The sequence below is a fragment of the Arachis stenosperma genome, chromosome 5, assembly GCF_014773155.1.
Source record: "Arachis stenosperma cultivar V10309 chromosome 5, arast.V10309.gnm1.PFL2, whole genome shotgun sequence".
Taxonomy (NCBI): Eukaryota; Viridiplantae; Streptophyta; class Magnoliopsida; order Fabales; family Fabaceae; genus Arachis; species Arachis stenosperma.
The window spans coordinates 88095204-88167292 of NC_080381.1; the positions used below are offsets into that span (position 1 = coordinate 88095204).

Here is a 72089-nt window from a genome sequence, read left to right on the forward strand (position 1 = left end):
CTTGCTCCTAGATCGCACATCCCTTTGTTAATGAACAGGTTTCCGATAGTGCATGGCAAGAAGAAACCTCCAGGGTCCTCAAGCTTGGGAGGGAGTCCCTTTCTAATGAGTGCACTGCATTCCTCACTAAGCATCACTGTTTCCTTCTCATTCCAATCCCTTTTCTTGTTGATGAGCTCTTTCAAGAACTTAGCATACAGGGGCATTTGCTCCAAAGCCTCTGCCAAAGGTATGTTGATCTCCAACTTCTTGAAAGTTTCAAGAAATTTGTGGAAGTGCTGATCCTTTGTTTCCTTGTGAAATCTTTGTGGGTACGGCAGTGGTGGTGTTGAGCTCTTCACCACTTGATGCTGTTTTGGACTTGGTTCTTCCAAGATATTCTTTCCTTTCTTCAAATTCTGTGGCTTGTTATCTTCTTCTGTGAGTTTTTCTGGAGCATTCTTGCTTATCTTATCCTTGTTGATGGCTTCAGTGTTATCTTCCATGAGCTCTTTGGTTGCTCCTTGGTTGCTGTCTGTTAACACCCTTCCACTTCTTAGTTGCACCACCTTACATTCTTCCTTTGGGTTGGGAATGGTATCACTAGGTAGTGAACTTGATGGTTTCTCAACAGAGATCTTCTTAGAGATTTGGCCAATCTGCCTCTCTAGGTTCTTCATGGTAGCTTCTTGATTTTTGTTTGTCAATTCTTGGCTCTTCATTAGTTTCTCCAGGAGTACTTCTAGATTGGTGATTCTCTGTGAATCTTGTGTGATGGGTTGGTTTTGGGGTGTTGGTGGATGAAGGTAAGTGTTTTGGTTAGTTGGGTGGTTATTGGTTGGGTATTGGTTAGAATTTGGGTAGTTGTTTTGTGGTTTTCTGTATGAATTTTGGTTAGTAGTTGGCTGGGGGTTGTGGTTTGTGTTTTTCCAATTGTTTTGGCCTGTGTTTCTTTGCCATGGTTGTTGGTTTTGATTATGGTTGTCTCCCCATCTGAGGTTTGGATGATTCTTCCAAGATGGATTGTAAGTCTCTCCATAAACTTCATTTGTTCCCTGATTCTGGTTGTGCAAGTATTGAACCTGCTCTTGTTGTTGCTCCTCTTGAGTTTCTTCACTTTGTACCCAAGTGTTTGGAGGTTGGCTTGTGGTGCTCACTGCTGCCACTTGCAAGCCATCAATTCTCTTAGCCATTTGCTCAAATTGTTGTTGAATCTGTTGTTGCATCATCTTGTTTTGAGCTAAGATTGAATCAACTCCTTCCAACTCCATGACTCCTCTTCTCTGTGATGGTTGGCGTTGTCTTTGATGAGCAAAGAAATATTGGTTGTTGGCCACCATATCAATGAGGTTTCGAGCTTCCTCTGTGGTTTTCATGAGTTGTAGAGAGCCTCCAGCAGAGTGATCAAGAGCCTCCTGAGCTTTAAGAGTGAGGCCTTCATAGAAGTTTTGTAGCTTGTCCCACTCAGTGAACATCTCTGGTGGACACTTCCTCAATAGAGCCTTGTATCTCTCCCATGCTTCATATAAGCTCTCGGCCTCCAATTGAGTGAAGGTTTGAACCTCTGTCTTCAACCTTAGGACTCTTTGAGGTGGATAGAATTTAGCAAGGAACTTGCTCACCAAGTCATCCCAAGTGTTGATGCTTTCTTTTGGAAAAGTCTCTAGCCATTGAGTGGCTTTATCTCTAAGAGAGAATGGGAAGAGTAGCAACTTGTAGCTATCAGGGGGTACACCATTTGTCTTCACTGTATCACAGATTCTCAAAAAGGTGGACAAATGTTGGTTTGGATCCTCCAAAGGTCCTCCTCCGAAGGAACAATTGTTTTGCACCAGAGTTATGAGTTGTGGCTTGAGTTCAAAGTTGTTTGCATTGACATTGGGAGGAAGAATGCTACTCCCACAATGCCTAGCATTTGCAAATGTGTATGAAGCCAAGACTCTTCTCTGTTGGTCATTGTTGGCTCCTCCTCCTGGTTGACTAGTATCTCCTTCCATATCTTGGAATTCCTCCTCAGATTCTTCTTCTTCTCCAACAATATTCTTCCCTCTTTCTGCTCTTCTTATTCTCCGAAGAGTCCTTGGATCAATTTCAGAATTGATAGGAGAGGATCTCCCTATACCTGACATACAAACACACAGCAACAAACGCACAAACCCAGAGAGTTAACAAAACTTCAATCTATTGCTAGAATGAGGTTTTGGTTGGTTAGTTTAAGCAAAAATTCAAACAGTTAGTGTGTTAGTAAGAATTAGAATGACAGAAAAGAAAAAGTGCTTAATCTAGACCTCCACTTCACTTAATCATTGTCAATCTATTTCAATCCCCGGCAACGGCGCCAAAAACTTGATGTGTGGAAAACGATCCAACACAAAACTCACCGGCAAGTGTACCGGGTCGCATCAAGTAATAATAACTCACATGAGTGAGGTCGATCCCACAGGGATTGAAGGATTGAGCAATTTTAGTTTAGTGGGTGGTTTAGTCAAGCGAATCAAGTTTTGGTTGAGTGATTTGTGTTTATCAGAAATTAAATGACAGTAAATGTAAAGGGGGAAGGGAGACATGCAGTAAAATAAAGAACAGAAGAGTAAAAGTGCAGAAACTTAAAGAGCAAGAAAGTAAATGACTGAAACTTAAAGTGCAAGAAAGGTAAATTGCAGTAACTTAAATGGCAAGTAATGTAAATTGCTTGAATGTAAAAGGGAATTGAGGAATGGGATTGCAGGATCTAAACGAAAGAAAAGTAAATTGCAGTAATGAAGGTAGCAGAAATTGAATTGGATGCAAGCAGAAATTTAAACAGCAAGGAAATTAAAGTGCAGTAAAGGTTCACAGAGGAACCAAAAGTGATCTCAGGATCCCAAGGGCTTAGGTAGCAGAGCCTAAAACCCAATTTCCTTCCCAGATCTGAAGTTACTAAGCAATTGACAGAAAATTAAAGATGAAGCAGTAGAAGAACAGAATTTGGATTGAATTATGCAGAAAATATAATGCAAAGAGTTTGAATGGGAATTGGGACAGAATTTCCCCAATTTCACACATCCACAACTCAGAAAACAGAAGAGTAGAATTGCCCAAGGGAATTGAGGAAGGAGATCAATCAACTCTCCCTTGATCCTCTGAAGTCTCGGCCAATTCTCTCCAGAACAATTCCAAGAGAGTCAAAGCTCCAAAGGAATGTGAGAATGAAAATTCAAAAGCCAAGGTAAAAGTAAAAATTCAAAAGTGAGCATCAAAGTCCTAATTACATCAAACTAAGTCCTATTTATACACTTTCTATTCTTGGATAATGGGATTTGGATGGGCTTTTGGATTGGTGAAGAAATGAATTCAAATTTATTTTTAATTTGAATTTTGGCCCAAAAACCACTCCCAGGAGGCTGCCCTGCCCTTGTGGAGGGCAGGGCAGAAAATTGATGCATGGTGGTGTGATTTGGTGCGGCCTTGGTGCTTGTGATGCGAGTCTGTGCGCGCCAGAGGCTGCCCTGCCCGCGCCAAGGGCAGGGCGGGAAAGTTGGTGCTGCCAAGGTTGAAGCGTGCGTGCGTTGGCGCTGCCAGAGGAGGAATTTGGTGCGCCAGGAAAGGAAATTGGCGCGCGGGACGCGCGTTGGTGCTTTGGAGGCTGTCCTGCCCGCGCCAAGGGCAGGGCAGGATCGGTTTGGTGCGCCAGGGAAGGAACGTGCGCGCCAGGATCGTGCCAAGGAAGGAATTGGTGCGCCAGGAAGAAATTTTGGTGCGCCAGAAAATCTTGTGTGGTGCGCTATTCCAATTGCTGCCCTGCCCGCGCCAAGGGCAGGGCAGGATCCTTCCTTCACGTCGTGGGTTCGATCCTGGGAGGAAGCAAACACGCTAGTTATTTTCTTGGTTTCTTGGCACCATAGTCACCCTTAGTTCTTGGCTTCCTCATGGTCCCTTGTTCGAACCTTGTGGCATGCATGGGAGCTATTTTTCCTTGGATTTCTTTCCTTGATGTGCCTGATCCTGCTCTCCACAAGGGCAGGGCAGAATTTGCTTCTCTTGGCTCCAAGGCACCATTTTGTGCTCTGCCCTTGGAGTGGGCAGGGCAAGGTTGCCTTGTCTTGGTTCGGTCACTTAGTGCTGCCCTCCTAGAGGGCATTCTGCCCTTGTGGAGGGCAAGGTTGCTTCCCCCATTAGTTGAGGCACGCTTCTCCCTTCTTTGGCCACGCTTCCCTTTTCTTTTGTCACGCTTCTTAGGCCACGCTTTTCATTTTCTTTTCTTTTCTTCACCTAAAATAAACCAAACAACCACTCAAAGTATCACTAAATTCAAGAGGCTTATAAATCAATTAAAATGCAATTAAAATTAGCTTAAACCTCATGATTTATCATTAATTTCATAGTGGTTGCTTGATTTAGAGAAGTTATGCATTTTTACTCCAAATCACTAACTTAGGATGCAAGAAAGTGCATAAATGCTAACAAAACAAGTGAAATTAGCTTGAAAAATGGGTATATGATGACTTGTCATCAGAGGGGAACTACTCGCTCATTGTAAATAATAAATCCATAACATATGAAAGGGAATTAAAAGAAGACATGATTATTGGAAGGTAAAATGGATTAAAATGAAAGAAATAATTCTTGTATTAAATAATCATAAAAGTATTCAAATGACAAAATTGAACAAAGCAAAGAACATGGAAGAAATAAACCAAGTTAAGAGAATTAACTAGAATGACGAAGTCTTGATGAGGAAATAACTCTTCTCAATGTTCCAATGCTAAGACCAATTGAAAATTAAATTCTAAAACCTAAAGAGAAAAACCTAGAGGAGGAGTGAAAACTAGATCTAAAACTGAAAACTGTGTAGAATGAATGTTGTCTTCTGTTTCTGCATGTTCTTTGGCTCTAGTCTGCTGTTCTGGGCCGAAAACTGGGTCAAAAATTGCCCCCAGTGAATTCTGCAGATTATGCAGATCGCACATGTCACGCGATCGCGTCACCCATGCGGATGCATCACTCGCGCTTTTCCATGCCACGGGTCCGCGTCGTCCACGCTACCCCGTCGCTTGAGCTTTTCCAATCCGCGCGGCCACGTGAGCCATGCGGCCGCGTCACTGCGATTTGCTCCCCTTCGCGCGGTCGCGTGAGCCATGCGACCGCGTCACTTCTCGCTGGTTATCTCCTCAAATTCTTGTGTTCCTTCCATTTTTGCCAGCTTCTTTTCCAATCTCCCATTCATTCATGCCCTGTAAAGCCTGAAACACTCAACACACAGATCACGGCATCGAATGGAATAAAGGAGAATTAAAAATACATAATTAAAGTCTCTAAGAAGCAGTTTTCAACCATGTAATAAATTCAGGAAGGAAATCTAAATGCATGCTAATTTAATGAATAAGTGGGTAAGGATCATGATAAAACCACACAATTAAACACAATATAAACCATAAAATAGTGGTTTATCACCTATCAAGAAGTCTTGTCGGCACGTTGCGAATATGGGTTCAAATAGAATGCAATTCTTCGAGTTATAGCCATACCCGATTCATCTTGGATTCAAGGGAGAATGAAGCCGAGGCCCAAGGGCATCGATGCACGTGCCCTCACTCAAGAAGTTGGGATATGGGCCCAAATCTTAGCTCACTATGTGCTTCCAAGCACCCATGGGTCTTCTATTACCGCCGAGCTTGCCCTATTGGTTTAATGCGTCCTAACCGAGAAGCCGGTCGACATCCCACATGTTATCCGACAAGCTATGGGGCGTATTCAGGCTAAAGAAAACTTGCCCTTTCCTGCTTTGGTAACCGAGTTAGTCGCAGTGGCCGGTGCTCACCGTGAGACCAAGGACTGGAAGGCCATAATCCCGGTCGATGGTGATATTATTCCGACCGGGAAGTACCTCAAACCACCGGTGGTTACCGAGGACCTTGGCATGGCTCTTCCCGTAGGCAACCCTACTACTTCATCCGCACCGCCGAAATCATCCAACCAACGCCTTGAAAACCTTCACAAGAAGTTATGCCGTTATGAATGGCGAAACCAATGCCGATATGCTCACGTGAAAAAGCTTCTAAGTATTGTCACCCCACCTATGGAGGAACCGGATATCTCCATGTCCACCGCAACCTCAAGTGGAGTTAGCCCTGATAAGGGAGATGAAGGACATTCCGGATCTGGCCACCCATTGCGCATCACTCATAGCATGGAGGACCGTGCTAAGTTTTAAGTGTGGGGAGGTCGGTCGACCGATCTCCGTAGGTAACACCCGAATAAACTTTTGAATCTCTTTGTTAGTTAGGATAGGTTGCATGATTAGGATTCCTTTGACACCAATTGCATGATAAGTCTACTTGGTCATAGTAATGAATTCTTCCCTTGGAAACAAAATTTTAGGGCAACCCTACCAATTTTGAAAATATTTTTGATGCCAAGCTTGTTGAAGATTGTACTTTGGAACATGGATTTTTGAGTAAAGGACACAAGCAAGTGAGTTTTGAGCCTTATTGCGTGGCTACATCTTATAGCCACTTATCTTCCTTCTTGTGTGCATTGTTCTCTCTCTATGATTGTGATCCTTACTTTGTTTGACTCTATATGTCCATTGGTGTATGTATGAATGCATGTATATGATTAAGGCCATCAATTCACTTAGCCACTACCCAAATGACCTTACCATATGAACAACCTTTGCAACCAACTTTGAGCCTACGCTTGACCCACTTATTCTTAATTCTAGCACATTACAAGCCAAGAAGCGAAAAATGATGAATGTCCCTATGTGGATCTTTGATTAGCTTAGGCTAGTGTGCATGTGTTATTCAATTGTGGGGAAGCAGGGTGGGATATTGGTTGAGGTAAAAAGTGGTCTTTGTTTTGTATTTCTATATTTGGGAATAGGATACATACTTATGTATTGATCAAAATATTAGACCCTATGCATTTATGTTCTTGTATATAGTTGAAAAAAAAACAGAAAAAAAAACAAAAGAAAAGAAAGAAAGAAATAGAGAAAAAAAATAGAAAAAGAACAGAAAAAGAAAAAAATATAATAATAATAATAATTAAAAAAGGAGATGAAATTGCCCTAAGGTAAAGTTAATAAAAGTTAATGCATATGTGTTATAAAGCAAAAGAGAATGCATGAGTGTGAAGAAGTGAGAAATGGGTAGTTAGACTAGTATATAATTGTATAGGATGTTATATAGGCTAGGTGGGAAGCTTAGGTTAATCAAAAGATTCACTTTTTAGTCCACCTAGCCAAATATATAACCCTACCTTAACTCTAACCCCATTACAACCTAGGAAAGACCTCATGATATATGTACACATGCATCTAACAACTGTTGATTGTTAGAGGAAGAACAAATTTTGGAAGAGCATGAAATAGGGGAGAATTGAGTGATTAACCCGATACACCGAGTGGACAGAGTGCAAACACTTCCGGTGAGGGTTCGAAGCTCAAGTCCCTCTTCCCAGCTCTCATGAGCATTCTTCATGCAAGTTGCGCATATCTCGCTTTGATGATTAAAATTGGTAGATTTCATGCATTAACCAACATCTTGCCCTATGTGCTTGAATGTATCCTAAGAAGATTGACTTGCTTGTGACCAAGTGGATAGTAGCACCCATCTTAGTTGTATTCATGTAAGTAGATTGCACATCATGAATCTCTTGCCTTTGTGATTCTTTGGTCTTTTACTTCTCTCTAAGCATGAGGACATGCTATAATCTAAGTGTGGGGAGGTTGATAAACCCTATTTTTAGGGTTTATCTTGTATAGATTTTGAGGGTTTTATCGATGATCCTACGCACTTATTCACATGAAAATGCATGATTTTGTGTTCCTTTCCCAATTCTGCCTCATGAATGAAACATGCTTCCTTTGCACTAAGTTAGATATATTTTTTAACCCTCCCTAAGTATCATTCGATGCCGTGATCCGTGAGTTAAGTGGTTTCAGAGTTTATAGGGCAACGATGACTTGGAGGGGAAAATGGGAGCACGCATAAAGGAAAGGAGCATGGAAAAATTAAGCTTTGAGAATTTCAGCAGCGGCGCGCGCGCGCACATGGCGCGTCCGCGCAGATTTGAGCCGCCAGGAGCCAAAGCTAGGATCCAAGCTGCGAGCTGACATGTTTAGCGGCTGGTCTATGATCCTCATGGATGCGCCCGCGCGCGTTATGCCTTCGCACGGATTGCGATTACCCCAGGGACGCGTGCGCGTACTGTGCCCGTACGCACCGATGGTCGCACATGATTTTTTAAGAAAGCACGTGACCAGAGCGTGGAGGCAGTTAGAGACCCTGTTTTGGGGTAGAGCTTTGGCAGAAAAAGCTTAAGAAGGCCAAAGATTGAAGGGTTAAGGGGATTCACTCATTTTTACTTTTTCTTAGATATTTTTCCTAGAGTTGGTTACATTTTGGGTAGAGGGAGAACCTCCAACCTCTCTCTAGGATTTTATTCTCCATTGCAATTCTCCTTTGATTCTCTTGGTGAGATCCATTGTAATTCACTTTTACTTTGATGCAATTAGTAGATCTACTCTTCTCCTATTCTCAATTTCTGTTCTTTTGATCCTCTCACTTTGGATCTAGCTTTGACTTTGTTACTTGGATTTAGAATAGTGAATTGAGGTATTTCCATATCCATTTACTTGCAATTGTTCAATTGTTGATGATTGTGTGATTTAGATCTCTTGATTTCAACTCTTCATCTCAATTACATAATGTCTCTTATGAATTGTCACCAAATGTTTGATAAAATGATAACACCAGCCATGGAGTAGAATTCTTTCACTTGGCTTAAGGATTGAACTATTGGAGATACTTGAATAATGGATGTCAATTGTTGATTGAGAATTAAGAATTGCTAATTGACTTGGAGTGCACTAAAGCTAGCATCACCTAGGATGAAGCTAGGACTTGTGACCAAGCTAGTTACTTTCACTTGAATCTCCTCTATAATTAGGGGTCAACTAAGTGAAGCAAGACTCAATTGTCATCATAATTTAAGGAAGCTATGGTGATGGAACTCGCAATGCTCATCCTTGGCCAAGTTCTTTAATATTGTTTGTTTGTTGTTTAAACTTTGTTAGCTTGCACTCTCATACCAACTCTCAAAAATCACAAAAGACTTTGACTTCCTAAGCAATAATGAGCACTCTAATGCAAATCCAAGGGAGGACGACTCGGGATTAATACTCTCGATTATAGATTGTAGAATTGTTTGATGCGAGATTTGAGTGTCGATTAGACTATACTCACGATTGTATTCACTACTAAATTCTATATCGACATACAAAAATTTTGTTTATCAGTAGTCCTCGTTCACTTGAAGGACCACTCTCCTCTGTCAACATCAATCACAGCTTTTGCTGTGGCTAGGAAGGGTCTACCAAGGATAATGGATTCATCCTCATCCTTCCCGGTGTATAGGATTATGAAATCAACAGGGATGTAAAGGTCTTAAACCTTTACCAAGACATCCTCTACAAGTCCATATGCCTGTTTCTGTGATTTGTCTGCCATCTCTAGTGAGATTCTTGCCGCTTGTACCTCAAAGATTCTTAGTTTCTCTATTACAGAGAGTGGCATGAGGTTTATGCCTGACCCCAGGCCAAACAGAGCCTTCTCAAAGGTCATGGTGCCTATGGTACAGGGTATTAAGAACCTTCCGGGATCCTCTTTCTTTTGAGGTATCTTCACCTGAGCCAATGCACTTAATTCATTGATGAGCAAGGGGGATTCATCCTCCCAAGTCTTATTACCAAATAACTTGGCATTCAGCTTCATGATTGCTCCAAGGTACTTAGCAACTTGCTTTGCAGTAATGTCTTCATCCTCTTCAGAGGAAGAATACTCATCAGAGCTCATGAATGGCAGAAGTAGGTTCAATGGAATCTCTATGGTCTTTGTATGAGCCTCAGATTCTTTTGGTTCCTCAGGAGGGAACTCCTTTTCATTCAGAGGACATCCCATGAGGTTTTTTTCACTGGGAATCACGTCTTCCTCACTCTCTCCAGGCTCGGCTATGTTGGTCATGGTTATGGCCTTACACTCTCTCTTGGGATTTTCTTCTATATTGCTCAGGAGAGTGCTAGGAGGGGTTTTAGTAACCTTCTTACTCAGCTGACCCACTTGTGCCTCCAAATTTCTAATGGAGGATCTTGTTTTGTTCATGAAACTTAGTTTGGTCTTAGATAGATCAGAGACTATGTTTGTTAAGCTAGAGAGACTCTGCTCAAAATTCTCTGTCTGTTGCTGAGAAGATGATGGGAAAGGTTTGCTATTGCCAAACCTGTTTCTCCCACCATTATTGTTATTGAAGCCTTGTTGAGGCTTCTGTTGATCTTTCCATGAGAAATTTGGGTGATTCCTCCATGAAGAATTGTAGGTGCTTCCATAGGGTTCTCCCATGTAATTCACCTCTTCCATTGCAGGATTCTCAAGGTCATAAGCTTCTCCTTTAGAGGAGGGTTCTTTAGCACTGCCAGATGCAGCATGTAATCCAGTCAGATTCTGAGAAATTATATTGACTTGCTGAGTCAATATTTTGTTCTGAGCCAATATGGCATTCGGAGTATCAATCTCAAGAACTCTTTTCTTCTGAGTTGTCCCATTGTTCACAGGATTTCTTTCAGAAGTATATATGAACTGGTTATTTATAACCATTTCAATGAGTTCCTAGGCTTCTGCAGGCATTTTCTTCAGATAAACAGATTCGCCTGCAGAATGGTCCAATCACATCTTGGATAACTCAGACAGACCATCATAGAAGATACCTATGATGCTCCATTCTGAAAGCATGTCAGAAAGACACGCTCTAATTAATTGCGTTGGTGCGCGAAATTGTGATCACTACAACTTCACACAACTAACCAGCAAGTGCAATGGGTCGTCCAAGTAATACCTTACGTGAGTAAGGGTCGATCCCACGGAGATTGTTGGTATGAAGCAAGCTATGGTCACCTTGTAAATCTCAGTCAGGCAGACTCAATTGGGTATAGGTAATAAACGCATAAAGCATAAAGATAAAGATAGAGGTACTTATGTAATTCATTGGTAGGAACTTCAGATAAGTGTATGAAGATGCCTTCCCTTCCGTCTCTCTGCTTTCCTACTGTCTTCATCCAATCCTTCTTACTCCTTTCCATGGCAAGCTTATGTAGGGTTTCACCGTTGTCAGTGGCTACCTCCCATCCTCTCAGTGAAAACGTTCCTATGCTCTGTCACAGCATATGGCTAATCAGCTGTCGGTTCTCGGTCAGGCCGGAATAGAATCTAGTGATTCTTTTGCGTCTGTCACTAACGCCCCGCCTGCTAGGAGTTTGAAGCACGTCACAGTCATTCAATCATTGAATCCTACTCAGAATACCACAGACAAGGTTAGACCTTCCGGATTCTCTTGAATGCCGCCATCAGTTCTTGCCTATACCACGAAGATTCCGGTTAAAGAATCCAAGAGATAAACACTAGAGCCTTGGTTGCTTGTAGAACAGAGTGGTTGTCAGTCACTTTGTTCATGAGTGAGAATGATGATGAGCGTCACATAATCATCACATTCATCATGTTCTTGGGTGCAAATGAATATCTTGGACAAAGAACAAGCGGAATTGAATAGAAGAACAATAGTAATTGCATTAATACTCGAGGTGCAGCAGAGCTCCACACCTTAATCTATGGTGTGTAGAAACTCCACCGTTGAAAATACATAAGAACAAGGTCTAGGCATGGCTGAATGGCCAGCCTCCCAATGATCTAAGATAGCATAAAATGAAGGTAGCTACCCAGATATCTCAATACAATGGTAAAAGGTCCTACTTATAGAAAACTAGTAGCCTAGGGTGTACAGAGATGAGTAAATGACATAAAAATCCACTTCCGGGCCCACTTGGTGTGTGCTTGGGCTGAGCAATGAAGCAATTTCGTGTAGAGACTCTTCTTGGAGTTAAACGCCAGCTTTTATGCCAGTTTGGGCGTTTAACTCCCATTTTGGTGCCAGTTCCGACGTTTAACGCTGGGAAATCTGAAGGTGACTTTGAACGCCGGTTTGGACCATCAAATCTTGGGCAAAGTATAGACTATCATATATTGCTGGAAAGCCTAGGATGTCTACTTTTTAACGCCGTTGAGAGCGCGCCAATTGGGCTTTTGTAGCTCCAGAAAATCCACTTCGAGTGCAGGGAGGTCAGAATCCAACAGCATCTGCAGTCCTTTTCAGTCTCTGAATCAGATTTTTGCTCAGGTCCCTCAATTTCAGCCGGAAAATACCTGAAATCACAGAAAAACACACAAACTCATAGTAAAGTCCAGAAAAGTGAATTTTAACTAAAAACTAATAAAAATATACTAAAAACTAACTAAATCCTACTAAAAACATACTAAAAACAATGCCAAAAAGGGTACAAATTATCCGCTCATCAGTGTATCTTTCCCAAGCTTCATAGAGGGATTCACCTTCTTTCTATTTAAAGGTTTGAACTTCCACTCTAAGCTTACTCATCTTTTGAGGTGGAAAAAATTTAGCTAAGAATGCATTGATCAGCTTTTCCTAAGAGTTCAGGCTGTCTCTAGGTTGTGAGTTCAACCATATTCTAGCTCTGTCTCTTACAGCAAAAGGGAAAAGCATAAGTCTGTAGACCTCGGGATCAACTCCATTGGTCTTAACAGTGTCACAGATTTGCAAAAATTCAGCCAAGAACTGATGAGGATCTTCCAATGGAAGTCCATGAAACTTGCAATTCTATTGCATCAGAGAAACTAATTGAGGCTTAAGCTCAAAGTTGTTTGCTTCAATGGCAGGAATAGAGATGGTTCTCCCATAAAAGTCGAGAGTTGGTGCAGTAAAGTCACCAAGCACCTTCCTTGCATTGTTGGCATTGTTGTTATTTTCGGCTACCATGTCTTCTTCTTTTTCGAAAATTTCTGTCAGGTCCTCTCCAGAGAGTTGTGCTTTAGCTTCTTTTAACTTCCTTTTCAGAGTCCTTTCAGGTTCAAGATCAGCTTAAACACGAATGCCTTTATCTTTATTCCTACTCATATGAAAGAGAAGAAAATAAAGAAAGTATGGAATCTATATTACAGTATAGAGATTCCTTGATGTGTCAAAGGAAAAGGAGAATAGAAGGATGAGGTAGTGAGAGGAATTCGAACTTATAAAGAAGGATAGAGTCCGAATTGCTAATTGAGGAGAAGTGTTAGTCTTTAAATAGAAGGAGGTGGGGGGATTTTCAAAAACAAATTTTTAAATAAAACTAAAGAATAAAAATTTAAAATAATTAAAAAGATTTTTGAAAAAGTGGTTGATGGTTTTGAAAAAGATAAGAAATAGTAATTAGTTGAAAAAGATTTAAAAATCAATTTTGAAAAGATAAGAAGTTAGAAAAGATTTTTGAAATCAAAATTTAAAAAGATATGATTTACAAAGATATGATTGAAAAGATATGATTGAAGAAAATTTGATTTTTTAAAAAGATATGGTTGAAAAGATATGGTTGAAAAGGATTTGATTTTTAAATTGATGACTTGACTAACAAGAAATTAAAAGATATGATTCTAAAATTCAAATATTGAAACTTTCTTAACAAGAAAGTAACAAACTTGAAATTTTTGAATAACAACATTAATTGTTAGCAAGGATTTTCAAAAATATTAAAAGAAAAAGGAAAAGGATTTGATTTTGAAAAAGATATGATTGATAAGAGAGGATATGAAAAAGATAAGATTTCGAAAAATTAGTTTTAAAACTTAAAAAATTGAAAAAGATTTGAATTGAAAACAAAACTACCTCCTTGGTGCTATCCTGGCGTTAAACGTCCAGAATGGTACCCTGGCTGGCATTTAAACGCTAGAATTCCTTCTTCGTTGGGCGTTTTGAACGTCCAGCTTTTTCTCTGTGATTCCTCTGCTGTATGTTCTAAATCTTCAATTCTCTGTATTATTGACTTGAAAAGATATAATTTTGAAAATTTTTTTGAATTTTTAATGATGAGAGAGAAAAACAACAAAATGAAACTAATCATGAAAAACTAAGATCAAATAAACAATGCATGCAAGAACACTTTGACTGTCAAGATGAACATCAAGAACATATTTTTGAAAATTTTTGAGAAAATAAAGACATGCAAGACACCAAACTTGGAAATTTTCAAGCTAGAGACACTAACAAATTGAAAATGCACATGAGAAACAACAAAAGGCACAAAACAAGAGAATTTAAAGATCAGACGAAGAAAATCATCAAGAACAACTTGAAGATCAATGAAGAACACAATGCATATATTTTCGAAAAATGCAATGATTATTAAAAACATGCAATTGACACCAAACTTAGAATGTGACACTAGACTCAAATAAGAAACACAAAAATATTTTTGATTTTATGATTTTATAAATTTTTTTGTATTTTTTCGAAAATTATTTTTGGAAAAGAAAGTAAGAAACTCAAAATTTTTTAATAAGAATTCTAGGAATCATGCAATGTTAGTCTAAAGCTTCAGTCTAAAAAGATTAGACATGGCTAACCAAGCTTCAGCAGGACATTACATACAACAGCCATATTGATCTGAATCAACTAGCTCCTGTGATGATAAAAGCATCATCTGAAACTCTAGAGTTCATTCTTAAAAATTCTGAAGAAAAAAATGAAAAGAAAAATACCTAATCTAAGCAACAAGATCAACCGTCAGTTGTCCAAACTCAAACAATCCCCGGTAATGGCACCAAAAACTTGGTGCACGGAGTCGTGATACACAACTTTGTGCAGCTGACCAGCAAGTGCACTGGGTCATCCAAGTAATACCTTACATGAGTAAGGGTCGATCCCATGGAGATTGTCGACTTGAAGCAAGCTATGGTCATCTTGTAAATCTAAGTCAGGCGGATTCAAATGGTTATGGGGTTTTGATAATTAAAAGAACGAAATAGAACATAAAATAGGATAGAAATACTTATGCAATTCATTGGTGGGAATTTCAGATAAGCGTATGAAGATGCTTTGTTCCCTCTGAGCCTCTGCTTTCATATTGCCTTCATCCAATCATTCATACTCCTTTCCATGGTAAGCTGTATGTAGGTGGATCACCGTTGTCAATGGATACCATCCATCCTCTCAGTGAAAATGGTCCTCTACAGTTTCCCGCATGGCTAATCAGCTGTCGGTTCTCGATCGTGTCGGAATAAGATCCATTGATCCTTTTGTGCACTGTCACTGCGCCCCACATTCGCGAGTTTGAAGCGCATCACAGTCATCCCATCCCAGATCCTACTCAGAATACCACAGATAAGGTTTAGACTTTTCGTATCTTAAGAATTCTGCCAATTGATTATAGCTTATACCACGAAGACTCTGATCGCACGGAATGGAGGCTTTGTTGTCAGGAGAGGCAACCATGCGTCGTGAACCAGGAGGCCAAGAGATGCACACTCAAGCTCTCACAGATAGAACAGAGGTGGTTGTCAGGCACGCGTTCATAAGGGAGGATGATGATGATTGTCACGGATCATCACATCCATCAAGTTGAAGTACGAGTGAATATCTTAGAACAAGAATAAGCTTGAATTGAATAGAAGAACAATAGTACTTTGCATTAATTCATGAGGAACAGTAGAGCTCCACACCTTAATCTATGATGTGTAGAAACTCCACCGTTGAAAATACATAAGAACAAGGTCTAAACATGGCCGAATGGCCATGCCTCCCAAATAACATGAAACAATCAAAAAAGGGTTCAAAGACCTGATCCCAAGATCAAAGATGATCAAAAAGATGAAAATACAACAGTAAAAGGTCCTATTTATAGTGAACTAGTAACCTAGGGTTTACAAAAATAAGTAAATGATGCAGAAATCCACTTCCGAGGCCCACTTGGTGTGTGTTTGGGCTGAGCATTGAAGCTTTCATGTGCATAGGCTTTTCTTGGAGTTAAGACGCCAGCTCTAGTGCTAGTTTGGGCATTTAACTCCAGCTTTTATGCCAGTTCTGGCGTTTAATGCCAGAAATGGGTTTCTGACCGGTGTTTTGACGCCAATTTGAGCTATCAAATCTCGGGCAAAGTATAGACTATTAACATTACTGGAAAGCCCAAGATGTCTACTTTCCAAAGCAATTGAGACTGCGCCAATTGGACTTCTTTAGCTCCAGAAAATCTACTTCGAGTGCAGGGAGGTCAGAATCCAACAACATGTTCAGTCCTTTTTCAGCCTCTGAATTAGATTTTTGCTCAGGTCCCTCAATTTCAGCCAGAAAATACCTGAAATCACACAAAAACACATAAACTCATAGTAAAGTCCAGAAATGTGAATTTTGCATAAAAACTAATAATTATATACTAAAAACTAACTATACTATACTAAAAACTACCTAAAAACAATGCCAAAAATTGTATAAATTATCCGCTCATCACCTGACCTTAGAATTCTCATTTAAACGACCAAACATTCTTCTAGACCCAAGCAATCTAGCTCTATACCAAACCTTGCAATCAAACTTTGAAGATGTAACCATAATGAACCTAGACTAATGTTTCCAACCACTAACCATCTCCCTTTTTCTCTTAAAGCCACAAAGATGTCTAAGTTGACCATCCATTTCAAACAAACCATATTCAATGGGAATAATAAAGCTTAAGTATAAGCAATTTACCCACTTGAATGAAAGAATGGATGGTGATGGCTTGGGGAGAGGTCTTTCTAATGTCCTTGTAAGATCTACTCCCTTATGTTCTTCCTTGACCACTTCCACCTCTTCACAAACTTTTACACTTTCAATCCTTTGTTCATCAATTTCATCTAACTCTTCTACATCACTCAAGTCATAAACGGGAGGGTAAGAGAAATCTACCTCTACATGGCATCCTATTTTATTGGGAGAAGGTTCTTTAAGCTCAACAGATTCACCACCAAGAAGGTTGGATGCATGATCTTCATCACCAATGGAACTCAATTCTTGCTTCATTCAAAAATTGTTTTAGAGGTTGTGCACTCTCCTCCTCAACACCAATTTCAATCTTCTTGGAGGTATGTTCTATGATATTAGGTTCCCATGGAGGTTCCTCATCTCCTAAGTCTTCAACCACTTCTTTCTTTTCTTCAATAATCATAGGTTCCTCCAATTATTCCAAAACAAAGTGGCATTCCTCCTTCTCCACAAGAGTTTCCAGTCTCTCCTTCATGCTATGCTCTTTAATAGATTCTCCACATGTGACCATGGGAGTGCTTTGAGTGTTCAAGCATTGGGAGGCTAATCGGCTTACTACCTCGGTCAAGGTAGGCACAAATTCTAGTGTCTCCTTTTGCATTTCTCTTTGCCCTTGAAGTAACAAAGTGAGAGAATCATCCATTGGGGCTTGGGGTGGATAGGAGGGTTCATTATTTTAGAGAAGGGGTTCATGATAGGAAGGTGATTCTTCTTGATAGGGAGGTGGTCTATATTGAGGTGGTTCTTGGGAGTATTGATATTGTGGTGGTTCCATGTGTGGTTCTTATGGCTCAAAAGGTGGTTGGTATGGTAGATAGGGGTTAGGATCATATGGAGGTATTTGGTGAAAATGGGCTTGTGAGTATGGTTGATGGCTATGTTGAGAATATGGCTCATAGGCATATGGTGGTGGTTTTTGATAGTCACAAGGGGAATCACTATAGCCATTTGATTGGTATGCACCATAGAATGGCTTTTGTTCATAGTGCATTGGTGGAGGTTGTTGCCAAGAGGATCGATCATATGCATATGGCTCCTCCCACCTTCGATTGTCCCATTATTGATGCAATTCTTCATTGTAATCTCCACTTCCTACAACATAATTGTAACCAAACTCATAGTCAAAGTGAGAATTCATGATAGCAAGGAACAATGAAAACCAAAACTAGTAACAAATAAAGAGAACAAACTCCTACAACTACCAAATACTAACAAAGAAGCAAAAGGCAAACATATTCACAATATTCACATGTATACAATAACCAATAACAAGGCACACAATTGCAATTCCCCGGAAACGGTGCCATTTTGATGAGAGAATATTTGTTGGTATAGAATTTCACAACAAATTCTTGTTGCAAGTATAGTTTCTAAACCAACAAAGAGTCCTTTCATACAAAAATATTATTTGTCACAAGTAACAAACCCTAATAAAACTAATAACCGAAGTATTTAAACCTCGGGTCGTCTCTCAAGGAATTGTAGGGTAGTGTTCTTGTTATAGGTTAGGAAGTATGTTTTGGGATTTTGAATAAGAAATAAGAAAATTAAATGACAAAGGAAATAAACTAACAATTAAGAAAGCTCTTGGCAAGGTATGAGAACTAGAAGTCCTATCATCATTATCCTCCTCAATCGTGACAAGGATTGTCCATTGCTCCCACTTAGTCAACCTCTAACTATGAAGGAAAGTCAAGTGGATAAATCAATTTGATTCCTCAAGTCCTAGTTAACTCCTAAGGAAAGACTAGAGTTAGTGGAATTCAAATCAATTAGCAATTTTCAATTATTAATCAACAAAGGAGTTTGATAACTCAAGAGTATCCAATTACTCAACACAAGCCAAGAGGAAAAAAATCTACTCTAGCATCCTTCCAAGCATTTTGTCAAATAGTTGCAAGGCATAAAAGGAAAGCAAGATGAAATTACAAGAAAGGTAGATCTACAACTACTAATTGTAAAAAATTAATAACAACAATTCAAATCAAGAATAAAGGAACATGAAACATAAATTGCATTAAAAGAGAAATATAAGAAATAAAAGTGCATCAAGAACAAGTGAACAATTACAAGAATGAAATACAAAACTAGAGAGAGGGAAGGTAGAAGAACAAGAAATTGTAAAGGAAAAGAAAATCAAAGCACGAATTACACATAGATCTGAGAAATCCTAATTCAAGACCTAACCTAATTCTAGAGAGAAAAGAGAGCTTCTTTCTCTAGAAACTATCCTAAAGCATTCCCTCCAAAATTCAATTACGACTTCCCCCCTTTGACACCTCCTAATTTCTATATATAATAGGCTCAGAGATGAGTTGGATTTGGGCTTGGGAAGCCCAGAATTCGCCCCCAGCAGATTAACTTTAATGAAATCACGTGCGCGTCATGTATGCGTATGCGTCGCCATGCGACTCCATATCCACGCATGCACGTCTACTGCACGTGCGCATTGATCTCAGAATCCCAAATCCTTGTTTCTTCATGGATTCTCCGCTATGCTGCTTTTCTCTTCACTTTTTCCATCCAATACTTGCCCTATGAACCTGAGATCACTTAATAAACACATCAAGGCATCAAATGGAATTAAGGTGAATCAAAATCACCAATTTAAGGGGCTAAAAAGCATGTTTTCACCTTTAAGTACAAATAAAGGAGAATAATCAAAACCATGCTATTTCATTGGATAAATGTGAGTAAAGGTAATAAAATCGCCTAAAATAAGCACAAGATAAACCACCAAATAGGGGTTTATCAAAAATACAATAAGTGTCAGAGTTGCTAATAAAGCTCAGTTCCAAATAATCGAATGGGGCTAGTGGCTCTTTACTTCTGAACAGTTTTTGCATCTCACTTTTCTTTGAAGCTCAGAAGTATTGGCATCCCTTGGAACTAGAATCCCGATGATATTATTGATTCTCTTCTTTTAGCTTTTCTTGATTCTTGAACACAGCTTCTTTTTGTCCTTTGCACCTTTGAGCCTAGTCGTGACTATACGCGTTTTGTTTTCCCGTATTACCACCAGATACATAAACGCCATAAGCACTTAACTGGGGGAAGCCTTTGGATTCGAATTTAGCTTTGCTTAAATTCCCAGACAATGGTGCTCAGAGTTCTTAACCGTACTCTTTTGCTTTGTGGTGCACGAAACTGACTCTGCACGTTTCGCACAGATAGACCGGCAAGTATATGAGGTCGTCCAAGTAATACCTCAGGTGAGTGAGGGTAGGTCCCACAAGGATTGTTGGTTTGAGCAAGCAATGTTACCTTGCAGATCTAAGTTAGGCAGATAGAAATTATAGTTGTCATGAGAAAACGCATAAAACAGATAAATAAAAAAACGTTACTAGACATGTGTGAAATCAATGGTATGAGAACAGTTGAGGCTTCGGAGATGCTTCTTCCTTCTGGATCAACCTCTCTCACCATCTACTCCAACTTCTGATTGATTCTTTCTATGGTAGGCTGTAAATGATTAACGCCGGGTCAGTGGTCATTAATCTCCTCTGCTTTAGATCAAACGCTGGGTCAGTGGTCATCCAATCTGAACGAGGGTGAAGCTCTAGCAGTCCATTCCCTTGGTGATCCTACTCAAAACATCACAGACAAGGTCAGATCTTCCGAATCAGAGAACGTTGCTCCTTCGATTCTAGCTTATACCACAAAGGTATGGATTAGCCGTCTAAGAGATGTATAATCAAGCTTGTGGTTCAGTACTATCCCGTCAAAGACTTGCAAGAACCCATGTGAATAGGGATGATGGTCAAGTTATACTCCCAATTCGTTAGGCTGAAGAATAAAGAAACATCTTAGAATAGAATCAAGCATAGATTGAAGTAAAATAGTGATATTATTAATTCATAGAATCAGCAGAGCTCATAACCTTAACCTTAGGAGGTTAGTGACTCATGGCTTATAGAAAAGTAATGAAAAACATGTAGAGTGTTCAAGAGCTCCTAACAAGGTTGAATTCTTGTCTATATATACTAATCTAATAACTAAGAATTATAGAAATAAGATAAACTGGTCTTTTAGTGAGAAAATCCACTTTTTGGGCCCACTTGGTGAGTGTTTGGGTTGAGCTTGAGGGAAGCCATGAGCTAATGCTCCCCTTTGGGCGTCCAACGCAAGCTTTGGACTCCTGAATGGACGCTGGATGCCAGCTACTCCCCTTTTGGCCTTCATTTCCAGAGCAAAGTATACATTATTTCAACAACCGTTGAGAGCACGCCATTTGGACTTCTATAGCTCCAGAAATGCTCCTTTGAGTGCATGGAGGTCAGATCCTGACAGTATCTGTAGTCCTTTCTCTATCTCTTAATTAGAGTTTGCCAAAACTCCTTAATTTCAGTCAGAAAATACCTGAAATCATCATAAAACACACAAACTCAAAGTAGAATCCAAAAATATTAATTTTGCACTAAAATCTATGAAAATAGAATAAAACTTGAACAAAACATAATGAAAACTATATGAAAATGATGCCAAAAAGCATATAAATATCCGCTCATCAGAACGCCAAACATAAACTGTTGCTTGTCCCCAAGCAACCAAAAATAAAGTAGGATAAAAAGAGGAGAAGGATACAATAAATCTCAGAGTTCTCAATAGAGCTTAGTTTTAATTAGATGAGCAGGACTAGTAGCTTTTTGGTTCTGTATAGTTTTGGCATCTCACTTTCCTTTGAAGCTTAAAATAATTGGTATATTTAGGAACTCAGAGTCCAGATGATACTTTTGATACTCCTAGTTGAGTTATTGTTGATACTTGAACACAGCCTCTTTTGAGTCTTGGTCGTGACCCTAAGCGCTTTATTTTCCCGTATTAGTACCGGATACATAAACGCCACAGACACTTATCTGGGTGAACCCTTTCGGATTGTGATTCAGCTTTGCTAGAGTCTGCAGCCAGTGGTGTCCAGAGTTCTTAAGCACACTCTTTTGCTATGGATCACAACTTTAACTACTCAGTCTCAAGCTTTTCAATTGACACCTTCACACCACAAGCATATAGTTAGGGGAGGAGCTCATTTTAACTTTTAGGCCAAGATTTTGTTCCTTTTAGGCCATCTTAACCATTGATGCTCAAAGCCTTGGATCCTTGCTCTTGCCTTTTGGTTTAAAGAGCTATTGGCTTTTTCTTTTGCTTTTGCTTTTGCTTTTTTTCGCAATTTCTTTCTTTTTCTTTCTTTCTTTTTGCTGCTTTTCTTGCTTCAAGAATCAATTTTTGGATTTTTCAAATTACCAATAACACTTTTCCTTCTTCATCATTCTTTCAAGAGCCAACAATCTTAACTTCAATATCAAACATGCATTGTTCATTCATGCATTCAGAAAATATAAGAAATACCACCACATCAACATAATTGAACTATTCTTATTATATTACTCAAAATTTATGTGTTTCCCTATTATTTTTCAAATAAAGTTTTCTTTTAAGCGAGGTGGGAGATATATGGAATATTTCATAGATTTAAGACATAAAGATGATCATGCACTAGAAACAGACTGTAAGATAAAATACATGGAAAAAAGAAAAAATAAAACATAAGCAAACATGAGATAAAAGGAACGGATCCACCTTAGTGACAGCGACTACTGCTCCTTCTAGAGAAGCCAATGGACAACTTGATCTCTCATAGCTCTTTGATCTTCTCTTATTTCATGGAGGATGATGCAGTGCTCTTGGTGTCTCATCCTCAGTTGATCCATGTTGGAGCTCAATTCTTCTAGAGAAGTGTGTAATTGATCCCAATAGCCTTGGGGTGGACAATGCATCCCTTAAGGCATCTCAAGGATTTCTTGTTGAGGCAGCTCCACATGCTCTTCATGAGGTGCATGTGCAGGCTCTCTAGTTTGCTCCGTCCTTCTTTTAGTGATGGGCTTATCCTCTTCAACAGGAATGTCTCCTTCCATGATAATTCCAGCTGAATTCCATAAGTGACAGATAAGGTGGGAAAAAGCCAACCTTGCTAAGGTCGAAGGCTTTTCAGCTATCTTGTACAGTTCTTGAGGTATTACCTCATGTACCTCCACCTCACTCCCAATCATGATGCAATAAATTATGATGGCTCGGTTAATGGTCACTTCTGACTAATTGCTAGTAGGGATGATAGAGCGTTGAATGAATTCCAACCATCTTCTAGCTACGAGCTTGAGGTTAAGCCTTCTTAGTTGGACAGGCTTGCCTTGAGTATCTCTCTTCCATTGAGCTCCTTTCACACAAATGTCTAGAAGGAATTGATCCAGCCTTTGATCAAAATTGACTCTTCTAGTGTAAGGATGTGGGTCTCCTTGCATTACTGACAAATGGAGTGCCAACCTTACACTTTCAAGAGGCGCCCCTCGGACCATGGTATGCCAATTTTCGGTGCTTGGGTTCATGCTTACATCATGATGTTTAGTGACCCATGCATTGGCATAGAACTCTTGTACCATCAAGATTCTAACTTTCGGGATAGGATTGGTTAAGACTTCCTAACCTTTCCTCCAGATTTTTCTTCAGATCTCCGGATACTCATTCTTTTTTAGCCTAAAGGGGACTTCAGAATCACCCTCTTTTGTGCCACTACTTCATAGAAGTGGTCTTGATGAAAGAAATATGAAAAAAAAGAGTAGAAGAAAAATAGAATTTGTAGAGAAAGGAAGAGAGGAGGATTCGGCCAAGTAGGGTTTTAGTGTATGAAATGTGTGACGAAGGGTAGAAGAAGGAGTTATTTATAGGGGTGGCATGGGGTAGGGTTCGGTTATGGAAAAGGTAAATGGGAGGGAACGTTTTGAATTTGAAGTGGGTGGGGGGTTGGTGAGAGTATGATGGTTTTAGGAAGAGATATGGATCTGATTGGTTGAGGGTTTATGGGGAAGAGTGAAAGTAAGAGAAAAAAGAAGTGGTGTAGGTGAGGAATCTGTGGGACCCACTGGTCTTGGGAGGCTAGGGAATTCGAATTCTCTGCCCCTTGTGGGCGTTGAACGCCCAGCACCTGCTCCTGGCTGGCGTTCAACGCCAGCTATGTGCTCCTCATAGGGCATTGACCGCCCATTGGGATGCTTCTTTCTGGCGTTCAACGTCAGGACTCTGCTACCTGGCTAACGTTCAACGCTAGCTTCATGATCCCTGGCTGGCGTTCAACGCCAACAATGCTGCTCCTCATAGGCGTTGAACGCCTACTCTGGCCTCCTTGTTTGGTATTCAATGCCAGCAAGATACCTACTCCAGGGTGTTCTGTTTCCAGTTTTGACTGTTTCTATTTCTGTTCCAACTATTTCACATGATCACAACTTAAGGGAAAAACATGAAAATGAAAATGATATAACTTAGATAAACTTAATGAAAAATAAGGAAACTCTAATTATTGATGGGTTGCCTCCCAACAAGCACTTCTTTAACATCACTAGCTTGACGGTTAGCTCCTTACGAAGATGGATAGGAGCTCAGAATTTTGCCCCTTATAGTGAAATTTCTACCTGTGCTCTCATGGATGAGCTCCACATGCTCTAGAGACAGGATCTTGTTCACAGTATGTGGAATGACTGGGTTGTCAGTGAAGACAACTCTCATCCCAGGTGAGAGGCCTTTAGTGGGAATCTTCTTATCCCTCCAGCCTTTAGGTACCTTCTTCTTAGTACCTTTGATTTCAGTGCTTGATAATGGCTGCCCAATACCAAACTTAGAGTTGGTGTCTGGGGGCTCTATGTAGCTCTGCACTGAAAGAGAAGGTTGAAACACTAGGTGTTGCACAATTGTCTCTCTTTTGTCAGAGGGAGAGTTAAGGATTGGCATCTTGAACAAGATGTGGTCCTCCCATAACCGTAGAATCAGTTCTCCCTTTGCTACATCAATGATGGCATTGGCAGTGGCTAGGAAAGGTCTTTCAAGGATGATGGATTCATCCTCTTCCTCCAGTGTCCAAAATTAAAAAATCTACAGGGATGTAAATGTTCTCAATCTTTACTAAGACATCCTCTACCAAACTATATGCCTTCTTGATTGACTTGTCTGCCATCTCTAGTGAGATTTTTGCAGCTTGTACCTCAAAGATTCCTAGCCTCTCCATTACAAAGAGCGGCATGAAGTTTATGCTTGACCCTAGGTCACACAGAGTGGTGCCTATGGTGCAAGGAATTATGAAGCGTCCAGGATCCGACAGCTTCTGAGGTAGTTTCTTCTGAACCAAGGCATTGAGTTCCTTGGTGAGCAGTAGAGATTATTCCTCCAATGTCTCTGTGCCAAATAGCTTGGCAGTTAGCTTCATCAGAAGTCCTAGTTACCAAGCAACTTGCTCCTCCCTAGTTTCCTCTTCGTCATCAGAGGAAGAGTACCCTTCAAATTCTATGATCATTAACCAAACATTCAAGGGAACTTCAATCTGCTCCTCATGAACATTGTGTTCTTTCAGTTCTTCAATAGGGAAGTCTTTAGTGGGCTTAGGGTCGCCAACTACCCCTATTGTGGCGTTCAACACCAGGAGTTGTGTCTCTTTGGGCGTTGAACGTCCAGCTTGTATCCCTTTACTAGCGTTCAATGCCAGTTTTTATGCTGCTTTGGGCATTGAATGCCCAGTAAAGCCTTTCTTACTTGCGTTCAACGCCAGTGATGGCTCTCCTTTGGGCGTTGAACGCCAGTAAGGACCTCCTTAGTGTCATTCAACACTATTGATGGCTCCACTTTGGGCGTTGAACGCCCAGTAAGAACTCTAATGTACCACTATTTCGTGGCACATCTTGTGCTTAATTGAGTGGATTTTTATCCACTATTCTCACACTTATTCATACCATTTGCATGTTTTACATTTTCCTTCCTGATTTTGTGTTATGATTTAAAACATGCTTCTTTGGCCTTATATTTGCTAATATTAATCGTCTCTTATTACCATTCGATGCCGTGATATGTGCGTTAAGTGTTTCAGACTTTATAGGGCAGGAATGGCTTAGAGAATGGAGAGGAAAGCTTGGAAAAATGGAAGGAACACAAGAAACTAAGAAGATAACTAGCGAGCATCGACGCACACGCATGGCTCATGCGTGCGCGCGACATGAAGAAATTTGCATCGACGCGTGTGCGTGCCTGACGCGTACGCGTAGATTGAAGTTCTGCAAGATGACGCGTGCGCGTGCTTGACGTGAACGCGTGACATGCCAAAATGACCAGCGACACGTACGCATGACTGACGCATACGCGTGACATCTGCGATCTGCAGAATTAACAGAAATTGCTAGGGGAGATTTCTGGGCTATTTCCAGCTCAGTTTTCGGCCCAGAAAACACAGAATAGAAGCTGTAGAGTGGAAGGATCATGAAGACACTTCTTATTATTCACTTTTCATTCACAATTTTGGTTTTAGATGTAGTTCTCTAGAGAGAGAGGCTCTCTCCTCTCTCTTAGGTTTTAGGATTAGGATTTCTTCTTCTTCTTAATTCCATGTTCAATGTTCTTTTAATTTAGTTTCTCTTTTATTTGTTTATGAAATCCATGTTAGATTTGATTTCTTTATTTAATACAATTTGAGGTATTCATATCTATGATTTTAATTTAGCTTTTTACATTCTTAGCTTGTGTTGAGTAATTGGAGACACTTGAGTTATCAAACTCCTTGTTGATTGAAAATTGGAATTCTTTGCTAATAGATTTGCATTCCCCTAAATCTAGTCTTTTCTTAAGAATTAACTAGGACCTGAGGAATCAAATTGATTTATCCACTTAACATACCTTCATAGTTAGAGGTTGACCAAGTGGGAGCAAAAGCTAATTCTCATCACAATTGATAAGGATAACTAGGATAGGACGTCCAGTTCTCATACCTTGCCAAGAGTTTTTCCAGTTATTAATTTATTTTCTTGCCATCTAAATTCCTTGTTCGAACCTTTCAAAAAACCCAAAAGATACTTTTCAATAACCAATAATAAATCATACGTCCTTGCAATTCCTTGAGAGACGACTTGAGGTTTAAATACTTCAGTTATTACTTTTATTGGGTTTGCTTTAGTGACAAAAAAAATTTTGTGCGAAAGGATTGTTTGCTGGTTTAGAAGCTATACTTTCAACGAGACTTTATTTGTAAAATTCTTTACTAGCAAAAATTTGCGTCATTTGTGGTTTTGCTCGCCCACGCGTACGCCCGTTTTCCATCTTACTCCTTTATTATTCTTTCCTACTCCCTTTCTTCTTCCTTTTCTTCTCCCTTTCTTTTCTTATTTTTTGTCCTTTTCTTTGGTGTTGACTTTTCTTGCTCAACTGTTGCATATTTCTTGCATTATTTTGGGTGCTCCTTGACTTGTTTGCTATTTAGTTGACATGCCCTGTGCTTCTATCATTTTCTCACTTACATGTTGTAGCTAACATGTAGTTGAGAACCTTATTATTTGGCATTAGCCCACATATGATTTTTTATATCTTTGCTTATGGGTTCTTTCCCTTCCTTTTTCTCTTCTTTCAGGATGGCCACCAAGAGGGAAAAGGAAAAGTTTCTAACTAGAGCAGTAAACAAGTCTGGCACACATTCTTTGGAGAAAAAGCATCAGTTGGAGCCACCCGTCCACTTGCACATCTTTGCATGCACCGAGGACGATGCAATCTTTAAGTGTGGGGAGGTCAATACCGAATTCCGCGGGTAACTACTTTCTGACTTAGCACCAATATTTAAATTTTCTTTGTTAAATTAGTTGTTACATTTGCATGTTTGATTGCATGTTTGTTACATTTTGTGCATGTTTTACCACTACTTGGTTGAAGTAATAATTTCTTTTTCCAAGAAACCTTTTTATAGCAATTCACTAAATTGAATTAAAAATTTTTGTTGAACTTGTTTGAAGGAATATTATTTGGGAACATGGTTTAGAGCTCGAACACACAAAACCAGTGAGATTTTGAGCCTATTTGATTGGTTTCATTTTGATAACATAGTTTATTTTTGGTTTGTATTGTTCTCTCTAAAATTGTGATCTTTATCTTGCTTGATTCTATATTCCCATTGTTTGATGTATGCATACTCTTACATGATTGAGGCCTTGTTTCACTAAACTTACATACCCAAATGGCCTTAACCTTTCATTATCCTTTGCAAACCAATTTGAGCCTATTTTACCCCTTTGTTCTTTACTTTAGAACATCATTAACTCTAAGCAAAATACAATAATGTCCTTAATTTGAATTCTTGGTTAGCTTAGACTAGTGAGAGTGCTCATGAATTAAGTGTGAGAAAGTTGGGTTTGAAAACATTTGGTTTGAGAATTGGGTGTTGAGTATTCCTGAGAAAATATGAACAAGAATGTTAAGCACATGTTAATGCATTCAATACTTTAATCATATGCATTGAGAAAAAAAAGAAAAGAAAAAATAGAAAAAAAAGAAAAAGAGAAAAAGAAAAAAAATAAAAAAATAAAAAGGGGATAAAATGCCCCAAAGTAAATGGTGATAGCAATGCATATGTACTGTACTCAAAATTGGAATGCATGAATATGTAGTAAACACAGTTAATGGGTAGTTATTGATTTTATATTATGATTATATGGATTGTCCTAAGTTAGGTGAGAAGTTTAGGTTAATTAAGGATTCAGATTTCAGTCCACTTGACCAAATACAATCCTACCTTGACCTTGACCCCATTACAACCCTCAAAAGACCTCTTGATTTGTGTATTTGTGCATTAAATTTTTGTTGATTGTTAGATGAAGAGCAAGTCTTAGAAAGCAAGGTTAGTATAGAATTGAGAGAATCGAATCTTAAACACATGAGTGATTAGAGTGTATACACTTCTGGTGAGGGTTCGATGCTCGATTCCTTGTTCCCGGTTTTCATGAGCTATCTTATTCTTGCAAGTCTATTTGTACTTCATTTTTATGATTTGAATTAGTGAAATCCAGTTCATATTTATTCTTAAAAGATTTATTTACTTTTAACCAAGTAGGTAGAATCATTTTTTGCATGTAGTTGCATTTAGATAGCTTGCATTGCATAAGTCCTACCATTTTGCCTTCACTCTTTTAGTTCTCTTGAGCTTAGCATGAGGACATGCTAAAGTTTAAGTGTGGAGAGATTTGATGCACCACTATTTCATGGCACATCTTGTGCTTAATTGAGTGGATTTTTATCCACTATTCTCACACTTATTCATATAATTCGCATGTTTTACGTTTTCCTTCCTGATTTTATGCTATGATTGAAGACATGATTCTTTGGCCTTATATTTGCTAACATTAATCATCTCTTATTACCATTCGATGCCATGATATGTGCGTTAAGTGTTTTAGGCTTTATAGGGCAGGAATGGCTTAGAGAATGGAGAGGAAAGCTTGCAAAAATAGAAGGAACACAAGAAACTAAGGAGATAACCAGCGAGCATTGACGCGCACGCACAACACACACGTGCGCGCGACATGAAGAAATTTGCATCGACGCGTGCGCGTGCCTGACGCGTACGCGTAGATTGGAGTTCTGCTAGATGACGCGTGCGCGTGCTTGACGCGAACGCGTGACATGCCAAAACGACCAGCGACGCGTACGCATGACAGCGCGAACTGCAGAATTAATAGAAATCGCTGGGGGAAATTTTTGGGCTATTTCTGGCCCAGTTTTCGGCCCAAAAAACACAGATTAGAAGCTGTAGAGTGGAGGGATTATGAAGACACTTCTCATTATTCACTTTTCATTCATAATTTTGATTTTAGATGTAGTTCTCTAGAGAGAGAGGCTCTCTCATCTCTCTTAGGTTTTAGGATTAGGATTTTTTCTTCTTCTCAATTCCAGGTTCAATATTCTTTTAATTTAGTTTCTCTTTTATTTGTTTATGAAGTCCATGTTAGATTTGATTTCTTTATTTAATTCAATTTGAGGTATTTCATATCTATGATTTTAATTTAGCTTTTTACATTCTTAGCTTGTGTTGTGTAATTAGAGACACTTGAGGTATCAAACTCCTTGTTGATTGAAAATTGGAATTCTTTGCTGATTGATTTGAATTCCCCTAACTCTAGTCTTTTCTTAGGAATTGACTAGGACCTAAGGAATCAAATTGATTTATCCACTTAACATACTTTCATAGTTAGAGGTTGACCAAGTGGGAGCAAAAGCCAATTCTCATCACAATTGATAAGGATAACTAGGATAGGACGTCCAGTTCTCATTCCTTGCTAAGAGTTTTTCTAGTTATTAATTTATTTTCTTGCAATCTAAATTCCTTGTTCGAACCTTTCAAAAAACCCAAAAGATACTTTTCCATAACCAATAATAAATCATACCTCCCTGCAATTCCTTGAGAGACAACCCGAGGTTTAAATACTTCGGTTATTACTTTTATTGGGTTTGCTTCAGTGACAAACAAGTTTTAGTACAAAAAGATTCTTTGCTGGTTTAGAAGCTATACTTTCAATGGGACTTTATTTGTAAAATTCTTTACTAGCAAAAATCCGTTCGTTCCAGAAAACACAGATTAGAGGCTACAAAGTGGGGGAATGCATCCATTCATTGATTATACAATACACTTTTCATTCACACAATTTTTAGGTTTTAGTTGTAGTTTCCTAGAGAGAGAGGCTCTCACCTCTCTATTAGGTTTTAGGATTAGGATTTCTTCTTCTTCTCAATTATAGGTTCAATATTCTTTTAATTTAGTTTCTCTTTTATTTGTTTATGAACTCCATGTTAGATTTGATTTCTTTATTTAATGCAATTTGAGGTATTTCATATTTATGATTTTAATTTAGCTTTTTACATTCTTAGCTTGTGTTGAATAATTAGAGACACTTAAGGTATCAAAATCCTTGTTGATTGAAAATTGAAATTCTTTGCTGATTGATTTGAATTCCCCTAACTCTAGTCTTTTCTTAGGAATTGACTAGGACTCGAGAAATCAAATTGATTTATCCACTTAACATACCTTCATAGTTAGAGGTTGACCAAGTGGGAGCAAAAGCCAATTCTCATCACAATTGATAAGGATAACTAGGATAGGACGTCTAGTTCTTATACCTTGCAAGGGTTTTCATGATAATTAGTTTACTTCTTTGTCATTTACACTCCTTGTTCAAACCTTTCAAAAACTCAAAAAGATACTTTTCTCATAACCAATAATAACACACCTCCCTGCAATTCCTTGAGAGACGACCCGATGTTTGAATACTTTGGTTATAAATTTTATTGGGTTTGCTTTAGTGACAAACAAGTTTTTTGTACGAAAGGATTTTTGTTGGTTTAGAAGCTATACTTTCAACAAGAGTTTATTTGTAAAATTCTAGACCACGCAAGAATCTGTTTGTTAGACTCCCTTACTGGCGTTCAACGCCAGGAATGGTGCTTCTATGGGCGTTGAACGCCCAGTAAAGACTTCCTTACTAGCATTCAACTCCAATGCATCCCCTTCATATTTAGCCTCAGCTTCTACAGTGATGGTCTTGTACTCCTCTCTTGTGTTTACTTCAGTGTTACTGGGAAGAGTGTTAGAAGGGGTCTCAAGGATCCTCTTACTCCGCTGACTAACTTGTACCTCCAGATTTCTGATGCAGGACCTAGTTTCTGTTATAAAACTGTGAGTGGTCTTAGAAAGTTCAGAGACTATGGTTACTAAGTCAGAGAGGCTCTTCTTAAAAGTCTCCATCTATTGCTGAGAAGGTGGGAATGGTGGTCTGTTTTTGAACCTATTATGGGTTCTTCCACCTTGATTATTGTTGATGCCTTGCTGAGGCTTCTGTTGATCCTTCCATAAGAAGTTAGGATGATTCCTTCATGAGAAGTTGTAGGTGTTCCCATAGGGTTCTCCCATGTAATTCACCTCTTCCATGGTGAGTTGATTTGGATCATAAGCATCTCCTTCATAGGAGGTGTCTTGAGTGCTACCAGCTGCAGCCTTGCATTCCAATCAAATGTTGAGATCATATTGACTTGTTGAGTCAAGATTTTGTACTAAGTCAATATGGCATTCAGAGTGTCAATCTCTAGAACTCCTTTCTTCTGAGCTACTCCATTGTTCGCAAGGTTTCTTTCAGAAGTGTACATGAATTGGTTGTTTGTAACCATTTCAACGAGTTCCTGTGCCTCTTCAGGCGTTTTCTTCAAGTGGAGTGATCCACCAGTAGAATGATCCAAGGACATCTTGGACATCTCAGATAGATCTTCATAGAAAATAATTAGGATAGTCCATTCTAAGAGCATGTCATGAGGACATCTCCTGATCAGTTGCTTGTATCTTTCCCAAGCTTCATAGAGGGATTCACCATCTTTTTGTCTGAAGATTTGAACTTCCACCCTGAGCTTGCTCATCTTTTGAGGTGGAAAGAACTTGGTCAAGAAAGCTGATAAACGCCATTTTTAGGGTTTAGCTTGTGTTGATTTTAGGGGATTTTATCACCTTTTCTTACATTTATCCAATGAAATAGCATGGTATTTATTATTCTCCTTTATTTGTTCTTATGTGTGAAAACATGCTTTTTAGGCCCTTAAATTGGTGATTTTAAATCACCTTAATTCCATTCGATGCCTTGATGTGTTTGTTGAGTGATCTCAGGTTCATGAGGAAAGTATTGAATGGAAGAAGTGAAGAGAAAAGCATGCATAGTGGAGAATCCATGAAGAGTACTAGCGTTATTTGTTTATAAAGGATTATGGAATATATTGGAATAATAAAGAGTACTAGCGTTACTTGTTGTGCAGTAATGGAGAATATGTTGGAGTTTTGGAGATGCTTTGTCCTTTGAATTTCTACTCTTCCTTGAATTCCTCTTCTCACACGCAGGTTCCTTCCATGGCAAGCTCTTTGTAGGGTGTCACCGTTGTCAGTGGCTACTTCCCATCCTCGCAGTGAAAGCTAATGCACGCACTCTGTCACAGTACGGCCAATCACCGGTTGGTTCCCGCTCCTACTGGAATAGAATCCCTCTTTTGCGTTTGTCACTAACGCCCAGCAGGTTAAAGTTTGAAGCACGTCACAGTCATTCAATCCTGGAATCCTACTCGGAATACCACAGACAAGGTTTAGACTTTCGGATTCTCATGAATGCTGCCATCAATCCGGCTTATACCACGAAGATTCTGTTGGGGAATCTAAGAGATATTCATTCAATCTGATGTAGAACGGGTGGTTGTCAGGCACACGTTCATGGGTTGAGGAAGGTGATGAGTGTCACGGATCATCACCTTCTCCACAGTTAGGCGCGAATAAACATCTTAGATAGGAACAAGCGTGTTTGAATGGAAAACAAAGGAATTGTATTAAATCATTGAGACGCTGCAGAGCTCCTCACCCCCAACAATGGAGTTTAGAGACTCATGCCGTCAAAAGTATGTAATTCAGATCTGAAAATGTCATGAGGTACAAGATAAGTCTGTAAAAGTTGTTTAAATAGTAAACTAGTAACCTAGGTTTACAGAAAAATGAATAAACTAAGATAATTGGTGCAGAAATCCACTTCTGGGGCCCACTTGGTGTGTGCTGGGGCTGAGACTAAAGCTTTCCACGTGTAAGGGCCTTTCTTGGCGTCAAACTTCAGATTATGACGTGTTTTGGGCGTTCAACTCCGGATCATGACGTTTTTTCTGGCGTTTAACTCCAGACAGCAGCATGAACTTGGCGTTTAACGCCAAGTTACGTCGTCAATCTTCGCGCAAAGTATGGACTATTATATATTGCTGGAAAGCCGGATGTCTACTTTCCAACGCCGTTGAGAGCGCGCCAATTGGACTCCTGTAGCTCCAGAAATCCATTTCGAGTGCAGGGAGGTCAGGATCCAACAGCATCAGCAGTCCTTTTCAGCCTAAGTCAGATTTTGCTCAACTCCCTCAATTTCAGCCAGAAAATACCTGAAATCACAGAAAAATACACACACTCATAGTAAAGTCCAGAAATATGATTTTTGCTTAAAACTAATAATATTTAACTAAAAAACTCATTAAAACATGCTAAAATCTACATGAAATTACCCCCAAAAAGCGTACAAAATATCTCTCATACAACACCAAACTTAAACTGTTGCTTGTCCTCAAGCACTAGATAAATAAATAGGTTCTAGCAGAAATTAAGAGTATTAGTATATATTTCAGAGTTTTAGATGAAGTTCAATTTATTAGATGAGCGGGGCTTGTAGCTTTTTGTCTCTGAACAGTTTTGGCATCCCCCTGTATCTTTAAATTTTCAGAATAATTGGCATCCTTAGGAACTCAGAATTCAGATAGTATTATTGACTCTCCTAGTGTAGTATGTTGATTCTTGAACAGTTATTTTATGAGTCTTGGCTGTGGCCCTAAGCACTTTGTTTTCCAGTATTACCACCGGATACTAAATGCCACAGACACATAACTGGGTGGAACCTTTTCAGATTGTGACTCAGCTTTGCTAGAGTCCCCAGTCAGTGGTGTCCAGAGCTCTTAAGCACACTCTTTTGCTTTGGATCACGACTTTAACCACTCAGTCTCAAGCTTTTCACTTGGACCTTCATGACACAAGCACATGGTTAGGGACAGCTTGATTTAGCCGCTTAGGCCTGGATTTTATTTCCTTGGGCCCTCCTATCCATAGATGCTCAAAGCCTTGGATCCTTTTTACCCTTGCCTTTTGGTTTTAAGGCTGCTTGGCTTTTATTCCTTTTGATTGTAATTATATATATATATATATATATATATATATATATATATATATTTTTTGACTGCTTTTTCTTGCTTCAAGAATCAATTTCATGATTTTTCAGATCATCAATATATTTTTCGTGTTCCTCATCCTTTCAGGAGCCAATATTCATCAAATTCAAAATACAATTTATGCACTGTTCAAGCATCATTCAGAGAACAAAAAGTATTGCCACCACATATAATTAATTATAAATTTTATTATTAAGAACTCGAAAAATATAGATACTTCTTTATTCTAAAATAAAATCTACTACTTTATTCATGCCTGATGATGATGAGAAAAAAAACTATAGCTTAATTGGAATAAAATCAAATAGACATACTAATTACTACTAAATATCTCCTAAGGTGAATTTCAAATAAAAAAGCATGCTACTTTGATATTCTGTTCCTTTATTTGATCCATAGCTTCTTGCAATCTGGAAATAGAGGCTTCAAGATGTTCCCAATATTCGAATTGAGGCAGTTCTGGGAGAGCTTCTTGTGCTCTTCTTCCTGGTTGAATCATCTTGTTGCTGTCTGACCATTGATATTCCAGTAATTGGCTTTTCAACTGGGATGTACTCTGTTATTCCCATCTTCACTCCGGCATCTTTGCAGAGCATAGAAATTAAGCTTGGATAGGCCAATCTGGCGTCTTTAGAGTTCCTGTTTGCTACTTTGTATAGCTCACATGAGATCAGTTGATGGACTTCTACCTTTTCCCAACATGATGCAGTGAATCATGACAGCTCTTTTGATGGTTACTTCAGAACGGTTGCTGGTGGGCACGAAATCCAGCCAGCCTCTGGCTACTGGTTTTAGATCCTCCCTTTTTAGTTGAACTGGGTCGCCAGTTGTGCGTAGTCCACTTGGCTCCAGGAACGCATATATTCCAAGATCCTGTCCAATCCTTTATTGACCCTCTCATTCTCCTATTAAAGGAGTCTGGGTCGTCTTTTAGTTGAGGAATCTTGAATATCTCCCTGATCCTGTCAGGATTGGTATGAATGATCTTTCCTCTGACCACAGTTTTATGATCAAAGATAGCAGCTCCAATGATTCTTTGCCTTTCTGTCTGCCATAGATTAGCATAGAACTCTTGAACCATGTTTCTTCCCACTTTTGTTTCAGGATTGGCCAGAATTTCCCAATGCCTGTTTCTGATTTGCTCTGGATCTCCGGATATTCATCTTTCAATCAAATCTGACTTCCGGGATCACTGATCTGTGACTCATTATTTTATAATAATGATCTGAATGTTCTTTAGATAAGAACTTCCCTTGATTCCAAAGTGGCTTTGGAGCGCTTTCTTTCTTGCCCTTTTGGGTGGGTTGTTTTCCTCTTGGGCCATGAATTTGATGATCACGGATATCCACACCAAACTTAGAGCTTTGCTTGTCCTCAAGCAAAAAGAGAAGAAAGAAGAGGGATAGGAGGAGAGCAGATTGGATGATGAGGAGGGCGCCGAACACAAGATATAGGGAGGGGGGGTGGGTTATTTTTCGAAAAATAAGAAAGAGATAAGATAAAAGATATGATTTTAAAAGATATGATTAGAAAAAGATATAATTTTTAAAAGAGAAATATATGAATAAGAATTTAAAAGACAAATCTGAAAAATTTAATTTTGAAAAAGATTTTTTTTTTTTTTTAAAAAAAAGATAATTGAGTTTTGAAAACAAATTTTTAAAAGAGTTTGATTGGATTGAAAATTAATTTGTCCTTTATGGATTAAGATACCTTTGATATTTTGAAAAAGGGATATTAGAAATTAGGATTTTTAGAACTCTAATTTGGGATGAGAGATGATAATTTGAAATATGTTGATGCAAGAAATCATGAATTGAAACATAAAAATTTGGAAAAAATATAAAGAAAAACGAAATTGTACCTCCTCCCATCATCCTGGCGTTAAACGCCCACATGGTGCATGGTTTGGGCGTTTAACGCCTATGTGATGCTTCTCCTGGGCGTTCAACGCCCATGTGATGCATCTTTCTGGCGTTGAACGCCAGGAAGTCCTTCTTTACTGGGCGTTTTTCTAAACGCCCAGAATGCTAGCAGATTGGCGTTAAACGCCCAGAAGGTGCATCTTTCTGGCGTTTAACGCCCAGAAGATGCTCCTTTCTGGCGTTTAACGCCCAGAAGGCTACCCTTACTGGCGTTAAACGCCCAGTGGGTGCTTCTTTTGGGCGTTTAACGCCCAAAGTGTTTCTTACTGGCTTTTTCATGCCAGTGAACTTCCAAATTTCTCTGTAACTCTTGGGACTTCAGTTAATTTGTTATTTCACCTTTGAAGATACTTAGACCTAAACCTGTAAAGAAAGAAAATTTATTTAATTAGTAATTAAACTTTGTATATGGCTGGGTTGCCTCCCAGCAAGCGCTTCTTTAATGTCATTAGCTGGACTATCACTGATTCTTCAATTAAGTCTCAGTCTTGAGCATTCTTGCTCAAAATTGCCTTCAAGATAATGTTTAACTCTTTGTCCATTGACAATGAACTTTTTGTTAGAGTCATTATCTTGAAGCTCTATGTAGCCATATGGTGATACACTTGTAATTACATATGGACCTCTCCACCGGGATTTTAATTTCCCGGGGAATAATTTGAGCCTAGAGTTAAATAGCAGAACTTTCTGCCCTGGTTTAAAGACTCTGGATGACAATTTCTTATCATGCCATTTTTTTGCTTTTTCCTTGTAAATTTTTGCATTTTCAAAAGCATTGAGTCTAAACTCTTCTAGCTCATTTAACTGGAGCAATCGTTTTTCTCCAGCTAATTTGGCATCAAGGTTCAGGAATCTGGTTGCCCAGTAGGCCTTGTGTTCCAGTTCCACTGGCAAGTGACACGCCTTTCCATACACAAGCTGGTATGGAGAGGTCCCTATAGGGGTCTTAAATGCTGTTCTGTATGCCCACAGAGCATCATCCAAGCTTCTTGCCCAATCCTTTCTGCGGTTAATTACAGTCCGTTCCAGGATTCTTTTAAGTTCTCTATTTGAGACTTCTGCCTGCCCATTAGTCTGTGGGTGATATGGAGTAGCCACCCTGTGGTTGACTCCATAACGGACTAGAGCAGAGTAGAGCTGCTTATTACAGAAATGAGTACCCCCATCACTGATTAACACTCTGGGGATACCAAATCTGCTGAAGATATGTTTCTGGAGGAATTTTAACACTGTTTAGTGTCATTAGTGGGTGTTGCAATAGCCTCCACCCATTTGGATACATAATCCACTGCCACCAGAATATAGGTGTTTGAGTATGATGGTGGGAAAGGTCCCATGAAGTCAATACCCCATACATCAAACAACTCAATTTCCAAGATTCCTTGTTGAGGCATAGCATAACTGTGGGGCAGGTTGCCTGATCTCTGGCAACTATCACAGTTAAGCACAAATGCTCGGGAATCTTTATAGAGAGTAGGCCAGTAGAAGCCACTCTGGAGGACTCTTGTGGCTGTTCGTTCACTTCCAAAATGTCCTCCATACTGTGATCCATGGCAATGCCAAAGGATCTTCTGTGCTTCTTCTTTAGGCACACATCTACGGATTACTCCGTCTGCACATCTCTTAAAGAGATATGGTTCATCCCAGAGATAGTATTTTGCATCTGTGATTAATTTCTTTGATTGCACCTTACTGTACTCCTTGGGTATGAATCTCACTGCCTTGTAGTTTGCAATGTCTGCAAACCATGGCACTTCCTGGACGGCTAGTAATTGCTCATCCGGAAAGGTTTCAGAAATTTCAGTGAGAGGAGGGACGCCCCTTCCAATGGTTCTATTCGGGACAGGTGATCTGCTACTTGATTTTCTGTCCCTTTTCTGTCTCTTATTTCTATATCAAACTCTTGCAGAAGCAGCACCCATCTGATGAGTCTGGGTTTTGAATCTTGCTTTGTGAGTAGATATTTAAGAGCAGCATGATCAGTGTACACAATCACTTTTGATCCTACTAAGTAGGATCTGAATTTGTCAATGGCGTAAACCACTGCAAGTAGCTCTTTTTCTGTGGTTGTGTAATTCTTCTGTGCATCATTTAGCACACGGCTGGCATAGTAAATGACATGCAGAAGCTTTTCATGCCTTTGCCCCAACACTGCACCAATGGCATGGTCACTGGCATCACACATTAGTTCAAATGGTAATGTCCAGTCTGGTGCAAAGATGATTGGTGCTGTGACCAATTTAGCTTTCAGAGTTTCAAATGCCTGCAGACACTCCTCATCAAAGATAAATGGCATGTCTGCAGCTAGCAGGTTGCTCAGAGGTTTGGTGATTTTTGAAAAATCCTTTATAAACCTCCTATAAAACCCTGCATGTCCCAGAAAACTTCTGATTGCCTTAACATTAGCAGGTGGTGGTAATTTTTCAATTACTTCTACCTTAGCTTGGTCCACCTCTATCCCCTTGTTCGAAATTTTGTGCCCAAGGACAATTCCTTCAGTCACCATAAAGTGACATTTTCCCAGTTTAAAACCAGGTTAGTCTCTTGGCATCTTTTCAGAACAAGTGCTAAATGGTTAAGGCAGGAGCTGAATGAGTCTCCAAATACTGAAAAGTCATCCATGAAGACTTCCAGGAATTTTTCCACCATATCAGAGAAAATTGAGAGCATGCACCTCTGAAAGGTTGCAGGTGCATTGCATAAGCCAAATGGCATCCTTCTGTATGCAAATACTCCAGAAGGGCATGTGAAAGCCGTTTTCTCTTGATCCTGGGGATCTACTGCAATTTGATTATAACCTGAATATCCATCCAGAAAGCAGTAGTATTCATGACCTGCTAGTCTTTCTAGCATCTGGTCTATGAATGGTAAAGGAAAATGATCCTTTCTGGTGGCTGTATTGAGCCTTCTATAATCAATACACATACGCCACCCTGTAACTGTCCTTGTAGGAACCAGTTCATTTTTTTCATTGTGAACTACTGTCATGCCTCCTTTCTTAGGGACAACTTGGACAGGCTCACCCAGGGGCTGTCAGAAATAGGATAAATAATCCCAGCCTCTAGTAATTTAGTGACCTCTTTCTGCACCACTTCTTTCATAGCTGGATTCAGCCGCCTTTGTGGTTGAACCACTGGCTTGGCGTCATCTTCCAACAAGATTTTGTGCATGCACCTGGCTGGGCTAATGCCCTTAAGATCACTAATGGACCACCCAAGAGCTGTCTTGTGCGTCCTTAGCACTTGAATTAGTGCTTCCTCTTCCTGTGGCTCCAAGGTAGAGCTTATAATTACAGGAAAGGTTTCACCTTCTCCCAGAAATGCATATTTCAGGGATGGTGGTAATGGTTTGAGCTCGGGTTTTGGAGGTTTCTCCTCTTCCTGAGGGATTTTCAGAGGTTCTATTATCTTCTCTGACTCCTCCAAATCAGGCTGAACATCTTTAAAGATGTCCTCTAGCTCTGATTCGAGACTCTCAGCCATATTGACCTCTCTTACCAGAGAATCAATCATGTCAACACTCATGCAGTCATTTGGGGTGTCTGGATGTTGCATGGCTTTGACCACATTCAACTTGAATTCCTCCTCATTGACTCTCAAGGTTACTTCCCCTTTTTGGACATCAATGAGGGTTCGGCCAGTTGCTAGGAAAGGTCTTCCTAGAATGAGAGTTGCACTCTTGTGCTCCTCCATTTCCAGCACCACAAAGTCAGTAGGAAAGGCAAATGGCCCAACCTTGACAATCATGTCTTCAATCACGCCTGATGGGTATTTAATGGAGCCATCAGCAAGTTGAAGACATATCCTGGTTGGTTTGATTTCTTCAGTTAAACCAAGCTTTCTGATAGTAGATGCAGGTATTAGGTTGATACTTGCCCCAAGGTCACATAAAGCTTGCTTGGTGCAATTACCTTCTAATGTGCATGGTATCATAAAGCTCCCAGGATCTTTAAGCTTCTCAGGTAAGCTTTTTAGAATGACTGCACTGTATTCTTCAGTGAGGTAAACCTTTTCAGTCTCCCTCCAATCCTTCTTATGACTTAAGATCTCTTTCATGAACTTAGCATAAGAGGGTATTTGCTCAAGTGCTTCTGCAAACGGAATCTTTATTTCAAGAGTCCTGAGATAGTCTGCAAAGCGGGCAAATTGCTTATCTTGTTCCGCTTGGCGGAGTTTTTGAGGATAAGGCATTTTGGCTCTGTATTCCTCAACCTTAGTTGCTGCAGGTTTATTACCTACAGAAGTGGGTTGGGAAGCCTTGTTATCAGCACTTGTATGTGACTGATTCCCTACTGGCATTTGAATGCCAGAGGTAGGAGCTGGAGTGGCGTTAGACGCCACTTCCTTGCTTGTTACTGGCGTTTGAACGCCAGAACCATGCTCCTTTTGGGCGTTCAACGCCAGATTCAAGCTTGTTTCTGGCGTTGAACGCCAGGAATCAGCATGGTCTGGGCGTTCAGCGCTAGCTTTATCCCTTTCTGGGCTCTGCTTGTCCTCAGAGGGATTTTGATTAGCTATTCGTTCATGTCCTTGCTTCTTGCTGCTTTGAAGTGAGGTATTTAATGTTTTTCCACTTCTTAATTGAACTGCTTGGCATTCTTCTACTATTTGTTTTGACAGTCGTTTTTCTCTTTGCTTTAATTGCACTTCCATGTTCCTGTTTGCCATTCTTGTTTCCTGTAATATCTCCTTGAATTCGGCTAGCTGCTGAGTTAGAAAGTCTAATTGCTGATTAAATTCATTAGCCTGATCCACAGGGCTGAGTTCTGCAGTTACTGTTTTAGCTTCTCCTTTCATGGAAGATTCACTGCTTAGATACATATGTTGATTTCTGGCAACTGTATCAATAAGCTCTTGAGCTTCTTCAATTGTTTTTCTCATGTGTATAGATCCACCAGCTGAGTGGTCTAGAGAAATCTGAGCTTTTTCTGTAAGCCCATAGTAGAAGATGTCTAATTGCACCCATTCTGAAAACATTTCAGAGGGGCATTTTCTTAGCATCTCTCTGTATCTCTCCCAAGCATCATAAAGGGATTCATTATCTCCTTGTTTGAAGCCTTGGATGTTTAGCCTTAGCTGTGTCATCCGTTTGGGAGGGAAATAGTGATTCAGGAATTTTTCTGACAGCTGTTTCCATGTTTTTATGCTGTTCTTAGGCTGGTTATTTAACCACCTCTTAGCTTGATCTTTTACAGCAAATGGAAACAGTAGTAATCTGTAGATATCCTGATCCACTTCCTTATCATGTACTGTATCAGCAATTTGCAGAAATTGTGCCAGAAACTCTGTAGGTTCTTCATGTGAAAGACCAGAATACTGGCAGTTTTGCTGCACCATGATAATGAGCTGAGGATTCAGCTCAAAGCTACTAACTCCAATGGAGGGTATACAGATACTACTCCCATATGAAGCAGTAGTGGGGTTGGCATATGACCCCAGAGTCCTCTTGGACTGTTCATTCCTACTTGCTTCCATGATTGAATACAAGTTGAGAATTTATAGTTTGAAATATAGTGATGGAATAAATAAAAATGGAATAAAATAAAAAGAAGAAGAAAATCGAAAAAGTAGTTGGAAAATATAAATTTTTTTTTTTTTTGAATTTTGAATTTTATGATGAAAGAGAAAAACACACAAAAGACACAAGACTTAAAATTTTTAGATCTAATGCTCCTTATTTTTCGAAAATTTTTGGAGGGAAAACACCAAGGAACACCAAACTTAAAAATTTTAAGATCAAGACACAAGAAAAACTCAAGAACACTTTGAAGATTCACAAGAACACCAAGAACACAAGAAAGAACACCAAACTTAAAATTTTTAGAAAACCAAGACAAATTTTCGCAAATTATATTAAAATTAACAAGAAAACACCAAACTTAAAGTTTGGCACAGATTAAACCAAGAAAAATTATTTTTGAAAAAGATTTTCAAAAGAACTGGTGCCCAATTGCCAAGAACATAAGCCAACACTATAACCAACTGAATTAAAAATGTAATGTATTTTAAAGATGTATTATTTTTATGGATAAACTAAATTTTTGAAAACTAATGTTTTGAAAAAGCACAAGAAAAACAAGAAAAGACACAGAACAAGAAAAACTCAAGATCAACAAGAAAAATAAGCAAGAACAACTTGAAGATCAATGAAGAACAAAGAACACAAGTCAAAAATTTTAAAAGAAAATATCAGATATGCAATTGACACCAAACTTAGAACAAGACACTAAACTCACGAAAATTTAACAATTAATCAAGAAAAATAATATTTTTGAAAATTTTTTTTTTTTTTTTGAAAATAAACTATCCTATCAAGATTTAATGACTCTATAACAATAAAAAAAATAAAAATAAAAATAAATTATTCCTAATCTAAGAAATAAAATAAGCCTTCAATTGTCCAAACTCAATAATCCCCGGCAACGGCGCCAAAAACTTGGTGGACGAAATTGTATCTCTTTATAGAATATGATAATAGAATATGGTCCAAGATCAACTTCGTTCAACTGACCAGCAAGTGTACTGGGTCGTCCAAGTAATACCTTACGTGAGTAAGGGTCGAATCCACAGAGATTATTGGTTTGAAGCAATCAATGTTTATTTTATTTGTCTTAGTCAGGATTTCAAGAAAATTGTTTGGGCTACTTGAACAACAGAGTTATTTGTTTATAAAGGATTATGGAATATATTGGAATAATAAAGAGTACTAGCGTTACTTGTTGTGCAGTAATGGAGAATATGTTGGAGTTTTGGAGATGCTTTGTCCTTTGAATTTCTACTCTTCCTTGAATTCCTCTTCTCACACGCAGGTTCCTTCCATGGCAAGCTCTTTGTAGGGTGTCACCGTTGTCAGTGGCTACTTCCCATCCTCGCAGTGAAAGCTAATGCACGCACTCTGTCACAGTACGGCCAATCACCGGTTGGTTCCCGCTCCTACTGGAATAGAATCCCTCTTTTGCGTTTGTCACTAACGCTCAGCAGGTTAAAGTTTGAAGCACGTCACAGTCATTCAATCCTGGAATCCTACTCGGAATACCACAGACAAGGTTTAGACTTTCCGGATTCTCATGAATGCTGCCATCAATCCGGCTTATACCACGAAGATTCTGTTGGGGAATCTAAGAGATATTCATTCAATCTGATGTAGAACGGAGGTGGTTGTCAGGCACACGTTCATGGGTTGAGGAAGGTGATGAGTGTCACGGATCATCACCTTCTCCACAGTTAGGCGCGAATAAACATCTTAGATAGGAACAAGCGTGTTTGAATGGAAAACAAAGGAATTGTATTAAATCATTGAGACGCTGCAGAGCTCCTCACCCCCAACAATGGAGTTTAGAGACTCATGCCGTCAAAAGTATGTAATTCAGATCTGAAAATGTCATGAGGTACAAGATAAGTCTGTAAAAGTTGTTTAAATAGTAAACTAGTAACCTAGGTTTACAGAAAAATGAATAAACTAAGATAATTGGTGCAGAAATCCACTTCTGGGGCCCACTTGGTGTGTGCTGGGGCTGAGACTAAAGCTTTCCACGTGTAAGGGCCTTTCTTGGCGTCAAACTTCAGATTATGACGTGTTTTGGGCGTTCAACTCCGGATCATGACGTTTTTCTGGCGTTTAACTCCAGACAGCAGCATGAACTTGGCGTTTAACGCCAAGTTACGTCGTCAATCTTCGCGCAAAGTATGGACTATTATATATTGCTGGAAAGCCCTGGATGTCTACTTTCCAACGCCGTTGAGAGCGCGCCAATTGGACTCCTGTAGCTCCAGAAAATCCGTTTCGAGTGCAAGGAGGTCAGGATCCAACAGCATCAGCAGTCCTTTTTCAGCCTAAGTCAGATTTTTGCTCAACTCCCTCAATTTCAGCCAGAAAATACCTGAAATCACAGAAAAATACACACACTCATAGTAAAGTCCAGAAATATGATTTTTGCTTAAAAACTAATAATATTTAACTAAAAACTCATTAAAACATGCTAAAATCTACATGAAATTACCCCCAAAAAGCGTACAAAATATCCGCTCATCAACGCTCCTGCGCGGATTAAGAAAATCTCCATGGGCACGCACGTGCGCTGTGCGCGTACGCGCCGAAAGCCGCATGTGACTCTTTTAATAAAACTCGTGCCTGGTGATTTTGGAGGGTTTCTGACTCCATTTGGAGCTGATTTTTTGGCGGGAAAAGATAAAAAGGAACCAAGATTGAAGGAAAGAGTGGGATTCACTCATCTTGGATCATACACTACACATTAGATCTAGTTTTAGTTTAGTTTTTTAGAGAGAGAAGCTCTCATTTCTCTCTAGAATTAGGATTAGGATTAGGTTTAATTCCTCCTTAGGTCTAGGTTTAATTCATGCTTTGATTCACTTCTTCTTTATCAATTCTTGCTCCTCTACTCTTCCTCTATCTAGTTTTGTACTTTGATTCTTGTAGTTCTCATACTTTCTTGTGAATCTACTTTTGTTCTTTTATTTTCCTTTTAATGCAATTTGAAGTAATTCATGTCAATTGTGAGTTTCTTGATTGTTGTTGTTAATTCCTTGCATTCAATTATTGTTAGAATTCATTCTTGTTGTTGAATTACTATGGTTTTCTTTTGTGCCTTCTAAATGTTTGATGAAATGCTTGGAAGGGTTTTAGAGTAGAATTTTATGTTCTTGGCTTGGGAAGGTAACATAGGAATTCTTGAGTTGCTAATGTCCACGTAATTGATGATTGATAGACATTAACTCTAGTTCTCACTAATTCAATTAGTGGAAAGCTAGGACTTATAGACTTGGATTGATATAGCTCACTTGACTTTCCTTTACTATTAGTTAGAGGATGACTTAGTGGGATTGATCCTTGCAATTATCATGTTATGGTTAGTAATAAGGATAGAGATCGTTGATCACCACTCCTTGCCAAGATCGCTTTGTTATTAGAACTTCATTGTCATTTACTTTTCTTGTTTCTCACCTCAAAACTCCAAAATATACGAGCTCATAACCGATAACAAGAACACTACCTTGCAAGTCCTTTGAGAGACGACCGAGGTTTAAATACTTTGGTTTATAGATTTTAGGGGGTTTATACTTGTGACAAATAAATTTTTGTATGAAAGGATTATTGTTGGTTTAGAAACTATACTTTACAACGAGATTTGATCAGCGAAATCCTAAGCAGTCAAAAATCCAATCATCAGGTATGAATTTGAAGTCATTGAAGACAACTCCACACCAAAAGACATTGGTGACATTGTTGAAGACTCTTCCAAGGGGTGTGAAGTTGAGGTTGAAGTGAACTTCACACAACCTCCAAAATTTGATTCGATTGATGATGATGAGGAATTGGAAGAGGTTAACAAGCAAGGAGAAGTTGAAAAAAGTTGTCAAGAGGTGGAGATAATAAAAAAAGTGCACACGGGGGTGGAAGTTGTAAGATTATTGAAAACACCTCGCCCCAATCCATTAGCATCTATTCCTTCATTCAAATGGGTGAGTCCCTCATCCTTAAGCTTTATGATTCCCCTTGAATATGGTTTGCTTGAGACGGATGGCCAACTTAAAAAAATTTGTGGATTAAAGAGCAAAAGGGAGATGTGTAGTGGTTGGAAACATCACTCTAGGTTCATGATGGTTGGATGTTCAAGGTTTGATTGTAAGGTTTGGTGTAGAACTAGATTGCTTGGGTCTAAGAAGATGTTTGGGTGCTCAATTGAGAATTCTAAGAATTTACCACCCGGAGGAAATTACCTAGATCAAATTGAAAACGACTGTCAAAACAAAGTGTGGGATCCCAGATCGCACAAGGAGAATCAACTTTGGGAGCTCATGGGTTGTGAAGAACTCCATCAAAGCTTGGAATTGTTGATTTTGAATGACCAAGCATTGGTGGATGTTCAAGGATGGATTCAAGCACAAGCCACCTTAATGAGGAGCACCCCATAAGTCCAACTTAAGGGCAATAAATAAAAGTGCTAGGTGGGAGACACCCCACCATGGTAAACTCTTTTCATTTTTCTCTTTTGTAAATATTGGTAGAAATTAGTTTGATTTCATGTTTTATTTAGTCTGTTGAGTTTATTTGGTAGTTTAGCATGTTAAATAAGGTTTCATGGTGTTTTGGTAGCTGTCTGGAGGTTTGGAATGCTTGGTTTGGTGCAAGAACCTATAAAAATTTTGAAAAATAGAGCACCAAACCATGCATACACATGCCCCATGCGTACGCATGACCCAAGCTTTTCGGCCAATCCACGCACATGCGTGACCCACGCGTACACGTGGTTCCAGAAGTTTAACCCCTCCATACAGAAACCTGAGAGTTATGCGAGTGGCGTGCTGGCTGTGTGCTTCTAGCACAAACCAACCCACGCGTACGCGTGACCCCACGCGTATGCGTCACTCTTCTAAATAATCCACCCCACAAACGCGTGACCCACGTGTACGCGTCAATGCTATTTTGCCCTTCCACGCTTATGCGTCGCTTGACGTGCGCGCGTGGATTTCCCTGTTCCATACACCTTCTTTTCTTCTCTTTCCATTTCTTTCCTTCTTCTCTCTTCTTTTCTTTTCTTTTCCCCCTTCAACTATCATCCAACACTACCAAATACCATCTGTCACCATTTCTCTTAGTTAGTTCTTTAGTTAGTTAGATTTTCATTTAATTTTCTGTTTTTCATTATAAGTGTTGGATTATTAATATTGTTTACTATTAATTGCTGCTTAGTACTAAATAGGATGTTACTTTAACATCATTGTTGCTAATTCCCTTGTTGAATTTTATTATTGAGGTTATATTTTGCTACTTGGTTTTGAGTTTCTTTGTTGAACACTTTTTGAATTGCATGTTGTAGCTAGCCAACATGTGATTTGAATCCTTTTTTTTATTAGGCAATTTCTTGATAGATGTTGAGCATTTATCTTAATGCATTGTGTTTCTTTATCATATGCATCCATATATTGTGCTTAACCTTGAATACTTTCATGCTTTTTCATCGCTTGTTTGGTTGTCTTAACCTACAAGTTTAGACCATCTCAAGAATACTAGAATGAGTGAAGTGCATTCTTCTTTTGTGTAAATTGTGGCAAAGCTTTTTATGCTAGTATGCGTGTGTTCTAAATCACGCGTAATTTAGAACTCACACACTTATTTTTCCCCAATGTCACAATAATTCACTCACTTCTTTCTAGTTTTTATTACCTCACTCCAATAATTTAGGCTTCCTCACTTTTGCATTCACTATTCTCACCATCCTGTCTTTTATTTTTAGGATGTTTTGTCATAAGCAACAACGGAAGCGGGAAGAAAGAACTTGTAGTAACCGGTTGACCTACCAGCTGAAGGTAGCAACTCAGAAGTCGCCGTACCCCCTTGCTCATCTTAGAATGCACCGAGGATGGGGTAAACTTTTAAGTGTGGGGAGGTCGTCCGACCAGCCGGCATTTTTGGGTGACAAGTTTCTAATCCCAACACTTTTGCATTTCATTTTGTGTTTTAGGTCTTTTAGGAGTTTTTTTAGTTGCATATATATAATAAGCTTAGTTAGAATAATAAAATTTTCCAAGAAAAACATTCTTAATAGGGCGTTGACTGGTGCACGAAATTGTGATCACTACTTTTCACAACTCAAATAATCCCTAGTAATGGCCCCAAATACTTGGTGCTCAATACCATGGCATAAACACAACTTCGCACAACTAACCAGCAAGTGTACTGGGTCGTCCAAGTAATAAACCTTACGCGAGTAAGGGTCGATCCCACGGAGATTGTTGGTATGAAGCAAGCTATGGTCACCTTGTAAATCTCAATCAGGCAGACTCAAATGGTTATGGATGATGTATGAATAAAACATAAAGATAGAGATAGAGATACTTATGCAATTCATTGGTGAGAACTTCAGATAAGCGAATGGAGATGCTTTGTCCCTTCCGTCTCTCTGCTTTCCTACTGTCTTCATCCAATCCTTCTTACTCCTTTCCATGGCAAGCTGTATGTAGGGTTTCACCGTTGTTAGTGGCTACCTCCCATCCTCTCAGTGGAAATGTTCAACGCACCCTGTCACGGCACGGCTATCCAGCTGTCGGTTCTCGATCATGTCGGAATAGAATCCAGTGATTCTTTTGCATCTGTCACTAACGCCCCACAATCGCGAGTTTGAAGCTCGTCACAGTCATTCAATCATTGAATCCTACTCAGAATACCACAGACAAGGTTTAGACCTTCCGGATTCTCTTGAATGCCACCATCAATTCTAGCTTATACCACGAAGACTCTGATCTCACGGAATGGCTGGCTTGTTTGTCAGGCGAGCGGCAACCATGCGTCGTGTATCAGGAATCCAAGAGATATCCACCCAATCTAAGGTAGAACGGAGGTGGTTGTCAGTCACACGTTCATAGGTGAGAATGATGATGAGTGTCACAGATCATCACATTCATCAAGTTGAAGAACAAGTGATATCTTGGAACAAGAACAAGCTGAATTGAATAGAAGAACAATAGTAATTGCATTAATACTCGAGGTACAGCAGAGCTCCACACCTTAATCTATGGTGTGTAGAAACTCCACCGTTGAAAATACATAAGAACAAGGTCTAGGCATGGCCATGAGGCCAGCCCCATGATCTAAGATAGCATAAGACTAAAGATAGCTACCAAGATGAAAATACAATAGTAAAAGGTCCTACTTATAGGGAACTAGTAGCTTAAGAATTACAAAGATGAGTAAAAGACATAAAAATCCACTTCCAGGCCCACTTGGTGTGTGTTTGGGCTGAGCATTGAAGCATTTTCGTGTAGAGACTCTTCTTGGAGTTAAACGCCAGCTTTTGTGCCAGTTTGGGCGTTTAACTCCCATTCTTGTGCCAGTTCCGGCGTTAAACGCCGGGCAGTTTTGAGCTGATTTGGAACGCCGGTTTGGGCCATCAAATCTCGGGCAAAGTATGGACTATTATACATTGCTGGAAAGCCCAGGATGTCTATTTTCCAACGCCGTTAAGAGCGTGCCAATTGGGCTTCTGTAGCTCCAGAAAATCTACTTCGAGTGCAAGGAGGTCAGAATCCAACAGCATCTGCAGTCCTTTTAGTCTCTGAATCAGATTTTTGCTCAGATCCCTCAATTTCAGCCAGAAAATACCTGAAATCACAGAAAAACACACAAACTCATAGTAAAGTCCAGAAAAGTGAATTTTAACTTAAAACTAATAAAAATATACTAAAAACTAACTAAAACATACTAAAAACATACTAAAAACAATGCCAAAAAGCGTACAAATTATCCGCTCATCACAACACCAAACTTAAATTGTTGCTTGTCCCCAAGCAACTGTAAATCAAATAAGATAAAGAGAAGAGAATATGCAATGAATTCCAAAAACATCTATGAAGATCAGTATTAATTAGATGAGCGGGGCTTTTAGCTTTTTGCCTCTGAACAGTTTTGGCATCTCACTCTATCCTTTGAAATTCAGAATGATTGGCTTCTTTAGGAACTCAGAATATAGATAGTGTTATTGATTCTCCTAGTTAAGTATGATGATTCTTGAACACAGCTACTTTATGAGTCTTGGCCGTGGCCCAAAGCACTCTGTCTTCCAGTATTACCACCGGATACATACATGCCACAGACACATAATTGGGTGAACCTTTTCAGATTGTGACTCAGCTTTGCTAGAGTCCCCAATTAGAGGTGTCCAGGGTTCTTAAGCACACTCTTTTTGCCTTGGATCACAACTTTATTTCTTTCTTTTTTCTTTTTCTCCCTTTTCTTTTTTTTTTTCATTTTTTTTCTCTTTTTTTTTCGCTTCTTTTTTTTTTTGTATTCACTGCTTTTTCTTGCTTCAAGAATCATTTTTATGATTTTTCAGATCCTCAGTAACATGTCTCCTTTTTCATCATTCTTTCAAGAGCCAACAATTTTAACATTCATGAACAACAAATTCAAAAGACATATGCACTGTTCAAGCATACATTCAGAAAACAAAAGTATTGCCACCACATCAAAATAATTAATCTGTTATAAAATCTGAAATTCATGCAATTCTTCTCTTTTTTCAATTAAGAACATTTTTCTTTATTTAAGAAAGGTGATGGATTCATAGGACATTCATAACTTTAAGGCATAGACACTAAGACACTAATGATCATGAGACATAAACATAGATAAACACAGGCATAAATTTTCGAAAAACAGGAAAGTAAAGAACAAGGAGATTAAAGAACGGGTCCACCTTAGTGATGGCGGCTTGTTCTTCCTCTTGAAGATCTTATGGAGTGCTTGAGCTCCTCAATGTCTCTTCCTTGTCTTTGTTGCTCCTCTCTCATGATTCTTTGATCTTCTCTAATTTCATGGAGGAGGATGGAATATTCTTGGTGCTCCACCCTTAGTTATCCCATGTTGGAACTCAATTCTCCTAGGGAGGTGTTGATTTGCTCCCAATAGTTTTGTGGAGGAAAGTGCATCCCTTGAGGCATCTCAGGGATTTCATGATGAGTGGGATCTCTTGTTTGCTCCATCTTTTTCTTAGTGATGGGCTTGTCCTCATCAATGAGGATGTCTCCTTCTATGTCAACTCCAACTGAATAACAAAGGTGACAAATGAGATGAGGAAAGGCTAACCTTGCCAAGGTCAAGGGCTTGTCCGCCACCTTATAGAGTTCTTGGGCTATAACCTCATGAACTTCCACTTCCTCTCCAATCATGATACTATGAATCATGATGGCCCGGTCTATAGTAACTTTGGACTGGTTGCTAGTGGGAATGATTGAGCGTTGGATAAACTCCAACCATCCCCTAGCCACGGGCTTGAGGTCATGCCTTCTCAGTTGAACCGGCTTCCCTCTTGAATCTCTCTTCCATTGGGCGCCCTCTTCACAAATGTCTGTGAGGACTTGGTCCAACCTTTGATCAAAGTTGACCCTTCTAGTGTAAGGGTGTTCATCTCCTTGCATCATGGGCAAGTTGAATGCCAACCTTACATTTTCCGGACTAAAATCTAAGTATTTCCCCCGAACCATTGTAAGCCAATTCTTTGGGTCCGGGTTTACACTTTGATCATGGTTCTTGGTGATCCATGCATTGGCATAGAACTCTTGAACCATTAAGATTCCGACTTGTTGAATGGGGTTGGTAAGAACTTCCCAACCTCTTCTTCTAATCTCATGTCGGATCTCCGGATATTCACTCTTTTTGAGTTTGAAAGGGACCTCGGGGATCACTTTCTTCAAGGCCATAACTTCATAGAAGTGGTCTTGATGCACCCTTGAGATGAATCTCTCCATCTCCCATGACTCGGAGGTGGAAGCTTTTTCCTTCCCTTTCCTCTTTCTAGAGGTTTCTCCGGCCTTAGGTGCCATAAATGGTTATGAAAAAGCAAAAAGTAATGCTTTTACCACACCAAACTTAAAAGGTTTGCTCGTCCTCGAGAAAAAGAAGAAAGAAGAGAGTAGAAAAAGAAGAAATAGAGGAGATGGAGATGGCTTTGTGGTTCGGCCAAAGGGTAGAAGTAGTGTCTAGGTTGTGTGAAAATGAAGGAGTGAAGATGAGTTTATATAGGGGTGGAGAGAGGGGTAGGGTTCTGTCATGTAAGGGTGGGTTTGGGAGGGAAAGTGTTTTGAATTTTGAATGGTAAGGTAGGTGGGGTTTTATGAAGGATGGATGTGAGTGGTGAAGAGAAAGATGGGATTTGATAGGTGAAGGGTTTTTTTGGGGAAGAGGTGTTGAGGTGATTGGTGAATGGGTGAAGAAGAAAAGAGAGGGTGGTAGGGTAGGTGGGGATCCTGTGGGGTCCACAGATCCTGAGGTGTCAAGAAAAAGTCATCCTTGCACCAAGTGGCGAGCAAAATTGCTCTATGTGCCAATTCTGGCGTTAAACGCCGGGATGATGCCCATTTCTGGCGTTTAACACCAGCTTCTTGCCCTTTTCTGGCGTTTAACGCCAGTCTGGTGCCCCTTTCTGGCGTTAAACGCCCAGAATGGTGCCAGACTGGGCGTTAAACGCCCATTTGCTGCCCTTACTGGCGTTTAAACGCCAGCAAGGCCTTCCTCCAGGGTGTGCTATTTTTCTTTCTGTTTTTCATTCTGTTTCTGCTTTTTCAATTGATTTTGTGACTTCCCGTGATCATCAACCTATAAAAATCATAAAATAACAAAAGAAATAGATAAAATATAGCATTGGGTTGCCTCCCAACAAGCGCTTCTTTAATGTCAGTAGCTTGACAGTGGGCTCTCAATGAGCCTCACAGATACTCAGAGCAATGTTGAAACCTCCCAACACCAAACTTAGAGTTTGAATGTGGGGGTTCAACACCAAACTTAGAATTTGGTTGTGGCCTCCCAACACCAAACTTAGAGTTTGGCTGTGGGGGTTCTGTTTGACTTTGTTTTGAGAGAAGCTCTTCATGCTTCCTCTCCATGGTGACAGAGGGATATCCTTGAGCCTTAAACACAAGGGATTCTTCATTCACTTGAATGATCAATTCTCCTCTGTCAACATCAATCACAGCCTTTGTTGTGGCTAGGAAGGGTCTGCCAAGGATGATGGATTTATCTATGCACTTTCCAGTCTCTAGGACTATGAAATCAACAGGGATGTAATGGTCTTCAATCTTTACCAGAACATCCTCTACAAGTCCATAAGCTTGTTTTCTTGAATTGTCTGCCATCTCTAGTGAGATTCTTGCAGCTTGCACCTCAAAGATCCCTAGCTTCTCCATTACAGAGAGAGGCATGAGGTTTACACTTGACCCTAAGTCACACAGAGCCTTTTTAAAGGTCATGGTGCCTATGGTACAAGGTATTGAAAACTTCCCAGGATCTTGTCTCTTTTGAGGTAATCTCTGCCTAGACAAGTCATCCAGTTCTTTGGTGAGCAAAGGAGGTTCCTCCTCCCAAGTCTCATTTCCAAATAACTTGTCATTTAGCTTCATGATTGCTCCAAGGTATTTAGCAACTTGCTCTTTAGTGACATAATCATCCTCTTCAGAGGAAGAATACTCATCATAGCTCATGAATGGCAGAAGTAAATCCATTGGAATCTCTATGGTCTCAGTGTGAGCCTCAGATTCCCATGGTTCCTTATTGGGGAACTCATTGGAGGCCAGTGGACGTCCATTGAGGTCTTCCTCAATGGCGTTCACTGCCTCTCCCTCCTCTCCAAATTCGGCCATGTTGATGGCCTTGCACTCTCCGTTTGGATTTTCCTCTGTATTGCTTGGAAGAGTACTAGGAGGGAGTTCAGTAATTTTCTTGCTCAGCTGACCCACTTGTGCCTCCAAGTTTCTAATGGAGGACCTTGTTTCAGTCATGAAACTTTGAGTGGTTTTGATTAGATCAGAGACCATGGTTGCTAAGTTAGAGTGGTTCTGCTTAGAATTCTCTGTCTGTTGCTGAGAAGATGATGGAAAAGGCTTGCCATTGCTAAACCTGTTTCTTACACCATTATTGTTGTTGAAACCTTGTTGGGGTCTCTGTTGATCCTTCCATGAGAGATTTGGATGATTTCTCCATGAAGAATTATAGGTGTTTCCATAGGGTTCTCCCATGTAATTCACCTCTTCCATTGAAGGATTCTCAGGATCATACGCTTCTTCTTCAGATGAAGCATCCTTAGTACTGCCTGGTGCAGCTTACATTCCAGACAGACTTTGAGAAATCAAATTGACTTGTTGAGTCAATGTTTTGTTCTGAGCCAGTATGGCATTTAGAGAATCAATCTCAAGAACTCTTTTCTTCTGATTTGTCCCATTGTTCGCAGGATTCCTTTCAGAAGTGTACATGAATTGGTTATTTGCAACCATTTAAATTAGTTCTTGAGCTTCTGTAGGAGTCTTCTTCAGATGAAGAGATCCTCCAGCAGAGCTATCCAATGACATCTTGGACAGTTCAGAGAGACCATCATAGAAAATACCTATGATGCTCCATTCAGAAAGCATGTCAGAGGGACACTTTCTGATTAATTGTTTGTATCTTTCCCAAGCTTCATAGAGGGATTCACCTTCCTTCTGTCTGAAGGTTTGGACTTCCACTCTAAGCTTACTCAATTTTTGAGGTGAAAAGAACTTTGCCGAGAAGGCATTGACTAGCTTTTCCCAAGAGTTCAGGCTTTCTTTAGGTTGTGAGTCCAACCATATCCTAGCTCTGTCTCTTATAGCAAAAGGGAATAGCATAAGTCTGTAGACCTCAGGGTCAACCCCATTAGTCTTGACAGTGTCACAAATTTGCAAGAATTCAGCTAAAAACTGATGAGGATCTTCCAATGGAAGTCCATGGAACTTGCAATTCTGTTGCATTAGAGAAACTAATTGAGGCTTAAGCTCAAAGTTGTTTGCTCCAATGGCAGGGATAGAGATGCTTCTCCCATAGAAGTCGGGAGTAGGTGCAGTAAAGTCACCCAGCACCTTCCTTGCATTGTTGGCATTGTTGTTGTTTTTGGCTGCCATGGGTTCTTCTTCTTTGAAGATTTCTGTTAGATCCTCTACAGAGAGTTGTGCCTTAGCTTCTCTTAGCTTTCGCTTCAAGGTCCTTTCAGGTTCAGGGTCAGCCTCAACAAGAATGCTTTTGTCTTTGCTCCTGCTCATATGAAAGAGAAGAGAACAAGAAAGTATGGAATCCTTTATGTCACAGTATAGAGATTCCTTGAGGTGTCAGAGGAACAGAAAAATAGAAGGAATAGGGAGAATAATTCGAACTTAGTGAGATAGAGTTCAAATTGTGCATTGAGGAGGAGTGTTACTCCATAAATAGAAGGATGTGAGAAGAGGGGAAGAAATTTTCGAAAATTAAGAAAAAGATTTTAAAAACATTTTGAAAAATAGTAATTGATTTTCGAAAACTAAGAGTGAAAAAAAAATCAAGTGATTTTTGAAAAAGATTTTGAAATTAGAAATCAAAAAGATATGATTGAAAACTATTTTGAAAAAGATATGATTAAGAAGATATGATTGAAAAGTTATGGTTTTAAAAAAGATATGATTGAAAAGATATGATTTGAAAAACAATTTAAAAAGATTTGATTTTAAAAATTAATGACTTGGCTAACAAGGAATGATATGATTCAAATATTAAACCTTTCTCAACAGAAAAGGCAACATACTTGAAATGTTGAATCAAATCATTAATTGATAGCAAGTATTTTTGAAAATGGAAAGAAATTGATTTTGAAAACATATGATTGAAAAGATATGATTTGAAAAAGATTTGATTTTGAAAAGATTTTGAAAACTTGAAAAAAATTTGCATTAAAAACAGAATCTTCCCTCTTGTGCCATCCTGGCGTTAAACGCCCAGAATGGTGCACATTCTGGCGTTTAACGCCCAAAGCACTACCCTTTTGGGCGTTAAACGCCCAGCCAGGTATCCTGGCTGGCGTTTAAACGCCAGTTTTCCTTCTTCATTGGGCGTTTTGAATGCCCAGCTTTTTCTGTATAATTCCTCTGCTGCATGTACTGAATCTTCAGTTCTCTGTATTATTGACTTGAAAATAGAACCAAGATCAAATAAACAATGCATGCAAGACACCAAACTTAAAATGAGACACTAGACTCAACAAGAAACATAAAATATTTTTGGTTTTTATGATTTTGTAATTTTTTTGGATTTTTCGAAAATTAAGTGGAAAAGAAAATAAAGGTATCAAAATTCTTAATGAGAATTCCAGGAATCATGCAATGTTAGTCTAAAGCTTTAGTCTAAAGAAATTAGACATGGCTGGCCAAGCTTCAGCAGGACATTGCATTCAAGAGCTAAATTGATGAGAATCAATCAGCTTTGGTGATGATAAGAACATCACCTTGAAACACTAGAATTTATTCTTAAGAACTCTGAAGAAAAATACCCAATCTAAGCAACAAGATGAACCGTCAGTTGTCCAAACTCAACAATCCCCGGCAACAGTGCCAAAAACTTGGTGCACGAAATTGTGATCACTACTTTTCACAACTCAAATAATCCCTAGTAATGGCCCCAAAGACTTGGTGCTCAATACCCTGGCATAAACACAACTTCGCACAACTAACCAGCAAGTGTACTGGGTCGTCCAAGTAATAAACCTTACGCGAGTAAGGGTCGATCCCACGGAGATTGTTGGTATGAAGCAAGCTATGGTCACCTTGTAAATCTCAGTCAGGCAGACTCAAATGGTTATGGATGATGTATGAATAAAACATAAAGATAGAGATAGAGATACTTATGCAATTCATTGGTGAGAACTTCAGATAAGCGAATGGAGATGCTTTGTCCCTTCCGTCTCTCTGCTTTCCTACTGTCTTCATCCAATCCTTCTTACTCCTTTCCATGTCAAGCTGTATGTAGGGTTTCACCGTTGTCAGTGGCTACCTCCCATCCTCTCAGTGGAAATGTTCAACGCACCCTGTCACGGCACGGCTATCCAGCTGTCGGTTCTCGATCATGTCGGAATAGAATCCAGTGATTCTTTTGCATCTGTCACTAACGCCCCACAATCACGAGTTTGAAGCTCGTCACAGTCATTCAATCATTGAATCCTACTCCGAATACCACAGACAAGGTTTAGACCTTCCGGATTCTCTTGAATGCCGCCATCAATTCTAGCTTATACCACGAAGACTCTGATCTCATGGAATGGCTGGCTCGTTTGTCAGGCGTGCGCTCGGTTGTCAGGCGAGCAGCAACCATGCGTCGTGTATCAGGAATCCAAGAGATATCCACCCAATCTAAGGTAGAACGGAGGTGGTTGTCAGTCACACGTTCATAGGTGAGTGATGTGTGGAAAACGATCCAACACAAAACTCACCGGCAAGTGTACCGGGTCGCATCAAGTAATAATAACTCACATGAGTGAGGTCGATCCCACAGGGATTGAAGGATTGAGCAATTTTAGTTTAGTGGTTGGTTTAGTCAAGCGAATCAAGTGTTGGTTGAGTGATTTGTGTTTAACAGGAAGTAAATGACAGTAATTGTAAAAGGGGAAGGGCAAATTGCAGTAAATTAAAGAGCAGGAAAGTAAACTTGCAGAATCTTAAAGAACAAGAAAGTAAATGACTGAATCTTAAAGTGCAAGAAATGTAAATAGCATTAACTTAAATGGCAAGAAATGTAAATTGCTTGAATGTAAAAGGGATTTGAGGACTGGGATTGCAAAAACTAAACAAAGAGAAATTAAATTGCAACAATTAATTAAGTAGAATATGAATTGGATCAAACAGAGATTCAAACAGAAAATGAAATTAAAGTGCAACAGGGTTCACAGAAGAACCAAAAGTAAAATTGGGTCTCAGGTCTCAAGAGACTAGGTAGCAGAGCCTAGATCTCTATTTGCCTTCCTAGATCCAAGCTCTCAAAGCAATTGGTAGATAATTGACGAAGAAGCAGTAAAAGTAACAGAAGTGAAATTGAATTGTGCAGAAAAAGATTTGAAGAGAGTTTGAATGGGAATTGAGACAGAATTTCCTCAATTTCTCACACCCAAAACTCAGAAACAGAAGAGTAGAATTGCCCGAGCAAAAAATTGAGGAAGGAGATCAGTCAATTCTCCCTTAATCCTCTGAACTCTCGGTCAAGTCTCTCAAGAACAATTGCCAAAAATTCAAAGCTCAAAGAGAGTGCAAAATTCAAAAGCTTAAAAGTGAAAGTAAAGGTTTAAAGTGAAAAAAAAGTCCTAATTACATCAAACTAACTCCTATTTATACACTTTCTATTCTTGGATCTTGGGATTTGGATGGGCTTTTGATTTTGTGAAGAATTGAATTGAATTGGATTTTTAATTCAATTTTTGGCCCAAAAATAATAGCTCCCAGGAGGCTGCCCTGCCCTTGTGGAGGGCAGGGCAGGATTTGGTGCGTGTTGGTGCTTGCTTGGTGCGGCCAGATTCAAGCTGTGATGCGCGCTGGTGCTGCCAGGATCGTGCCTTGGTGCGCAGAATGCTGCCCTGCCCTCGCGGAGGGCAGGGCAGAAAAACGTGGTGCTGCCAGGATCGTGTGTGGTGCGCGCTGGTGCTGCCAGGGTAGTGATTTGGTGCGCCAGACTCACTTCTTGATGCGCCAGAGTTGTGCACCAACAAAATGCTGCCCTGCCCTCGCGGAGGGCAGGGCAGTGTTTCCAAAATGAAGTCCCGTGTTCGAATCCGGGCAGAAACACACGCTACATCATTTTCCTTGGTTTCTTGGCACGGTAATGGACCTTAGTTCCTAACTTCCTCATGGTCCCGTGTTCAACTCTTGTGGCAAGCATCATAGGCATTTTTCCTTTGATTTTCTTCCTTGGTGAGCCCGATACTGCCCTTGTGGAGGGCAGGGCAACCTTTTCTTCTTCTTGATTCCAAGGCACAAATGTGTGCTCTGCCCTTGTAGTGGGCAGGGCAGAGTTGCCTTCTTTGCTTAGTTCCCTTATGTTGCCCTCCTAGAGGGCAGTGTGCCCTTGTGGAGGGCAATGCTTGCCTCCCCCATTGCATGCGGCACACTTCTCCTCCTTTTGACCACGCTTCCTTCTCCTTGGGTCACGCTTTCTTCAGCCACGCTTTTCTCTTTTTTTTCTTTTCTTCACCTACAATAAACCAAAACAACCACTCAAAGTATCACTAAATTCAAGAGGCTTATAAATCAATTAAAATTCAATTAAAATTAGCTTAAACCTCATGATTTAACATTAATTTCATGGTGGTTGCTTGATTTAAAGAAGTTATGCATTTTCACTCCAAATCACTTACTTAGGATGCAAGAAAGTGCATAAATGCTAACAAAACAAGTGAAATTAGCTTGAAAAATGGGTATATGATGACTTGTCATCACAACACCAAACTTAAATCTTGCTTGTCCCCAAGCAAGCATCAAAACTAAGAGAAAATGAAATGAATAAGAAAAGAACATATATCCTTATTAGGCATATAGCAGAACTTGATCTATGGGGTCTTTATGCAGACAATGATAACTCAAGTTATTGTTTGCTGTTACATAATACACATTTTTCATCAAAGGTTTGCTAAACTTGCTGTTATAAGACTTACTCTTTACTCACTCCCTTGCTAACTTTTCTTGGCTTACAATGCTTAACCAGCTTATTATTCTTTTGGAGGTTTGGTGTCAAATGTTGCAGTAATAGCCTTTGGCTTTATTTGTTTCTTTCTTTTACTCAACATCTCTCCACCACAGACACTTGGCTCACTAATTCTCCTAGGATCATTGATGCCCAGCATCTCTTTGGATAACTAAATGTTCTGTATCTAAGTTGCTCTTTATTGTGGATTTTCAATTGGCCATCCCAAATCAGTTGATCTAAGTGACCGGGTTTTAAAATACCCCTTAGAATTTACTCATCCAAGCATATCTTAGTACAAGAACACCACAGGCATGTGTCCTAGGGTCCAAGCTATTGGTGTCCAACCTTTATTCTTTGTTTTTCTTGCCATTTTGGCTTTTTCTTTCCCTTTTCTTTCTGTTTTTGTTACCAAGGGCTTTTTCATTATTGATAAGAGTCTATACAACAGCAAGCTAACTCACACTTGAATGAGAATGATATTATGCAACAATTATTTCATGAGTTATGCATTTAATCAAACACATATACCACCACCAACTTCCATTCTTACTTATGCAACATTGGATATTTCACTTTTCAATTCAAACCAAATCTCTTTTATTCAAGCATATGGGAAACAAAACAAAATTAAAGCTAAGTGATGAATGACAAGCATTATGTAAATCATTCATAATCAAACAATTCCACTTGCAACCAATTAAACACTTTAGCAAGATATATAATGGTTCCCATGTTCAAAACAATACACAGCAGCAAGGATTAAGTTTAGATACAACCTTTGAAGTTGCAGACCTTTGATTCTTCCTTCTGTTGTGTTTTCTTTGAGTTAAGATGCATAATATCTTCAATTGTTGACTCATATCCTGCATAATTCTCAAAGTTGCTTGCTTCTCAAGCCCTTAAGTGTATGGTTAGTATGCATAAATTGAGTGTGACTCTTGGATTTGTTTTGGTGTGGGAACACCAAACTTAATTGTTTGCCACTGTCTCAGATACAACAAGTTAACCATATGTGAAACCTTGTATTCTTGCTAAAGGTTATGGAATCTAAGCTAGAAAGCAATTAAACAGTTGAATAATGTATTTGGTTGCTTGGAGCTAGCATCATGCAAAAAGTGAGAATGTGCTTTTAAATGAGAATTTTGGTGGAACACCAAACTTAAAATCCTTCACTCTCCGTTAAATTGTTTTGGTGTGCAACACCAAACTTAGCTCCTTGCAATGCATACCAATTATTCAACATTTTTATTGAAAAAGCTATGAAAAGAAAACTACCTCAGGTTGGGTTGCCTCCCAACAAGTGCTCTTTTATTGTCACTAGCTTGACATTGAACTCCCTTTAAGGTGGTTGATGTTGGTGATGTCTCAACTTGTCACCTCTCACTGTAAGCTTTCTCTGTGTTCCTTGATGCTCAATTTCAATGTGCTTAAGAGAGAGTACTTGATTGACAGTGTAATAATCCTTTGTTCCCAGCTATTGATACACTAGTTGCACCTTGTCACCTTTGGCAAATCCTTCTGTTGGGATTTTCTTGTTCTTCCACCCTTTGTAGGCCCTTTTCTTGTTTTTCTTCTTTTTCTTCCTTGTTGATATGCTTCCCTCGACAGTGACTTGAGTTGTGTTGCCTTCCTTTTTGTTTATTAATCCAGCTTCTTTTTGAATTTCTTTTTCTTTCTGTGGATGCTTATTTTCCTGTTCTACCACTTTGTAGGTTGTTTGCTTTGGAAGGAAGTCACCACTTGTCTTGCTTGCTTCTTCATTCCTTTGTAATTCTGGAAAGACTTTCAAGGTGATGTTCTCCTCATGCATTCTGAGAGTTAGCTCTCCTTGCTCTATATCCACAATGGCTCTAGCAGTGGCTAGAAATGGTCGACCAAGTATTATGGAATCATTTCCATTTTCTGAAGAATCCAAGATCACAAAATCTGCCGGATAGATGAACTTGTCAACCTTAACTAAAAGGTTCTCAATCAGCCCTTTAGGATACACTACTGATTGATCCACCAATTCCAAGGATATCTGTATTGGTTTCACCTCTTCTATGCCAAGCTTTTTCACTAAAGAAGATGGGATTAGATTTATGCTTGCTCCTAAATCACACATCCCCTTATTAATGAATAGGTTTCCAATAGTGCAGGGTAGGAAGAAACCTCCAGGATCTTCAAGCTTGGGAGGGAGTCCCTTTCTGATGAGTGCACTGCATTCCTCACTAAGCAACACCGTTTCCTTCTCATTCCAATCTCTTTTCTTGTTGATGAGCTCTTTCAAGAACTTGGCATACAGAGGCATTTGCTCCAAAGCCTCAGCCAAAGGTATGTTGATTTCCAGCTTCTTGAAAGTCTCAAGAAATTTGTGGAAGTGGTGATCCTTTGTTTCTTTGTGGAATCTCTGTGGATAAGGCAGTGGTGGTGTTGAGCTCTTCTCCTCTTGATGTTGTCTTGGATTTGGTTCCTCCATGATTTGCTTCCCTTTCTTCAAATTTTGTGGTTGGTTATTTTCTTCTGTGAGTTCTCCTGGGACATTCTTGGTTGTCATGTCCTTGTTGATGGCTTCATCATTCTTTGTTGGCTCATTGTCATTGTTCTTGGTTGCTCCTTGGTTACCATCCAATAACACTTTTCCACTTCTTAGTTGCACGACCTTGCATTCTTCCTTTGGGTTGGGAATGGTGTCACTAGGTAGTGAACTTGATGGCTTCTCAACAGAAATCTGTTTGGAGATTTGTCCAATCTGCCTCTCCAAGTTCTTCATGGAAGCTTCTTGGTTTTTTGTTGTCAATTCTTGGTTCTTCATCAGTTTTTCCATGAGCAACTCTAGATTAGTGATCCTCTGTGAGTCTTGTGAGATGGGTTGATTTTGGGGTGTTGATGGATGATGATAAGTGTTTTGGTTAGTTGGGTGGTTATTGGGTAGGTGATGGTTAGAATTGGGATAGTTGTTTTGTGGTTTTCTGTATGTGTTTTGGTTAGTGTTTGGCTGGGGGTTATGGTTTGTGTTTTTCCAATTGTTCTGACTTGAGTTCCTTTGCCATGATTGTTGGTTTTGATTGTGGTTGTCTCCCCATCTGAGGTTGGGATGGTTCTTCCAAGATGGATTGTAAGTATCACCATAAACTTCATTTGTTCCAGGATTTTGGTTGTGCATGTATTGGACTTGCTCTTGCTGTTGCTCCTCTTGAGTTTCTTCACTTTGCACCCAAGTGGTTGGTGGTTGGCTTGTGGTGCTCACTGCTGCCACTTGCAAGCCATCAATTCTTTTGGCCATTTGCTCAAACTGTTGTTGAATCTGCTGCTGCATCATCTTGTTCTGAGCTAGGATTGAATCCACTTCTTCCAACTCTATTACTCCTCTTCTTTGTGATGGTTGGCGTTGTCTTTGATGAGCAAAGAAATATTGGTTATTGGCCACCATATCAATGAGGTTTTGAGCTTCCTCTGTGGTCTTCATGAGTTGCAAGGAGCCTCCAGCTGAGTGATCAAGTGCTTCTTGAGCTTTAAGAGTGAGTCTTTCATAGAAGTTCTGCAACTTGTCCCACTCAGTGAACATCTCTGGTGGACATTTCCTCAATAGAGCCTTATATCTTTCCCATGCTTCATATAAGTTCTCAGCCTCCAATTGAGTGAACGTTTGAACCTCAGTCTTCAACCTTAGGATTCTTTGAGGGGGATAAAATTTGGCAAGAAACTTGCTCACCAAGTCATCCCAAGTGTTGATGCTTTCTTTTGGAAAGGTCTCTAGCCATTGAGTGGCTTTATCTCTGAGAGAGAATGGAAAGAGCAGCAACTTGTAGCTATCAGGAGGTACACCATTGGTTTTCACTGTGTCACAGATTCTCAAAAAGGTAGACAAATGTTGATTTGGATCCTCCAAAGGCCCTCCTCCAAAAGAACAATTGTTTTGAACCAGAGTGATGAGTTGTGGCTTTAATTCAAAGTTGTTTGCATTGACATTGGGGGGAAGAATGCTACTCCCACAGTGTCTAGCATTTGCAAATGTGTATGAAGCCAAGACTCTTCGTTGTTGTTGGTTATTGTTGGCTCCTTCTCCTGGTTGATTGGGATCTCCTTCCATCTCTTGGAATTCCTCCTCAGATTCTTCCTCTCCAATAACGTTCTTTCCTCTTTCAGCTCTTCTTATTCTTCGAAGAGTTCTTTGGTCAATTTCAGAGAGGACAGGTGAAGATCTTCCTGTACCTGACATACAAACACACAACAACAAACACACAGACCCAGAAAATCAATAAGACTTCAATCTATTGTTAGAATGAGGTTTAGTTAGTTTAAGCAAAAATTCAAACAGTTAGTGTGTTAGAGAAACAGAAAAGAAAAAGTGCTTAATCTAGACCTCCACTTCACTTAATCATTGTCAATCTATTTCAATCCCCGGCAACGGCGCCAAAAACTTGATGTGTGGAAAACGATCCAACACAAAACTCACCGGCAAGTGTACCGGGTCGCATCAAGTAATAATAACTCACATGAGTGAGGTCGATCCCACAGGGATTGAAGGATTGAGCAATTTTAGTTTAGTGGTTGGTTTAGTCAAGCGAATCAAGTGTTGGTTGAGTGATTTGTGTTTAAGAGGAAGTAAATGACAGTAATTGTAAAAGGGGAAGGGCAAATTGCAGTAAATTAAAGAGCAGGAAAGTAAACTTGCAGAATCTTAAAGAACAAGAAAGTAAATGACTGAATCTTAAAGTGCAAGAAATGTAAATAGCATTAACTTAAATGGCAAGAAATGTAAATTGCTTGAATGTAAAAGGGATTTGAGGACTGGGATTGCAAAAACTAAACAAAGAGAAATTAAATTGCAACAATTAATTAAGTAGAATATGAATTGGATCAAACAGAGATTCAAACAGAAAATAAAATTAAAGTGCAACAGGGTTCACAGAAGAACCAAAAGTAAAATTGGGTCTCAGGTCTCAAGAGACTAGGTAGCAGAGCCTAGATCTCTATTTGCCTTCCTAGATCCAAGCTCTCAAAGCAATTGGTAGATAATTGAAGAAGAAGCAGTAAAAGTAACAGAAGTGAAATTGAATTGTGCAGAAAAAGATTTGAAGAGAGTTTGAATGGGAATTGAGACAGAATTTCCTCAATTTCTCACACCCAAAACTCAGAAACAGAAGAGTAGAATTGCCCGAGCAAAAAATTGAGGAAGGAGATCAGTCAATTCTCCCTTAATCCTCGGAACTCTCGGTCAAGTCTCTTAAGAACAATTGCCAAAAATTCAAAGCTCAAAGAGAGTGCAAAATTCAAAAGCTTAAAAGTGAAAGTAAAGGTTTAAAGTGAAAAAAAAGTCCTAATTACATCAAACTAACTCCTATTTATACACTTTCTATTCTTGGATCTTGGGATTTGGATGGGCTTTTGATTTTGTGAAGAATTGAATTGAATTGGATTTTTAATTCAATTTTTGGCCCAAAAATAATAGCTCCCAGGAGGCTGCCCTGCCCTTGTGGAGGGCAGGGCAGGATTTGGTGCGTGTTGGTGCTTGCTTGGTGCGGCCAGATTCAAGCTGTGATGCGCGCTGGTGCTGCCAGGATCGTGCTTGGTGCGCAGAATGCTGCCCTGCCCTCGCGGAGGGCAGGGCAGAAAAACGTGGTGCTGCCAGGATCGTGTGTGGTGCGCGCTGGTGTTGCCAGGGTAGTGATTTGGTGCGCCAGACTCACTTCTTGATGCGCCAGAGTTGTGCACCAACAAAATGCTGCCCTGCCCTCGCGGAGGGCAGGGCAGTGTTTCCAAAATGAAGTCCCGTGTTCGAATCCGGGCAGAAACACACGCTACATCATTTTCCTTGGTTTCTTGGCACGGTAATGGACCTTAGTTCCTAACTTCCTCATGGTCCCGTGTTCAACTCTTGTGGCAAGCATCATAGGCATTTTTCCTTTGATTTTCTTCCTTGGTGAGCCCAATACTGCCCTTGTGGAGGGCAGGGCAACCTTTTCTTCTTCTTGATTCCAAGGCACAAATGTGTGCTCTGCCCTTGTAGTGGGCAGGGCAGAGTTGCCTTCTTTGCTTAGTTCCCTTATGTTGCCCTCCTAGAGGGCAGTGTGCCCTTGTGGAGGGCAATGCTTGCCTCCCCCATTGCATGCGGCACACTTCTCCTCCTTTTGACCACGCTTCCTTCTCCTTGGGTCACGCTTTCTTCGGCCACGCTTTTCTCTTTTTTTTTCTTTTCTTCACCTACAATAAACCAAAACAACCACTCAAAGTATCACTAAATTCAAGAGGCTTATAAATCAATTAAAATTTAATTAAAATTAGCTTAAACCTCATGATTTAACATTAATTTCATGGTGGTTGCTTGATTTAAAGAAGTTATGCATTTTCACTCCAAATCACTTACTTAGGATGCAAGAAAGTGCATAAATGCTAACAAAACAAGTGAAATTAGCTTGAAAAATGGGTATATGATGACTTGTCATCAGTGAGAATGATGATGAGTGTCACGGATCATCACATTCATCAAGTTGAAGAACAAGTGATATCTTGGAACAAGAACAAGCTGAATTGAATAGAAGAACAATAGTAATTGCATTAATACTCGAGGTATAGCAGAGCTCCACACCTTAATCTATGGTGTGTAGAAACTCCACCGTTGAAAATACATAAGAACAAGGTCTAGGCATGGCCGTGAGGCCAGTCCCATGATCTAAGATAGCATAAGACTAAAGATAGCTACCAAGATGAAAATACAATAGTAAAAGGTCCTACTTATAGGGAACTAGTAGCTTAAGAATTACAAAGATGAGTAAAAGACATAAAAATCCACTTCCGGGCCCACTTAGTGTGTGCTTGGGCTGAGCATTGAAGCATTTTCGTGTAGAGACTCTTCTTGGAGTTAAACGCCAGCTTTTGTGCCAGTTTGGGCGTTTAACCCATTCTTGTGCCAGTTCCGGCGTTAAACGCCGGGCAGTTTTGAGCTGATTTGGAACGCCGGTTTGGGCCATCAAATCTCGGGCAAAGTATGGACTATTATACATTGCTGGAAAGCCCAGGATGTCTACTTTCCAAAGCCGTTGAGAGCGCGGCAATTGGGCTTCTGTAGCTCTAGAAAAGCCACTTCGAGTGCAGGGAGGTCAGAATCCAACTGCATCTGCAGTCCTTTTAGTCTCTGAATCAGATTTTTGCTCAGATCCCTCAATTTCAGCCAGAAAATACCTGAAATCACAAAAAAACACACAAACTCATAGTAAAGTCCAGAAAAGTGAATTTTAACTAACAACTAATAAAAATATACTAAAAACTAACTAAAACAAACTAAAAACATACTAAAAACAATGCCAAAAAGCGTACAAATTATCCGCTCATCATTGACATCCCAATTAAATGTTGGGAATTGGGTACATACTCGTGTATTAATTAAATGTTTAAACCATATGCAGTAATACCTTTGTATATACTTCCATGAAAGAAAAACAAAAGAAAAAGAAATAAGTATGGAAAAGAAGAAAAAATATAGAAAAAAGAAAGAAAAAAAGAAAAGCAATAAAAAGGGGACAAAATGTCCCAAAGTAAAGTTCAATAATAATCAATGCATATGTGTTGTGAAGTGAAAGGAGAATGCATGAGTATGTGAAAAAGTGAAGGATGGGTAGTTAGGTTAGCTTTCTAATTGTATAGGTTGTCATAGGTTAGGTGGGAAGTTTAAGTTAATCAAAGATTCAAATTTCTAGTCCACTTGACCATATGCATCCTACCTTGACCCTAGCCCCATTACAACCTTGTGGAAAGACCTCATGACAGATGTATGCATGCATTGAATAATTGTTGATTATTAGATAAAAAACGAATCTTAGAAAGCATGATTAGGAGAGAATTGAGTGAATCAACCTTATACACTTGAGTGACTAGAGCAGATACACATCCGGTGAGGGTTCGATTACTCAATTACATGTTTTCACCTAGAATCATCACTTTTCATGCAAGTTGTAAAAAAATTTTCATAACTCAATTCAATTGTGGATTTGATTTGATTGCTACTACTTTAGCCCTTAAGCTTATATATGTTCTCTTGGGAATTGATTGGTTTTACCAAGTAGTGCATTCATATAGATTGTTGCATTTAGGTAGATTGCATTTAGATAGTTTGTTGCATTGAATAAATATTGATACCCTTTGTTTCTCTCTTGATTTTAGCATGAGGACATGCTTGGTTTAAGTGTGAGGAGGTTGATAAACTCCATTTTTAGGGTTTATCTTGTGTTGAATTTAGGGAATTTTATCACCTTTTTCTCACATTTATCCAATGAAATAGCATGGTTTTTATTATTCTCCTTTATTTGTGCTTAAGTGTGAAAACATGCTTTTTAGGCCCTTAAATTGGTGATTTTGAATCACCTTAATTCCATTTGATGTCTTGATGTGTTTGTTGTGTGATCTCAGATTTATGAGGCAAGTATTGAATGGAACAAGTGAAGAGAAAAGCATGCATAATGGAGAATCCATGAAGAAATAAGGATTTGGGGTGCTGAAATCGACGCGCACGCATAGCAGATGCGCACACGTGGAAAGTGAAGTCGCACGGTGACGCGTACGCGTGGATAGAAAATGCCATTGACGCGTGCGCGGGACCCATGCGTATGTGTCGGTGCTCGCACGTGACCCACATAAAGTGAATCCGCTGGGGGCGATTTATGGGCTTCCCAGGCCCAGATCCAACTCATTTCCAACCCTATTACATGTAGAATTCAAAGCACATAGTTTACTTTAGTTGATGCTTTAGTTAGTTTCTAGAGAGAGAAGCTCTCTCTTCTCTCTAGAATTATGTTAGAGGTATATTAGAATTTCTTAGATCTAGATTTTAATTCTTGTTCTCATATACTTTTCTTTTCAATTTCTTGTTGCCACATCTTTACTCTTCTATTTTCTTTTATTAATTTCTTGTTTTAGTTACTTTGTTGTTGATGTACTCTTGCTTCTTCTATTTTCCTTTAATGTAATTTATTTTTTATTTCTTTTATTGTTTAATTGCTTTATTATTGTTATCTCCTTGCAATTGGTAGTTGTAGATTTACTTTTTTTGAAATTTTATCTTCCTTTCCCTTTATACCTCCCAAGTGTTTGATTAAATACTTGGAAGAATGTTAGATTATATTTTTCTCCTCTTGGCTTGAGTTGAGTAATTAGTGACTCTTGAGTTATCAAACTCATTTGTTGATTCATAATTGGAAGTTGCTAATTAATTTGCATGTCACTAAAGCTAGTCTTTTCTTCGGATTAGACTAGGACTTTTGGATCCAAATTGATTATCTTCACTTGACTTGCCTTCATAGTTAGAGGTTAACTAAGTTGAGCAATGAACAATTGTTTTCACAATTGATGATGATAATGAGGATAGGATTTCTAGTTCTCATACCTTGCCAAGAGATTTTATAGTTGTTAGTATATTCCTTTTGCCATTTACATTTCTTGTTCCTTATCTTTAAAACCCCAAAAATATACTTCATAGCCAATAACAAGAGCACTTTATTGCAATTCCTAGGGAGAACGACTGAGGTTTGAATACTTCGGTTATTTTTTATTGGGGTTTGTTACTTGTGACAACCAAATTTTTTATTGAAGGAATTTTTTGTTGGTTTAGAACTATACTTGCAACGAGATTTCATTTGAGAAATTCTTTATCAATAGACAATTTCCGTTCATCAAAAGCATTGACCAACTTTTCCCAAGAGTCTAGGCTTTCCTTAGGTTGGGAATCCAACCATATCCTAACTCTATCTCTAATAGCAAAAGGGAAAAGCATAAGCCTGTAGACCTCAGGATCAACTTCATTGATCTTAACAGTGTCACAGATTTGCAAGAATTCAAATAGGAATTGATGTGGATCTTCCAGTGGAAGTCCATAGAATTTGCAATTTTGTTGCATTAGAGTGACTAACTGAGGGTTAAGTTCAAAGTTATTTGCCCTAATGGCAGGTATAGAGATATTTCTTCCATAGAAGTCAGAAGTGGGTGCAGTGAAGTCATCAAGAACCTTCCTTGCATCTCCTCCATTATTCTGCTCAGCTGCCATATCTATGTTTTCAGTTTTTTATTCGAATAGCTCTGTGAGGTTTCCTCTGGAGTGTTGTACTTTAGCCTCTTGCAAATGCTTCCTTTGGGTCCTCTCAGGTTCTGGATCAGGCTTAAAGAGAGGTTCTTTATCTTTATTCACAAGAAAAAGAAAGACAAGAAAGAAGAATAATGGAAGTCTCTATGTCACAATATAGAGAATTCCCTGTGAGATATCTGAAGAAGAAAGAGAATGGAGGTAGAAGAAGAGATAGAATTTGAATGTGAGGGTAGATGAATTCAAAAATTGAGAAGTAAAAAGGAAAACTAGAATTAAAATATTTTTGTTTTGATTTTATTTTATTCATGTAATTTAAAAAAAAAGGAAATAAAGAAAAATAAAGATAATTAAAAACTAAGATAACTTATTAACTAAAAAGATTTGAAAATTAAATGATGTTTTTCGAAAAAAAGAAGAAAGAGAAAGAGAGAAGAAGTTTTCGAAAATAGAAGAGAGGAATTAGTTAGGAAATTTTGAAGAATAGGAAAGAGAAAGAAGAGTATTAAAGATAATAAGATAAGATAAGTAACTAATTAAGAAAGATTTGAAAATAAGATAAGATAGAAAATTTGAAAAAGAGTTGATTTTAAAAGATTTTAAAATTTAAAGTGGAAAGAAAAAGTCAACAAGATAAGATAAGAATTGACAAGATTTGAAAAAGATTTGATTTTGAATTTGGAACTTAAGATAAAGATTTGAAAATAAGATGAAAAGATAAGGTTTGAAATTTGATTTTTGAAAAAAAATTGATTTTGAAATTTGAACTTAATATAAGATAAGATAGAGATTAGAAAAAGATTTGAAAAGATAAGATTTGAAATTTAAAATTTAACTTCACTAACAAGAAAACACTAAACTTTAAAATTTTTAAATCAAGATAAGATAAGATAGTTAAGATTTTCGAAAATTTGAATAAAGATAGTGTTCCGAGGGTTACCTGAAACTAGAGGTCGATCTCGGACGAGATCTTTTATATTGATCGGAGCTGCTGAGTCCGATCTTATGGGGGTGTTTGGAGTCGCGGTGTCCGACGTGTGAGACTTGGTGATAATGCTAATCCTTCGTCCCCGGAGGGGGGGTACCTGCAAGGGACTCCGATGCTTAAATTAGCAAGGGTATTAAGCAGGTATTGAGTAGTATCAGAGTATGAGTTATACCTGGGTGCTCCAGTGTATTTATAATGGCGTAGAGTGACCTTCTTAGATAAGATAAGTTAGTTATCTTATCTTATCTTTATCTTCGAGCAAGGTCATCTTATCTTTTAAGGGAACCGCCTTTATCTCTATAGGCTTGGGCCGCCCTCGGATTTGGGTCGTGTTCCTCTGCTTGGGTCCTTTCATTGGGCTTTCCTGTGACTTGGCCGAGCTCTTTAAGAATAGGCCGGGTTGTCCTAGCCTGAAGTGGTCGGTGCTTTGTCTGTAGAACATCCCGGGTCAGACAGCTCGACCCAGGGTTTGAACAGTGCCCCTGCTCGAGCTTGGTCTTTTTATTTGGCGATCGAGTCTTGGTTTTAGGACTTCGAACCTTCTCGGGTAAAGTCGAACTCGAGCATTTTGTCGCTTTATATTCCGTAGAGCTCTTTCTTGAATGCGGAACGTTTCTGTTCCGTTTCTTCTGAAAGCGCGCGTTTTTGCTTTTTAGCATTTTCCTTGGGAATGTGCGAGAGTTTTTTAATGCCCCCATTAATTTGTTCCGTTTCTCTTGATTTTCTCTTTTCAAATTTTTGTATCCAAGAGACGGTTTTCCTTTCCCTGTAACTTCCCTTTTCTTTCGCCGTTTCTTGTTCTGCACTTCTCGTCTCTCCGTGAAGCTTTGGCCTTCGCTTGGTGCTTCTGCTTTGTGATCAATTCTCTGCTACTCGCTTTTCAAAGTTTTCTTCCTTCTTCCAGGATGGTTTTGCTTTCTTCCTCACCTTTTTATTTCTGCTACTTTTGCTTTTGATCCTTTTGATGACGCCTTGATTTTGTATGCTTGGAAAGCTTGAACCTTTTCTTCATTTCTGTTTTTACTTTGGAATGTGATTCTTCAATAAAGTTTTGATTTTGCCTGAGTTGTTGTTGGAAAGATTGAATCTTTTCGTACCACTATGCTTGACTATCGCTATGATGTATGCTTCTGATTTTCTTTTCATCTTTCTGTATGCTTTCGGCTGGATTTCCTGGTGGTTTAGTGCCCTTAGGGTTTTGCAAGTTGCTGCGTTTTGAAAAAAGGTTGCTCCTTTGGTGGCTTTGTTTTGTCGATAGTTTTTCTTTTTGACGGAGATGATGATTTCTTGATGGTTTCTGCTTAAGAATGAAGGGTCGTTGTTGGGGTGTGAACTCGTAGGTCCCTTGAGTTCTTATTCTGTGGTTGCCTCCAAAGGATGCCCTTGGATCTTTTGTGTAGGTCCTGGGTCTCCTTTTGTTCCTCATACCGTGCTTGATTGTGTAGCCGAGTTGTTTTGCTGTTGTCCGAGATGTGTTTTAGAAATCCAATATTTTTTTCTTATTGTAGGACTAGTTGGCCTCATGGCTTCTCGCAAAAATATTTTTGAGACGTCTTTCCAAGTCCCTGAGGGCATGGCTGATTGGGTGGATTATATGGTTCTTCTGTGTATTTCTGTGGTGGACTCAGATTTTTGTATAGAGCTGCGAAAGCATCATAGGCTTTGTGGTAGTGATGCCCAGGAGAGGGATTATGAGCTTGTAGTGCCTGGTTCTGACGAGAGAGTCTGTTTTCCCACTTCACTCGAGGGGGAGCGTCCCTTCTTCTATGCTTACGAGTATTTCTTTAGTCAGTTAAATGTTACTTTTCCTTTTTCTGCCTTTGAGACTGACTTGTTGTGGTCATGTAACATTGCTTCATCCCAGCTTCATCCC

At 39.3% G+C, this 72089-nt stretch overlaps 3 non-coding genes across 3 annotated transcripts; all 3 read left to right on the top strand.

Moving 5' to 3' along the window:
* Window positions 1-12334: 12334 nt before the first annotated feature.
* Window positions 12335-12441, top strand: LOC130983760 (small nucleolar RNA R71). The gene has a single exon (XR_009087738.1). It is a non-coding gene; the product is annotated as a small nucleolar RNA R71 (small nucleolar RNA).
* Window positions 12442-31777: 19336 nt separating this feature from the next.
* Window positions 31778-31881, top strand: LOC130983741 (small nucleolar RNA R71). The gene has a single exon (XR_009087719.1). It is a non-coding gene; the product is annotated as a small nucleolar RNA R71 (small nucleolar RNA).
* A 22210-nt stretch (window positions 31882-54091) lies between these two features.
* Window positions 54092-54199, top strand: LOC130984498 (small nucleolar RNA R71). The gene has a single exon (XR_009088433.1). It is a non-coding gene; the product is annotated as a small nucleolar RNA R71 (small nucleolar RNA).
* Window positions 54200-72089: the final 17890 nt, after the last annotated feature.